Below are 72,089 nucleotides of genomic sequence, written 5' to 3'. Positions count from 1 at the left end.
TTACAACACATCCAGTCCGAACCAGTCCAACCAAAACTCTAGCCTGCCACTGTTGTAACGCTGTCGCCTGGCGGTAACTTGTCTCCCGTCTGGCGGTAACTTGTCTCCCGCCAGGCGGTGTATCAGACCTGGGAACAATTCTGATTTCTTTCGCCCCTACTAACCTTCCCGTTCACTCCCTATCACCTATCTCAATACAATCTCTCCCATTTTGGCATAACAAATTCAATAATTACAGCCTCCAATCTCAGTACCATTGTACCCAGCAAGGATCACAACAATTACACCCTAAGTGTACCCCGCTTTCGTCCCGTTGATATTCAATCACTGTTTCATTCACTTATACCTACTAATGCGTAAAAATGCACATCATACAATATCGAATTCATCTATTAATAACCACGAATAGCTTTCCCATCGATCAGATTTAACCCAGAATTCCAGAAAACCCAAAACAAGACAAATTGCCCTGCGCCGCCTGGCGGTTCAACCAGTCCCACCAGGCGCTTCATCAGCAAACCCAGAAACTAGTGTAAACCCCAAGCGTCGCCTGGCGGCCAGAAGCGTGCCGCCAGGCGGTTCCTTTCCCAGAACCCCAAAACAACACAAAAACATATGAGTTGCCTGACGGTGGTTCATGCCTCTCTTACTATTCATTCATGTTCCCTATTCACAACTCATTCATGGATAATTTTTCCACCGAAATGTTTGGCATCATTGAATCTCAAGATTTCACCAACTCTTACATATCTGCCTTATTTAATTTATTATCTTTATTTTATTTAACTTCATTGATATTTAGTAATTTCTTCTATGTTTATAACTTAAAAAACAATTATAAATTTAACAACCACATCTTAATGTAATAATCAACTTCAACTTTCATAACATTCAACACTATCACCATTGCTTTACATCCAATTAAAATCCAACGGAATTGAAAATCTCTAAATTACGTCTGTAATCTATTACAATTACTGTGTAATCGATTACAATAGCCCAGAATTAAAAAAAGCCCTTTCATAATCGATTACGAGTTGTGGTAATCGATTACGACAACCAAAAAATGTGTTGCCCCACACGATTTCACGAGAAAACGTACAGGACCCATGCGACTTTACTTAAGAAAACGTCTAGGGGGTCCACGATTTCTAATTTTGAACGGTTGAATTCATATTCAAGAGGAAAACATTCAAGGGAGACACAATTTCTTTGTTGAGAAATCGTGTAGGACTGCATGATTTGTCCTTTTCCGTAATTTTTTAAAAACCTACCTACTTCCGTAATTTTGGTTTGCAATTTGTCCAGTACGGAAAAAAAAAACCAAGAGGAGAGAAACGCAGTAAGTGTGAGTCAAAGAAAAAAAAAGGAAGATTTGAATAAGAAAGAAGAGAAATCATTGTAACGAAGGGGTCCACTCTTAATTTCTCTATTGAATTTTATTTTGAGTTGTTTGTTCAAATCGCTTGTTTATTCGGTGGAGTCACATTGATTATTCACTTTAATTTATACATTCATCATCTACTCACCAGATTTGCAATGCAATAGATCTCTATTTTTTGAAGTTTAGTTTCAATGAAATTTGATTCATATGGAATTACCTTTAGAGTGTGTTTGGATAGAGTATTTTAATGAAATAATTCATTTTTTTGAAGAATTTAGATTGCTTTGTAATGAAATGCTTTGTTTGGATACAAAAATTAAAAAGCATTTCAAATGCAAGCATTTTTTTGAGGAATTTAAATTAGCTAAATTAGTAGAAATTCAAATACCCTCAAAATAGGTGGAATTTGACATTCTTCTCACTCAACCTCACATTCTAGACTCTTTGGTAGGAACGATGACACAAACGAGGCCGACAATTCAGACGGCTCCGACGACCCAAACGGACCCGATGACCTAGATAGGTCCAACGACCTGAATGGGCTCAACGATCCAGATGGGTCCGACGATCCAGACGGGCTTGACAACCCAAACGAGTCCGACGACCTGAATGGGCTCGATGATCTAGACGGGCCCGACTGTCGACCCGGACGGGCCCGACGACCCGGATCGGCCTTACGACCAGAACGTGCCCGACGACTCAGAATGGCCCGACGAATCAGACGGGGCACACTATCCGGACAAGATCAATGATCTAACGGGCCCGACAATCTAGACGGGTCTGACGATCCAGATGGGCCCGACGACCCAGATGAGCCTGACGACCTAGACGGGCCCTACGACACGACTGCCCAACGACCTGAACGGGCCCTTCCAAACCTTTGGGCCCAACGACCCAGACGGGCACGAAAACCTGGACGGGTCCAACGACCTGGATGGGCCCGACAACCTGGATGGACCCTTGCAAACCGTCAAGCTCGACGATCCAAACGGACCCGACGACATGGACGGTCCCAATGACATAGATGGACCCGACGACTTGGATGTGTCAAATTATCCAGACGAGCCCGACGACCTAGACGAACCCGACTGTTTGGAAGGACCATCCGAGTCGTCGGACCCATCCAGATCGTCGACCCAAAAGGTTGTCGGCCCGTCTAGGTCGTGGCCCGTCTAGGTTGTCGGGCCCGTCCGGGTTGTCGGACCTTTCCGTGTCGTCGGGCCCTTCTTGATTGTCGGGTTTCCAAATTTATCATGAACTCAAAACATAATTAAGCCTAAAATAAATATTGTTAAAATTAAATTTTATCTCACAATAAATTCAAATTTTTTTTCAAAACAAGAAATTGAAATGTAAGGTATTTTAATTTCCTTATCCAAACAAATTATTTAAAAAATGAATGGAATTTAATTCCAAACAATTCAAATACAAAGCATTTCAATTTCTAAGCATTATTGAAATGCTTCATCCAAACACAAGGTTATGATGTGTTTGGATAAGGCAATTCAAGAGGGTGATTCATTTATTTGGAGAATTTGGAATTCTTTTTAATGAAATGCTTTGTTTGGATAGAGAAATTAAAAAGCATTTAAAATGCATGCATTTTGCTGAAGTATTTCAATTAGATAAATTAGAAGAAATTCAAATACCCTAAAAAAATGTGAAATTTGAAATTTTTGTGACTCAACCTCACAATCTGGACTCAACCCTAAACGAACTTGGCAAACCCGACAACAATGATATGTTGGGTTGACCAGACAATCCAAACGGATCAGACCAACCTAACAACACAAACAGGTCGAGCAAGTTCGATGACCCAACGGATTGGGCGTGCCCAACGACCTAGACTGATCAGAGTGACCTAATGACACATACGAGATGGGCGTGCCCGACAACCCACACCACTTGGGTAGACCCGACGACCAAGATGTGTTGGGTTGGCCCAATGACCCAAATGGATCGGCCTGGCCTAACGACATAAATGGGTCGAGCGGACTCGATTACCCAAACGGGACTAATGACCCAAACGAGTCGGGTGGGCTCAAAGACAAAGAAAGGTCGAATCGACCTGACAACCAAGATGGGTCAACGGGTCCGATGGCCTAAGTAGGACGAGTGAGCCCAACGACCCATACGGGTTTGGCGGGCCAGACAACCTATATGTGTCAGGCGGGCCTGATGACCTAGACGTGTCGGGCAGGCCACCGACTTGACTAACCCGTTGACTTGACAAGCTTAACCGACTCGATGACCTAGTCGGGCCCGACCAGACAAACTACCTAGACGGGCCCGACCGGTCTGACGACCTGGGCGATACCAACTGATCTGACGACCTTGCCAAGTCGAGTCGGCCCAATGACAGACTTATCAAGTGTGCCCAATGAAACAAATGGGCCCGACAACCCAGATAGGTCAGATGGGCCCGACGACCTAGTGGGGCCAAGCTGGGCCAACAACCTAGACGGGTTGGGTCAGGCTGGGTCGACGAAGTTGATGGGCATAACCGGCTCGTATACGCCGTCAGGCTTATTAGGCTTATCTGGATCGACCCAACCTATCCTGTCTGGGTTTCTTGGCCCGATTGAGTCCTCGGGTCGGACCGACTCATTTGGGTCATCGAGCCCGTTTCCAAATTTATTATGAACTCAAAATATAATTAAGCCTAAAATAAATATTGTTAAAATGAACTTTTATCTCACAAGAAATTCAATTATTTTATCCAAACAAAAAATTGAAATGTAAGGTATTTTAATTTCTTTATCCAAACAAGTTATTTAAAAAATGAAGGGAATTTAATTGCAAGCAATTCAAATACAATGCATTTCAATTTCTCAACATTGTTGAAATGCTTCATTCAAACACAAGGTTACTTTCACCGATTATGATGCTTGTTGTTAAGGTTTCATTGTTCTATTCTTGATTTGTATTCGTGTTTAATAACTCTCGTTGATTTTATGGTTTGCATGCTATCATTCTAAGTGTTTTTGTCACACAAGCTTGGTTACATATTGCATTCATGATTCCACTGTCTGGAATAATATGATGATGGTTCAGATTTGTACATAATGGAATACAAAATTTGTTTCTAATATGATTAAAGTGATACAGTGATTGGTGGTTTAGGAAGCTGGTAGACAGCTTTTGTCGCATAAACTGTCCCAAACAAACTGAATTAATCACCCTTTACTAATGCAGTATAAGGATCAACTCAGGTCAGTCCAAGGATGGAGTCAATGCAATGAGTGGATTGAATGCTAAATACATGTTTTTGGGAGATTTTTAAAAGCATAAAAGATAGACAAAGAAATTAAAACGAATGCATTTGTAAAGTGATGAATTAATGAAACTAACTCATAAGAAATATGCTAGACTCTTAAAAGTAGAATAAATGAGAATGTATGTAGCCATGAAACCAATGCAAGGATAACAAGTAGAAGAAATGACAACATTTGAAAGAGATAACAAAAATTGGCCTAGCTAGTGTCTAAAAATCAATAACAAAGTGATCACTAAGAAAAAGGGAAACAAAACCAAAATTGATGTCTACGTACTCCACTAGCTAGTGCCCCCTTTTAATTTAGAACTTGATTTGGCATATCACAAGAGCATGAAACCAATAAAACAGTGACTGAACCAAGCCATATGGAGCCAAAAATAGAGCTGCAATGTATATCATGGAAAGCTTAAACAATAACTGTAAATTAAACCTAATAAAAATGCAAAGTAACTTTAAACTAGGATATATTCAACCAAGATGGATGCTCTGTGGACAACAGCAAAAGAAGTGCAGGACAAAATGAAAATATAAAATCAGAAGCTAAGTGTAAAATGCAAGCTGGAAATATTCATTGAAGACATAAAACTCCCACAACAGATTGAATTGGCATTCATCATGGGTTTCAACTTACATAGTCTTGGAATCAAAATAACAATTGAATAGCAAACTAAAATAAAACTCATAATCCATATCACAATGAAAAGTGTTCAGCAATTCATCTTCGAGGAACTTGAAGAGAAAAGTTTTTCAGAGAATTCAGAATGACGGTGTTGTCTAAGAGCTAACAAAAGAAAATTGCACACTGATGGTCAGGGAAAAAACTCCCTCGTTCTCTCTATCCCTTTTTTTCAATTCCAGCCCCCTCCCCTCTACACCAAATTGCCTCTCCAAATTCCCAACAACATTCTGTCAAAAGCTGCCAAAAGCTAATCTTGCTTTTTGAGTGTGTGTGTTGCCAGTCCTTACAGAATTTTCTTCTGTTTTGTCTGCTGATGTGGCAATGATGGCCAACCCTAGATCAACTCCCTTTTTGGGCTATTTCATGTGCAGGGAAGAAGCCCATAAGGTGAAGAAAGGGTCTGCTTCAAGGCTTTGCTAAATGCACAAAATTTTCAACGAAAACATGAGGTGGTTTTTTGCCTTTGTAACTGCTGCCATCTTCCAGAGTAAATTGCATCTCGCACAAAATTCCAAAAATTGCGTTCTACCACTTCAACTATAGCTCTTTGAGTGTAGAATCCAACGAAACAAGAACCAACTCATTTGGACACCTGTAGAGAAAGTTATGATCAAAACAAGCAGCAAAGTTTAGTGCTGAAAAATCAGCGTTTTTCCGCCAACGCCTAGCGGCAGCAAGATAACGCTAGGCGGGAACGTGACAGTGGAAAAAAACCTTTTAAGAAGCCCCGGGCGGTAATAAATACCGCCAGGCGAGACTGCAGCTTCTGAAAACAACTTAAAATATCACATTTTTAAGCTAAGATTGAAAGATAAAGGAAACTAAAATGGCAAGTGAGTGCAATAAGCTTCAATATGAAGGTATAGAAATTGAGTTATTAGAAGCCAAAGTTTGTTGTTGGAAACAGTGGGGGAAGATTTGGAGTGCAAAGGAAACTTGGCCGTGAGAGTGGTATGTAGCAGAAAGTAGGGTTTGATAAAGATGATAGTTAGGTTGTGCGTTGGTGGAGGAGAGGCCTGAATGGTTTTTTTTAGCCTTTAGGTTATGAATTTTAGTTTTAAGTGCTTTTAGATTTTAGCCTTAATAGGTAAGAGTGAGAGAACCAATCATAAAAAATGTGTATTAAAATAAAGCATAATAGAGAAAAGAGAGAAGAATAGACAATAGAAGGAAAAATAGAGAATGAGAGAATATGGAACAATTTATCTGTGTATTATTATTGATAGGAAAAGTCCTATTTATAGATACAACATGTAATCCATAAAGGAAATAAATCAACTTAGTTAATACAAATATTTACATAAAGAGTAATGAATCATGAGTATCAATCATATGAGTAAATGTATCAAATCAATGGACAATCATTAATTCATAACACTCCCCCTTGAGTGTCCATTGATAAAAGAACGAGCCTCGTTAAAACCTTACTAGGAAAAACCCTTTGGGATAAAAAACCTAGTGAAGGAAAAATAGTACAACATTATGTATTCTTTAATACAAGATTGTTCATCACATATTCTATTTCTCCCCCTCACGTAAACTTACATCATTAAGGTGACAGAGTCTGAACTTGTGAATCATTTGCTCAAAAGTTCTTCTTGGCAAAAACTTCATAAATAGACTTGTCATATTTTCACATGAATGAATTTTTGGATATCTATATCATCCTTTCAATTGAACAATACACTATTGTCTTCATATATGGTTGTTGATTCCATCTTTGTCAGGGATAGTCACAAGTTTTTTGCACATGTTGAATTATAAACCTTAGCCAAACATATTCACAACTTTCCTTGTAATTATGTATGATTAGACGATGTTGCTACTATGGTTTGTTTCATATACCTTATTGTGCTACCACATGTGAACAAACATCTTGTTTATGATCAACCATTATGACATTGTGAGAATATGTAAAATAACATGCATATACATAACCCTTTCGTCTGAATCTGAATCATTTGGATGGAATAAGCTCATATTCGTAGTACCCTTAAAGAAACAAAGTATATATTTTACTCCAAACCATTTTCTTCTTGTAGTTGAAGAGCTATATCTTGCTTAACAAATTTATAGCAAATGCAATATTAGATCGAGTATAATTAGCAAGATACATTAGTGTTTTTATGACACTAAGATATGGTGCTTATGGACCAAGAAGATCTTCATCATTTTCTTGAGGTCTAAGAAGAGTCTTTATCAACATCTAATGACCTCAAAACTATTGGAGTGCATAATTGACATGACTTGTCCATTTAGAACATTTTAAGCACCTTAATTGTATAAGCCTCATGACGTATAAAAAAACTTTTATTTAAATACTCAATTTCTAATTTCAAATAAGACTTTGCCCTTAAAAGATAATTCATCTCAAATTATTTCTTTAAGTAATCAATTGCCTTTGTAAACTCATTAGGAGTTCCAACGATGTTTATGTCATCTACATAAAAAATAATTATGGCAAATTCATTTATAGATCTTTTCATATAAATACAAGAACAAATAAGATCATTTTTATATCCTTATTTTAATAAGTACTAAATAAGATGGTTATGTCACACACGTCCTGATTGCTTTAATCAATAAAAGAGCATGTTCAATTTTATTGAATAACCCTTTTTAGAATTTGTCTTATTGAGCAAATAAAATCCTTCAGGGATTTTCATATAAATATGATTCTCATTCTCAAAAGAACCGTACGAATAGGTTGTAACATCATCCATTAGATGTAAATGTAAACCTTGTTGTGCAACTAGGATAATCGAATATTGCAATGTTGTTGTGTAAGACTCGAGAAAAATTAAATAGTTAATTAAATAATTATTTAATAAATGCGGGTAATAGGAGCCTTTAAGACATTTAATGCAGAGTGATATGACATGGAAAAGTACTAGCTCAAATGGTTGAGAGTACTTGATTGTGTGAGAGGACTTGGGTTCAAGTCCTATGTATGCCAATTGTGTGTTATTTTAATCTGTGCATGTTTTTGTTGATTTATTGGAATGTGAGACGTGATAATGAAATGCTAAACTTATAGGAATTATCACAAATGTGAATTGGTTGTGCACTTGACTTGGTTCTATTACTTTTTTACCTTATTTTGGTGAATTTTATCATGTGTTGATGTTCCATTGGGATATTTTTGCCTATGTGAGGGAAGGATTCTACGTTCTGGAAATTTGACGGCAATGATGCATTAATTGAATTGGTATAAGATTATGGAGTGGATTAGTAGCATAAAATTATACTGTTTCTGAAATATTAATGTGTGGTGGTTGATTGAAAAATAGAAGGGGAGGATTGGATTCACAGGTGCAAGAAACCTAGGATTTTACCCAGGTACTGACGTGCCGCCTGGTGGCATCTTATTGGCTGCCAGGCGATGGCTGCTAGACAGCTCTATGGTGAGAAGTCTGGTGCAGTGGACGCGAGGGAGAATATGGGTGAGTTGGTTTGGGGAGAAAAGTTAACTTGACTGGAGGAAATATAGAGGGATAGGAAGTGGCTATGGTTATGTGTAGTGCATTGGTTTGGAGAGTGCAATTGGAATGCATTGATGGCTAATAGGTAATGAACATTATTGTAAACTAATAATCTGATAATTAGGGAACCATGACAGTAGAGATTAACTAAGTTTGAAAGGAATGGTAGATAAGTTGGAAATATGGATTCTAGTGCGTTGAGTAAGTGGAATTGGAAAGAGCAGTTGGGAATGAAAGGGGTACATAAACCATTGGTTAAGTATAGGATTATTTGCTTATGAGCTTAATTGGGTAAAAGAAATGAGTGAGATTGGGTTCTGCTATAGGGAACTGAGACATGATGTAACTACACAGGGGTAGGTGAACCCCTAGTTGGAAATGTTTGAATGATAAATATGGGTTATAGAGAAATCAAATCAGGTTGGGATTGGTGGAAATCAGAATCAGGTCCTGAAAAGCAAATACGCAATATACCTTAGAGCAATCTAGATTATAGAACCAACCAAATTGAGTGCCAAAACCAGCAGCTGAGTGCCTCTAGTATGGCGCTTGGTGGCCTGCTGATACCCGTCAGGCGATAGGAACAGTAGGAGAGGTCCCTGCACCGCATGGCGCCTGGCAGCAAGATGTGCTTCGCCAGGCGGTGACTGTAAAATAGTAGGTCTGGGAGAGCACTGACGCTTGGCGGTGAGGAGGTTCCGCCAGGCGGTCTGGACTGGTTTCGCTTGGCGGCGCTTGGGGTTGCGCTAAGCGATAATTCTGCAGACTATGTTTTGTGTGTGTTGCGTTTGAGCAATGATGCTATACTTGGATCGGGAGATGTTGTGCCATGAACGGGTAGGTTCTTGGATGGTGGTGAACATGTGATGATATGAGCAGGTAGGTTCATATCCAGTTACTCTCGTGTGGGGATATGAGCGAGGTAGGTTCGTATGTTCCATGATCACACTTGAGAGATGTTGTGTGTGGAGAGGTACGTGGTTGGAGGATCAAATGTGTTGGACTATGGGCAGGCAAGTCCGTAGAGCAGGACTACGAGTGGGGAGGTTCGTAGAGCAGGACTACAAGTGGGGAGGTTCGTAGAGGCAGGACCACGAGCGGGCAGGTTCTGAGCATCATATTCCTGAGTCCAAGGCTAACTATTTGTGTGATTAAAGGTTGAAAAGCCTTAGGGTTTAAGGTCTTGGCCAAGATCTAATTTGGATATGTAAGATGGGTGATTTTATGTTAATTTTATTTTTATCAGCTCACCCTTTTTGTTTGTATTTGGCGATGATCGTGTGATTCGCTACACGGAAGCAGATAATGATACAGGTGATGCTGAGGATGCTCAGGCGACGAAGTGAGGGCTAGCTGGGATTAGAGCTAAGAGGTTTTACTATGTTTATTTATGGTTTTTGGATTTTGGAGATTGTAATGTTTTCTCCTAGTATTGTTTATAAATTTTAGCGCGATGTTTAAATATTTTAAATTTTCCCTCGTTTTGGGAATAATAATATTGCGACGTTTTAAATTCATTTTTTCCTTTTTATTTATTTAATTAAGGAATATTCCTTAGGGATGTTACATGTTGCATCCAATACTAGTGAATATGTTTTTTCACAAATCAATACAAGGTTTTGTGAACAACCTTGAGCAACCAATTGTGCTTTGTATCTAACAATTTCATCATTCTTAATTTGATTTTTGCACAAAAATCCATATGTACCTAACGAGTTTCACAACTTCAGGTGTGCGAACTATACGTCCAAAAACCTTTCGTTTAGTAAGCAAATATAATTATGCTTCTTTGCATATTTTCATTTTGACCAATCTTTTCTTCTGCGACAATCTTCAATGATCATTGCTTATTGATCCTCATTGTCATTCATAACATTCATCGCTATGTTATAAGTAAAAGTTTCTTCAATGTTAACTTCATTTTGGTTCCATATTATATGATTCATGACATAATTTATTGAGATCTTATCATTTTCAATAATTTCAGGTGCTTGAGGTTCTTCTGGAACCGAATCATTAATTATGTCAAATGAATCTTTTGGGATTTCCACCTTTTCGATAAGGTCATCTTGCATTTTAGCTCCCTTTCTCGTTAAATGAATCTTTTAGGATTTCCACATTTTCGATTAGGTCATCTTGCATTTAGCTCCCTTTCTCATTCAAGAGTTTTTATCTTTGGAACCAATAGGTCTACCATGCTTCAAACGTGTCCACATGAGTTTTTCAACCCTTTTTTATTCGCATCATAATAACTTATCATGTCAAACAAGGCAATCATTTTGATTTGTAAACTTCTGGTTTACCATGACATGCATGTCAATTGTACTAACAAACTTGTAGTACAAACTATAAGAGAATGTTGATAATTTCTCCAATACACTTTCTTTTTCAACTCATTCATAGAGATATAAAGATATTTCATATCTTTTTCATTGTTTGTCTTAATATAATATCCATTTAGATAAATATCATTGAAACTTAATAAGTTTCTATTCAACTTCTTGGTAGAAGTATAATAGTTATTCTAGAGTCTTCAAATATATTTGAAGTACTATAAATAATACTAACATTGATGTCTCGCATTATCAAACAAGAGAAAAATTTATTACTCTTGAGAATTGTATAAGTTGTTGCACTATCAATAAGACATATTTCGTACTAGTGCAAACATTCGTTTTTCATATAAACGTAAATATCTATATGAGATTTTTTTTAAACACTCTCATAATCCATGAGGTGATCAATGCTTCCATTTGCTTTAGCAAAGAAAATAATAATATCAAGATGAGTAGCATCCATATGGCCATAATCAGAATCACCATCTTCATAAGCAAAGTGTGTTTTTATGCTTTTCTCATTATTTGTAAGATGCTTTGGTGTACAATAAGTACAACTCAAATGACCTTTACCACCGTAATGATAATATATATTTTCATTTTTTTGTCAATATTTTCACATTTTCATTTTCCCTTTTTCACATTATTATACCACTTCTAGTGACAAAATGTGTCTTTGAAATTTTCTTTATAACCATGTCCATAATTAATATCATGATCACGATCATGAAAATATAAATTAAATGTTGTTGCATTCACTTCTAGAATGGAGCAGAACCAATTTGGACAGGTTTCATGATTTTCTATCAAAAGCTCATTGCTTTGTTCAGCCATATAAAGGCATGAAATAAATTCATAATATTTATTGCTGCATTCACTTCTGGAATGAAGCAGATTAGGCGGATCTCATGATTTTTCATCAAAAGCTTTATTGCTTTGTCCCGCCAGCCATACATAGGCATAAAATAAATTTATAATATTTGTGAAATCTCTTTTCACAATATTTTTGTCGCATGAGAAAATTAGTTGCTTAGATGCTTTATTTCTTTATTTAATGGTATCCCAATATCTATTGCATCTAAATGTATTTCAACATTTAAAATCCAATATAAGAAATTATTCCTTGTAATATAAAGGGTCACAAATCCAAATTTTGCAACGTTTCGCGTGTGTAGAACCAACACATAAAATAATAATATTAATAATAATCATCATTGTCAAAATAATAATAATAATCACCGTCATAATAAAAATAAAAATAAAAAGATGGAGATGAAAATTGATAAAGTCGAACAATTTTATCACAAAAGGAAGAATATAAGGTAAAATTATAATTTGAGAAAGGATTAGAAAGAACCTAGATTGAGACACGCAAAGCACTGCGTTAGAGAGAAAAATCTTTCACTAGTCCTCAATTGGTTGGAGCATCGTGCTGATAACGTGTTATAAAATAAAGCATAATAGAGAAAAGAGAGAAGAATAGACAATAAAAGGAAAAATAGAGAATGAGAGAATATGGAGCAATTTATCTATGTATTATTATTGATAGGAAGAGTCCTATTTATAGACACAACATGTAATCCATAAAGGAAACAAATCAACTTAATATAAATATTTACATAAAGAGTAATGAATCATATGAGTATCAATCATATGAGTAAATATATCAAATCAATGGACAATCGTTAATTCATAACAAAATGATATTAATAGGTGAAGGAAATTTAATGAATAATAAAAAAGGAACCATAAGAAACGTAAATTTGGACTTCACGTACCCTTTATATTCTTTGCGTACTCATTACTTTTGATGGGCCATTTACTTCGCACACCCCCTATATTTTGCGGTATACACCTCTGTTTATTTACTTTGCGCACCCTGTAATTTAATACTTGCAGCCTTATCCATTTACTGTTTGTACCCATTGTTTTAGTATGCACACTTCTTCAATGTTGATTAAAATTTAGGTTCTGTGTTATATTCCAGAAGAAGAGAGATGCAGAGAGATTACTCATGAGGGAGAGTTTTATATATATGTATTAATAACACACCAGAGAATTACCGAGTCTGATACAATAGATTCTAGAAAACAAGATAAAGGAAGAGTTTTCATGAATACCACACCCTATACGATTACAAGCTATTGTATATATATGAAACACATATTGCAGTTACTACAGTTAATTGATTTTCTCCTTTTGGATCAATAACTTCCAAGTTTTCTGTCTCGCACGCTTACTACGCCTTGGTTCAACTATGTTGCGTTTATCTCCACTTGCAGTTACCATATAATCCATATCAACACTCCCTCCATTGAAAGGGACCTTGTCCCCAAGGTCAAATGTAGGAAACTGAGCCTTGATGAAAGAAATAGATTCCCAAGAACTGTGAGCATGAGGTAAATTAGACCATTGAATTAAAACTTGATCATTCCGACGACCTTGTTGCCAAAGACGACGAGAATCCAGAATTTTAACAAGTGTGAGAGTGGAAGCCTCTTCAACAGAATGTAGGGGCAGCGGAAAATATTGTGCAGAGGGGTCACTAACACACTTCTTAAGAAAGGAAACATGAAAGACAGGATGAATACGGGATGTAGAGGGCAATGACAAATGATAAGCAACCTTACCAATATGCTCCAAGACCGGAAAAGGACCAAAATAACGAAGGCCCAATTTTTGATGACAATGTGCTCGCAATGTGAGTTGACGATAAGGTTGGAGTTTAACGTAAACCAAATCACCAACGAGAAACTCAATATCAACACGTTTGCGATCCGCAATCTGCTTCATGCGATTTTAAGCATGTGCAAGATTATGCTTCAGAGTAGTTAAGACTGCATCACGCTGCTGTAATAAGTGGTCAATCTCCGGAACAACAGAAACTGTAGAATCCTATATTAAGGAAGGTGGAAGACGTCCCTAAACAATTTGAAACGGAGTCATGCCAGCTGAAGTTTGGTAAGCAGTATTATACCAAAACTCTGCCCATGGTAAAAACTGCAACCATCCACGAGGACGATCAAATACAAAGCAACGAAGGTACATCTCAATACAACGATTAAGAGCTTCAGATTGACCATCAGTTTGTGGGTGATACGCACTACTCATGACTAAGGTAGTGCCCTAACACTTAAATAAGTGCTGCCAGAATTGACTAGTAAAAGTCTTATCACGATCGAAAACAATAGAACGAGGAACGCCATGTAATTTCACCACATGTTGGATAAAAAGTTCTGCAACGGTAGAACTCGTAAAATGCGTCTTTAAGGGAATCAGATAGGTGTATTTGGACAACCTATCAATAACCACCATAATGATTGTGTATCCATTCACGAGCGGAAGTCCGGTAATGAAATCCATTACAATATCATCCCAAATTTTATCCGGAATTGGTAGTGGATTAAGTAACCCAGCAGGTAAGGAGTGAGATACCTTTGCTTGTTGACACACTTGGCATTGGCGAACATAATCATGCACTTGTTGTTTCATTCCTGGCCAAAAAAATTGGAGTAGGAGGCGCTGATATGTGCGCAGAAAACCAGCATGGCCCCCAATTGGTGAATCATGAAATTCTCGAATTAACTTCAAAGTGAGGGGGATTGTTTGGGCACTACTATTCGGTCTTTCCAATATAAAAGTCCATCGTGTTCGCGAAAATAAGGGAAAGTTTGGCCAGCACAGAGATTGAGAATGCGATGACTATATTCAAGATCTGCAACAAGTTGATCTTTCAATGTAAAAACAAGAGCACACTCTTGTAGAGATAAGGCAAAGCAATCCATACGAGATAAAGCATCAGCCCCAACGTTTTGTTTACCCGGCTTATACTCAATAATAAAGTCGTAACCCATGAGTTTATGCATCCATTATTGTTGCTCTAGTGTTTACAGGGTCTGATCCATTAAAGAACGCAAACTTTTGTGATCTGTGCGGATGATGAAACGATGGCCCAATGGAGAGGAAAAAGGACTTATGCTATGTTGAATAAGCCCTTCCTGTAAAAGGTCAAAGACAATCTTCTCGATCTCTATTTTGTAACTAAAAGGATACCGATATGGGTGCACCTTCACTAGGGAAACACCTAGTAACAAAGGAATGGCATGGTCATGACTTCGCGATGGTGGTAAGCCATAAGGCTTGTGAAATACCGAAATGTACTTTCGAAGTAAAGTAAGCATATCAGATGGTGGAGGCGGTAACAAATCAACCAAAGGATCCTCTGCATCAATAGATAGAAGAGAGTGTAATGTGAAAAGAGCGGAGATAGCATTCGTATGATGAAGAAGACGAAGATGATGGTAGTGGGCTTGTGAAGCAGAAGGCAAATTTGGAGAATCGCCCCGTAGAGTAAAAAAACAGAACCATCGAAGAACTTAATTGTGAGTGTGCTATAATCTGCGACATGAGGGCCTAAGGTTGCCAACCAAGAAGCGCTAAGGATAATGTCCGCACCCGTTACTGGTAGAAGAAAAGCAAATAGGTGAATTGTATGTCCCTGAATGGAGAGTGGAATTTGTTTCACACACCCTTCACATGCTCAATTGGAAGGTGAAGAAACTTTGCCAAACATGGCTGAATAAAATTATCAGAAGATCCACTATCAAGAAGAATTTGAACGTCATGCCTACACAGTAAACTACGAAAGCGTAAGGTACTAGGTCCAGAAGCACCATGAAAAGCACAATGCGATAAGTGATGATACTGGGCAACTGTCTCCTCAACTATTGGAACAGAAACATCGGGGAAACTGGATGAGGAAGCATCCGGCGGTGGGTCATCATCATGAAGAAGAAAAAGAAATTGGCGATTGGGACAACGATGCGTAGGTGAAAACTTTTCATCACAAGTATAACAAAGCCCACAATCACAACGAACCTGCATCTCAGCGGCAGTGAGGCGTTTCACAGAATGAGTAGAAGGCGATGGTTTCGGTGTAGGAAGCAACCCAGAGGATGTGGAAGAGGGGGAGGCAGGAAAAAGGGCCAGGGTAATGGTGCTGGGAAGAGGAAACAAGTGGTTTTTTTGAAGGTTGCGAATAGGACATGGGCTTAGCATCATATAATTTTGCTAACACCACCACCTTAACAAAAGAAGTAGGAGCTTGGACCAAAACCTCCCGCTTAACATCATGTTTGAGACCACTAATAAAACAGTCGAGTAATGCAGAATCGGTGAGGCCTTCGACGCGATTAGCCAACGATAAAAATTCATGAGAGTAGTGTTGAACGAAATCAGTTTGTTGAAGTTTGAATAAAGCAGCACGAGGAGAGTCAAATGGGGAAGGACCAAAATGTGCTTCAATTGCATGCACCAAAGCCTGCCAATTAGGAAGGAGATTAGTGCGTTGAAGCATTTGAAACCACGGGCCAGCGTCACCATCCATATGTATAGCAGCAATGGCTAATCGTTGCGCGTCTGGCGTTTGATAAAGAGCAAAGAACTGTTCCACATGAAATAACCAATTGAGAGGTGCAGATCCATCAAACTTAGGAAAATCCAATTTCATAGAGCGAATAGGCAAAGCATTATGAGAATTCCCGAAAACAGAATCAGGCCGGACTACTCGTTCCAATTGACGGGACATGGTATCAATTGAACGCGTAATGGTATCCATGGATGCTTCCAAGCGATCTAAGCGAGAGGGTTCATTAGAAATCACAAGGGAATCCAACGTTTGCTCTAATTTATGAACACGCGCAAACGTTGTTTGATGAACCATAACTTGGTCATGGAGCCGCTTTAACTCCGCAGTAACTTCCTTCAAAACGAGTATTTTCAGCCATGGGAGGGTCAATGAAAGCACCAAATGTTATATTCCAGAAGAAGGGAGATGCAGAGAGATTACTCAAGAGGGAGAGTTTTATATATATGTATTAATAACACACCAGAGAATTACCTAGTCTCATACAATAGATTCTAGAAAACAAGATAAAGGAAGAGTTTTCATGAATACCACACCCTATACGGTTACAAGCTATTGTATATATATGAAACACATATTGCAGTTACTACAGTTAATTGATTTTCTCCTTTTGGATCAATAACTTCCAAGTTTTCTGTCTCGCACGCTTACTACGCCTTGGTTCAACTATGTTGCGTTTATCTCCACTTGTAGTTACCATATAATTCATATCATTCTGCACCCTGTTTTGAGATTCACAACCCTGCTTTCATGTTTTTATTGGACTATACATGTTTTTATATATCAAATCTTGTTTTATCATGTCAAGTTTTTTAATATTGAAGATTATTATTTATCATGTTAAGGCTTAGACTTGCTTGATGGTAAATCTTTATTATATTGAGTCTCTGATTCATTTAGTAAATAATACCTATATATTAAAATTTAAAATAAAATAATAATAATAATAATAATAATAATAATAAAATAGAATATTAATCAAATTGAAGTTTTTAATAATTTGTTTTTAAAAGAGAACTACATAATCCTAATTTTTCATTTTTATGAGAATACGTAGGAGTAAGGTGAAACACATTGTCGGGCCCACAATATAAAATTTAGAAAATGTTTTTTTCATTCATATTAGTATGTTTTATTTGATTTTTTGGGAAAAAAATAAATATATTAAAATAACATTAATTTTGCAAATTTGATTACATGGAACCATCTTAGGATGGACGTGTGGGGTGCTGATACCTTTCCCATATGTAACCGACTCCCGGACCTAATCTGGTTTCGCAAACCGTTTTTTAGGTTTTCCATAGTTTCTCAAAAGCTATGGTGGCGACTCCCCTTTATTAAATTTATATTTTATTATGATGTTTTTTTTATGGTCGCTATCCCGTCGCGATTTTTTTCTGAGGTTGTGATAGTAGTGCACCAATCGAGTGATTTCAAGATTCAATTGAGATCATTTATAATCATTCTGCATCATTACAGTTTCAATTGTATCATCAAAAGATTCCAATCTGAGGCTACCATGCACTTTGTCAATGAACATGTTCTTGATTTTGGGCAGATTTTGAGTTTGATGAATTTGGACCAATTTAACCATTGCATTAGCCTAGTTTTGATCATTAAACATGTTTTGAGCATTTAGGATTAGTTAATTTATCATTTCATACCATTTGGTGCATTGTATGTTATGCATTCATGCATAGTTCATAGCATTTCTTGAATTTGATGATTTTGAGTTTTATGTTTATAAGTGTTGATTTTGAATAAATTTCTCCACCACAATTCAAGTACAAACATTGCATTTGACTTTAGTCATGTCCACAAATTGATTCCCAAGGTTCTCCATACACTGCATTTTTAAGGAGAAATTGGATTTGACCGAGTCTTTTAGAAAAAAAAAGGCTTTATTCGCGTGTATGACCCAAATTCAACACTAATAGCTATTTAGCGTTGGTTGGCTTGTTAGTGTGGACTTTTAGTTGACACTGAGTCCATTTTTTCTTGTGTACACCTTATAACACCCACTTCTAGTGTCACATCACCCAAATTACACTTTTAGTTAAGCGCATGCTGACCAAGATTCAGTAAATCATCTAACCAAATGAAATATAGTGTATGGTTAGATAACATATCATCTACAATATTATTACACAATTATAAAAAACTTCATATCCATATACGAATATATACATTCATCTAAAAAATGAACTTTAAAAAACAATACTAAATAAAATTTACATCATAAAACTTTGTCTAGAGGATTATAAAATTCAAAATACATGTATACAAAATTGTCCTATAACTAAGGCATGATCACCTAACTTCTAATGTTGTACATCTTACCCTATAGTGTCATCTGCGCCAGTGCCCTCCTTTATCTCTCTAACTAGTACCCTCCTTTATCTCTCTCTAACAATCTTTAAACGTACAAAAAAAAAAAAATAGCCATTTCCCTCATGGAAATACTATCTCGCATATATATCACATGTAGTAATCATTCAGTTACAACATTAGATTTGGACCACCATCATCCTATAATACATACATGGTTAGAAATAAAAGAACCGTTTATTATGACATTCCAAATCCCTCTGTAGATGGATGTAGTAAAGATTTTCACTTTGACTTTACAAAACTGATAATTGACCCTTCCCAACATTTGTGGTCTATTGAAAGATGCACCATTAGAAAATGAAGCTTGTCCACAACCATTTTTCAAAAACTAGATCAAATATTGATTAAATTTCTAGAACAAGCTTTAAGTTAATTGTTAGTTTGATACATTGAATTAAAGACCTGAAGTGAATTGAACTACCACAACTTTTCACAAATACCTATAATGAGAATCTTATTAAATCTTTGAATTCTATAATTGGGTTGCTTTCCTATTAATCCTCATAATTAAAATTGAACTAGATCAAGAAACAAAGAGATAAAGAGAAAGAGAGAGATAAAGACAACAAATTTTTATATAGGTTCAATTTGTACCAAGAGCTACTTTTAGTTACTTAACCAAACCGGCTAAGGTTACACTAGAATTTCAAAGTTTGTATAAACACAACCAAAGGAGTGAAAGTAACCACCTTAGTAAACCAAATCTTGCATCCAACATGACTTTATTATTAACCTAGTAACACCTTATTACTATACTATACCTAAAAATCCTATTCAAAAACAATATAAAGACTAAAATTGATTTGAGTAATAAGAACAATATTACCTAAAAAATTGAGTGCAACAAAAAGGAAAAATCTTAGTGAACTTCTGTGTTTTCTTTCAATCATAGTATTGCACACAAAGTTACACAAAGAAAGTTTCAAGATCAGATGGGCAAAAAATCTGTTTTGCCTGGTCCGATCTAATTTTAATTTGATTTGCTCCCCTAAAAACCGAAATTATTATGTGGATTAGTCTAAAATTCACACAAATCTGAACCACATCATTTAATAACCAAATTCTAAAAACTCCTTTTGTATCCCAAAATTTCAAAAACCATCGAACCCTAAACCCCAAAATGTCGATGCATTACATTGAACCATGAACCCTAGATCCTCTTTTCTCTTCTTTCTTCAGGTAATCTAATCGAATTCGTAAGATGATATATGTCTTGTTTGCCATTCATGTTTCTCCTTCTCGTTTCACCTTCTACTCCGTTCCTTTTTCTATTGTCTTTCGATTAATTCATATTTTGTTTCAGAAAATGCAAGGTGGTTTTACGATAGTAGATGTGGTGGTGGGGTTCCCTCGAGATTAAAATGGTGCACCTGCGTGTTGGAAAGCTTGGTTTAAGGTATGTAACCCTTATACTAATATATCTTATCTAAGCTCAATTTCATGTTGTCATTCTCATTCTCAAGTCTCTCAATTTCGCTAGTTGTGGTACAATGATTTCTCAAAACATAAATTCTCAAAATAAAGGGCTATTTTGGTTAGATTTGACTCTCTAGTGGTTGTAATGTCAAACACTTGGAACCCAACTTTCCAATTTTGCATGAAAAAAAAAATCCCAAATTTTACTAGAAATTGGAGACACTTGGAATGCTTTAAAGGCTGGAACTCATGCCTCTTTGGGAACTTAATTTTGTTTAATCCAGTGTATTGAATCTAATGAAGTTTTAAATTGCAATTTATTATATATTTATTTATACAAAGAAGTATTGTAGGTACTTAGGGTTTTTCTTCTGTTGATTGTTATATAACTTAAACGGGTTAAGTATGTTTTTAGTCTCTGAACTTTGGCCTAAAATTGGAATTCGTCCCTTGGTCGAAATTTTGATAAATTTCGATCCCTAAACTTTAAAAATGAATGAATATAGTCCTTTTAACCCAACTTTGTTAACTTTTTTTTAGGTTTCGAACGCATTTCTCAGTAAATATTGGAGTTGTTTACGTCGTTTGACACATTCTTGGCTCAATATTTACTGAGAAATGTATTCGAAACCTAAAAAAAAGTTAACAAAATTGGGTTAAAAGGACTATATTCATTCATTTTTAAAGTTTAGGGACTAAAATTTATCAAAGTTTCGACGAGGGACGAATTCCAATTTTGGGTCAAAGTTCAGGGACTAAAAACATACTTAACCCTAACTTAAACTGTTAGTGGTTTAAAGCTTGAAATCTATTAATTTATTATTCATTTATAATATAATAAAGTGTGGTAATTCTTTTAATCTTTAGTAGTGCCTTGTGTTTCCAAGGTCACACATGATTGGCTTTGTAATATATAAAAGAGAGAAAACTAATACAAAAGGTCAAATAGCTAGTGACTTATTTTTGTTTGGAAAAAGGGGTTAATCATGTTGTTACAGTACCATCTGTATATATACAAGTGATCTATGGAAGTTTGTTTTCAGAGTTTGGTGTCATGCAACATTTAAGATAGGTGAGACTGTCTTTTCTATTGTTATTCCTTGTGATGATCAATAAAAAAAGGACTTGGTGTGGCATCTGTCTTATTAGGTTCATAGACATAGCAGAATAGCAATGTGATGACAAAATTTGGCAGTCTGAGACAATAAGCTATTAGAATTTGGTGTCAACATGGTAGATTTCATTAGATTTTGTATCTGAATAGTAGGTGAACATAACATAAACAAAATAATTATTTTTTGTGTGTGTAGATACTAAGTATCAATTATTTCACACATTCAAGTTCTATTTACTTTGCATAAAAGTGTTTAGAATTCGATGAGAAAATTTGATGTAGGATTATCTTGTTCCTTTTAGAATATTATTGAATATGGTGATGATTGATTAAGAAAACCAAGAAAATCCCCACTGGACATTTATCTAGATGTAAAGGTTCCTTTCCAAGTTTCTAGAGAAGAGAAGAATGGATTGATTCAAAACAAATAAGAGTGGACAACACATAAAAAGAGTAAAAGTCAAGTCACACACACAAAGAAAGAAGAAAGCATAAAATGGAAAGGAAAGGAATGATAAAAATGTTAGAAGCACGCCACTACAAGGCTAGACTAGGTTAGAAGAAGCCATGGCAACATTGAAGATTAGTGGATGTGTGCCGCCACTTGAATCAAGATTCAAGATAAGGCTTAAAATAACTCCACTCCCTAGGAGGAAGACTCTCACAATGGTTGATACACAAATGTATTTAATTTCTCCAAAATGTTCAACCCTTGTACAAGTGTTAGAGGTCGCTTTAAATAGAAGTGTCTAGGGACCTCTTAGGAAAAACAAATAAGTTAAAAAGGATTATAATGCAAATAACAAAACCTAGAGTCTAGAAAGTAGGTCAACAAAGGAGCACATGGACACATTCTAGAAGGCTTCTTGGCCAAAGTAAGGTGGATGCTCCTTCTAGATGTTTCTAGACTTCTTGGAGGCCAAGGCATGTGGTCATCCTTTCTAGATGTTTCTAGAAAGCTTTGCTACTTCTCTTTCCTCCACATGTGCTCTCCAAAAGCCATCTAAATGGGTCACTTGTCCTTCCTTGTCCCACCTCTTAATGAAACTACAAACACAAGTTAATTTTGAATTAGCATGTTGGCTTTAGGTTAAGCTAATCCTTTGAGTCAACAAGTCAACCCAAAGTCAAGGTCAACAAGTCAACTTAAAAATAGTCAACCAAGCCAACTTAATGGAATTTTAAACTAAAGAAAATAAAAACAAAGGAAGGGATCAAGGAATTCCCTTTCTTCTAAGCATGTGCCATGGGCCATCATCCTTGGTAGGGATCAATCCTTTATCATTTTCCCCTTGTTGGAGAGAATTTGACCTCAAATTCTTGAAGTCTTTGTTGATGCAGCTTGACTTGAGTTGATGAGGAATTTCTTCATCTTTAATGATTCCATCCTTAGTCTTGGAGATGCCCTCTTTATTTTTAATGCCACTCTTCCTTTCTTGCTTGTGTTTTTGTTCATCTCTCTTTGTTTGGGAAGAGAATGAAGAGTGGTGTTACACCTTTTGCTTTGAAAAACTCTTTTTGTAGGCAAGTAACTCCTTGGTGAAAGCTTACCCTTTTTCTTTTTCTTTTTCATCTTTTATTTCATTTTTGTCCTCATTTTCTTGTGGAGGTGGGAGAGGTAGGATTGTGAACTTCTTTCCTAGGGAGGAGAAAACATAGGTGTTTGCATGGCCATGATAAACAACTTTTCTATCAAATTGCCATGGCCTACCTAGCAAAATATGGTTTGCTTCCGTAGGCACAATGTCACATAATACCTCATCCTTAAAATTGCCAATTGTAAAGTTAATGAGGACTTGTTTAGTTACTTTTATTTCTTCTTCCTTAAGCCATGATAGCTTGTAGGGTTTGGTATGAGGAATGGTTTTCAAGCCAAACTTGTCCACCACCCTTGCGCTAGCCATATTTACACAACTTCCACTATCTATGATGAAGGGACATATCTTGTCAATGATAAGGCACCCCTTATGGAAAAGGTTTTGTCTTTGAGAATGATCAAGTTCTTTGGGAACTTGCCCTAGTTGGCACCTTACCATTAACAATCCACTTTCAAGGTGTTTAGTCCTTTCAATTGAAGAAGAAGAAGTGTGGGAAAAAGTACTTTTAGGGAAAGAGGAAGAAAAATGTTCACTCTCATCATCACTCTTCTTTAAGACCATTGTCCTCTTGATTGGACAATTCAAAGCAATGTGTTTATACCCCAAACATTTAAAATATTTAATGGAACTTGATCTTTGAGAAGTGGAATGGTGAGTGTGACCACTTGGTGACTTATTTTTACTTGATGATGCTTGGTGAGACTTAGAAGGAGATTTATCATGTTTCTCTTTAGCTTTTCCCTTCCATGAGTAACTACAGTAGTGGTTGGGTGAGTGATGAGTTCAAATTTTTGCCCTCATTTAATATTTAAATTTGGGGATTTAATTGAATTTTTGTGCTTAAGGATTGATTTAATTATATTTGTGATTATTGGATTTATTGAGTACGTAAGGTAAAAATGGTGTAAAAATTGATTTTAGTTGCATAAAATATTATTGGATATTCTAACGTTTGTTAATGCAACTGAATTTTAATTTGGGTCATTAATAGTGTGGATTTGAAATATTCAAAGTTACAAAATAAGTCCAAAATCAGGAAATTCTGGAAAAGAATAAATCAGGAGATAAATACACCCCTTGATTTTATTTACACACTCCTCTTACAAAGTGGACCACAAAAACCTGTTCTGCACCCCTAATTTTTACTAAGTTGCACCCCTCATACCACATAAACTCCACTTAACCAGATTATGCCATGTGGCAATCTCCACTTTTCAAATCAGACCAACCATATGCTGACATGTGTCATTATCCTTGCAAACACATATGCACTAATCAGGGTGTGCCACATCATAATCTTCCTCCATCTCACTCATGAAACCCTAACCCTAATTTTTCTCAAACCCTAGCCGCCACCATGACCCTAGCCGCTACCGCCAATCTCGCCGTCAAACCTCCATGTCGTCCACTACAGCGAACCTCCACCACTTGTCGGAAAAGTAGAACCTCTATCGCTCCATTTTCACGCTGCCCTCATCAAAATGCGAGAACCTCCATTTTTGTGCAGCACCTGCAACCATGTTCGCAACAGCACCACCTTCGAACACATCCACGCCGCAGCTGCACCATTCACGGACCTCGCAATACATTGCGTTCTCTGCAGCAGAACTAGTGACAACCATGGTAACACCTCGCGCCATCGTGAGACACCATTCACGTTCGAGCACCTCCATTGCGCTCCACCATGCCGGAAATGGCGTACCATTCGCACATCCAACCTGCACCACCGTTTCACATCTGCAACAGCAACAACAACCTCCATTCACGCAGGGAACCAGCGACACCATCACCACTGCCATTCGTTCACGCACATGCCGCAACCGTGAGCGAGAGCAAACCACCGCCTAAATCTGCACCGCAAACTAGAGGAGAGGAGACGTGAACCATCACCACCGTGAGTTCTAGTAGCGAAAACGCGAGCAAGAGCTACCCTCACGCAGCAGCCATTGCAGAACCAGATCTGCAACCAACACGACCACCATGCCACGAATTCGAGCCACCGCGCCTTCACCGGAGAAGAAAACACAACAACCACCACGAGCCAGCGCCGACAGCAGAGGAGTAGCCGTCATTGCATTTCTAATTTGCAAAAACCCTAGTCTGGAGAGAGAAAGCACTCTGCCACGTGTCAGGCTGTTATTGGACAGTCAAACTGGTCAACTGGTCAACATTGGTCAACTGGTCAAAGCCAGTAGTCAACTCTGGTCAAAACTGCAAAAATGGTTAAATAAGAGGGGCAGAATTGGAAATTGGACAAAAATTAAGTTGCTAATTAATTAAATAAAAGTAAAAAATTTTAGCAACCGACAAATAAAGCCCAAAGTCCAGTTGAAGCCTATATAAAGAGACTCAAGGGAACAGAAGCGAAACAACTTACACACTTAGCAACTCTCTGGTTTTGGCAAATACCGTCATCCACCACATCTCTCCTTCTTCCTTTTATTTTCTTTCCTTCATCATATTATTATCATGTATTTCATCAAAGCCATGGAGGGCTAAGCTTAACTGCATTCTGAGGTTAGATGAATTAATTTATTTGTTCTTTTGATTATTGTTGTGGTTTTTTTGCTTATCTATGTCCTTTGTTTCTTAATTGAATAGAAAATAATGATTTTAAATCTACACGCATGCTAATCATATGAGTGAAAAGGTTTTTAAATTCAATTGAGACTTTACTTTGATTTTATTTAGAAACCTTCATTTGATTAAATAAGTTTTTGTCAATAATTGAGACTGTACTTTGATTAGAGGTAATTACTTTAAATAAAATTAGTCAAGACTTTACTTTGATTAATTAAGTTTTCTATTTGGTGAAGAAACAAAGGAATAGACATGATTAGGCATAGTAAAATTTAATTGAAACTGTACTTTGATTGAATTTGCTATGGATAATCTAAAAATTCTCACTTTTAATTGAGACTGTACTTTGATTAAAAGTGAGAATGCCAACAAATGAATTGAGTCTTTACATTGATTGATTTGTAAATCAACAACAATATAACAATAATCTCTAGATAACCAATGAAGAATCTTATTTATAAAAAGCAGTGGAATTGACCTATTTACTATTACTGTGTTTACAATCTTTCGTGTCATTTTCTTTGCATATCAAAACCCCCTATTTTTATAGTTTCTAGTTTTAATTGCATTTTTATAAGAATCAAATATTTCAGATCAATTCCGTATTTGTTGTGAGATGACTCAAGGTTATCTTAACCCTAACTATTTTGTTCACTACTAATTTGGCAATACTGAAGTTGCTAAAGTTAAGTAGTAGTAATTTGATCGCTTAACGACAGCGTTATCAGTGAGTAACTCTTCCTTGCTCTATTCTTTCTTTTCAAATGAGTTTCAATCCAAAGGGCAAGTGTGAAAACATTTTGAAGAGTGGAGTACTCATACAACTCTACTTGGTCTTGTATGTCTCTCCTAAGACCATTCACAAACCTTTTCATTTTTTCTTTGTTAGTTTCTTTTATTCTGGCCCTAAACATTTGAGGCTCTAATTCTTTAAAGTACTCACTCACACATATAGAACCTTGGTGAAGCCTTTGGAGCTTCAAAAGAAGTTCCTTCCTATAGGAGGGGGGAAAAAATCTAGCGTGCATAAGAGTTTTAATGTCCATCCAAGAAGCTGTGGGTGGCCTTTGGTCATAATTTTTACAAAACTTTATGCCACCAAGTTTTGGCATACTCCAAAAATCCTAACACTACTAGATCAACTTGTGCTTGATCCTTTACATGATTTTCATTGAAAATTTATTCCACTTGAGCTTCCCAATCAAGGTAGATTTTGGGATCACATCCACCATAGAACTTAGGAATCTTTGGAGTTTCCTTCTTTTGTGACAGTTGGCGCCTAGAATGCTCTATTTTCTTAGCCTCTATTTGTTGTTGGAATTGTTGCAATTGTTGCATTTGTTGAATTTGTTGCATTTGCATTTGAATATGTGCTTGGAGGACTCTTTCATGATGAGCTCTATCTTCTATTTAGCTTCATTTGTTGCAAGATTTTACCAAGGTCTCCCAATGCAACTTGAGTGGCCACGGGAGTCACCATCTCACTTTCCTACCACAAAACTCAAAGTTCGAGAAAAAAAAGAAGATATTAGTGACAATTGGTAACCAAACCCAAGACTAAGTACGGTCTAAAGAATTTCACCCAAGTGTTTAGATCACTCTCCCCTAAAGCAACAAGGCAAGGTTACACTCAAATCCACCAAAAGGAGTGAAATACTTTTAAAGTTTTTGAAACCTTCTCAACCACAAACTCAAGTTGGTCGGACACCAAACTTAAAAGAGAACAAAGGAAGAAAACCACTAAGACAAAACAAAGATTACTTAAGGACAAGCAAGAAAAGCACAAAGCCAAGGAAGTTAAACTCTAATGAAAGGAAATGACAAAAATTTACCAAAACAAACAAGAAAAGCACATTCAAAGACCCTATGGAAAGTACTTGAACATGCCACACCAAGTCTTAAATCATGCATACACTATGAAAGATAATAGTCAAGTTAAGAATGAACTAATTAGCCAATATCACCCACAATTTTAATATGAAAACTAGTATCATAACACCTAATCAAAATTGCACTTTTGGTTCACCAAAGAGCAAGTTTGCCCTTGGCAAATGAGTAAAAAGGTGTTAAGATTTTTCTTCTTTCATAAGTTTCATAAGATAGAAAGACAATGTTTTTAGGTGGCTTGGACACTTGGTTTCTCAAATTTTAGGCCAAAATCAATTTCAATGAGCATACATCAACCAAGACATAAAGTGAATGCAATATTCAAATACTTGGAATAACAAGAACAAGAAAAAGAAAACTTCAAGATAACATATGACCTATGACTCTAGCAAAAGTTAGGCACATTTAAAGACTCAACGTGACATACACAAAGACACAAACATGTAGCTATCATGCATTTAAACTCATGGATTTGATGCTCCATGACTAAGCATCCAAAGACATGTTATCCAACCACATTTAGGAGCAAAAGTGTCACAAAACCGAAGCCAAAATTGTCACAACATAACCTAAAAACGTTGTTTTTCGTATTCTCGGCAGCTTTGACCTTTGCTCACTCATTTCATCATAACTCTTTCCACAGAACTCCAAATGCATTAATTCTTTTCCTTTTGGAAACTAGACTCACAGGGCTTTCTTTTGATATAAAGAATGCTACTTTTGGACCACTAAGCTAGCTGCAGTATGGTTTTTCAAAAACGCACACGTTTCTGCCAGCACTGTTTTTATGTGGACCATTCAAAGATAGCTACAAAAGACAAGGTTAGAACATGAAAACACCATATTCAAGGACAACCAAAGCTCTAGATACCAAATGATGTAGGATTATCTTGTTTCTTTTAGAATATTATTGAATATGGTGATGATTGATTAAGAAAACCAAGGAAATCCCCACTAGACAGTAGGATAGCAAGCTATCTAGATGTGAAAGTTCCTTTCCAAGGTTCTAGAGAAGAGAGGAATGGATTGATTCAAAACAAATAAGAGTGGACAACATATAAAAAGAGTAAAACTCAAGTCACACACACAAAGAAAGAAGAAAGCATAAAATGGAAAGGAAAGGAATGATAAAAATGTTAGAAGCACGCCACTACAAGGCTAGACTAGGCTAGAAGAAGTCATGACAACCTTGAAGATGAGTGGATGTGTGCCGCCACTTGAATCAAGATTCAAGATAAGGCTTAAAAGAACTCCAGTCGCTAAGGAGGAAGAATCTCACAATGGTTGATACACAAAAGTGTTTAATTTCTCCAAAATGTTCAACCCTTGTACAAGTGTTAGAGGTCGCTTTAAATAGAAGTGTCTAGGGGCTTCTTAGAAAAAATAAATAAGTTAAAAAGGATTATAATGCAAATAAAAAAACCTAGAGTCTATAAAGTAGGTCAACAAAGGAGCACATGGAAACATTCTAGAAGTCTTCTTGGCCAAGGCAAGGTGGATGCTCCTTCTAGATGTTTCTAGACTTCTTGGAGGCCAAGGCATGTGGTCATGCTTTCTAGATGTTTCTAGAAAGCTTTGCTATTTCTCTTTCGTCCACATGTGCTTTCCAAAAGCCATCTAAATGGGCCACTTGTCCTTCCTTGTCCCACCTCTTAATGAACCTACAAACACAAGTTAATTTTAAATTAGCATGTTGGTTTTAGGTTAAGCTAATCCTTTGAGTCAACAAGTCAACTCAAAGTCAAGGTCAACAAGTCAACTTAAAAATAGTCAACCAAGCTAACTTAATGGAATTTTAAACTAAAGAAAATAAAAGCAAAGGAAGGGATCAAGGAACTCCTTTCTTCTAAGCATGTGGCATGGGCCATCATCCTTGGTAGGGATCAATCCTTTATCAAAAGTAAACCAATGTTATGGTGAAACAACTACATGCTACTCTATAATTAATATGAAGGAAAAGAGAGTTCAGAAGTCACTATATTGGAACTTGACCTTCCAATAACATCCTGAGAGATGGTGCACAAATGTGTTTGAATCAAGTAATATGAATCCTGAATGTGATATTTAGTGTCATTATGCAGACTATTCTTTAAGAATGTGTGAAGTATTGAATAATGTAGAAGAGTAGGAGGAGGAACTGTTCTTTAAGAATGTGTGAAGTATTGAAGAATGTAGAAGAGTAGGAGGAGGAAGCACCAATGTGAAAATAGATGGCTGTAAGTTTATATCTTTTATAAATTTGGTCAAAATGTGTTTTTTAATGGCTATTTGTGGATGACATTTAAGAGGCCATAGAAGCCCACAAAGATTTTTATGGATAAGGTTTTAAAAATCAGAAGCAAGAAGTAATCTAGTTTCCTTATAATTTTCCAACGTAAAATGATCTTATATAATAAGAAAAGGACTTTATATATAATTCATCCTTTTATTTTTGGTTATAATAATTTTTATAAAATATTCGTAAATTGTATTTTATTATTACAAAATAAAAATAATTATTGCCCTCAAGTTAAAAACAATAAAAATAACTTGTATAAGATATAAGAGTAATGATACAAGTTACTAAATCATTCTTTTGACGAAAATGATATTTCAACAAAAAAATTTGACAAGGTTTAGACAAATCTGACGTGGCACTGCAGCTTTTAAAATTTTATTACAAAAAGGTTTATGTTACACGTGTGGCATGTATGGAAACTAAAAATAAAAAACTTAATTAGAGAGAGAAAGGGGAAAGCGAGGGTGCGGGAAAGAGAGTGAGAAACAGAGCACTTGAAAGAGAGAGAGAGAGAGGAAGCAAGTGGTGGTCGTCGGAGGTTTGTGCTTCAGAGATTGTCTCGTCGGCAAGCATTTTGCCGTCCACAGTGGAGGACACTTACAGTATTCCCATAGACTTCCCTATCATCCACACCGTGGCATTTGCGGACTTTGCGGCCACCTTCCGTCGTCGGCGGCAAAGATTTTGTCCTCCTTATCGTTGCATTGTAAGTTTCTTTTGCTCCCATTCGACATTTTCATACGGTGTTGGATGATGCTGAAGTTAATTTCGTTTTTGTCAAGTTTTGAGTTATTGTGCGAAAAACTTGGTTTTGTACATGTTCGTTTTTTATGGAAGTGGGGAAAACTTATTTGGTGGTGTTTTCGTGAATGTTTAGTGCATTTTGACAAGCCATTGTTTTTGTTCTCTGTTGTGTGTTATAGAGGTGTGGGTTCTTGAAAATTTTGAAGAAAGCATATATTTTCTATTTCCATATCTGTGTCCCGGTGTGTTGTCTGGATTTTAAAATTGTAGTCAGTTACTTGATTGTTATTTAATTTCTAGGGTTTCAGTAGAGGGAGGTTTTCAATGTGTTGTGGTTCAACAATGTCTTGTATTCCGTGTTATGTAAGAAATGTCCTTTGGTTTGTGTTGGTGTTTATTTATTTTATTGTGGTCGTGTTTAGATATGATTGTGGCATTATTGTTCTTCAAATGATGGAGTTGTGGGATGGTCATAAGAAATTTGATGGCAATACCATGCCTAATTACACCAATGTAAGTTCTAGTAAGTTGATGAAGTATGTTTTTTGATTTTTTGTTTAAGTTTGATGTATTTGCATTAACATATTTGTTATTTGTTTGGCAGGAACAACTTCAACAGATAAGACAACAATACATTTGGCATTGGATTCTAGATGTTGACAATATCCATAGGCATGCAATCCTCCAATACTACGACGCGCTTTTCAAAAGCTAGTTGTTGTTGAAGTTCTATGGTGATATTGTAATGCAGTTCCGAGAACAATATTGTGGATTCAAAAGGAATGGGTGGTCTAAAAATACTATGACTTTTTTTTTATATTTTTTTGGGAGCCCATTCAGTTGTTGTTCATATTTGGTTGAAAATTTATAAAAAACAGAGTCATAGTTTGTTGATTTATATGTGTACAGTTTTTTATAAACATTGAGGTGCAATGTAGACAATGTGTGTAATTGAATGCATATTGTGTAGTTGAATGCATTGTGTAAGTGACAATTTATATATGGTAAGATGTAGTTTATGTTGTGGGATGGCCACAAGCACCCTCATGAGTCCATTTACATGGTTCAGGTTGTTACAATTGTACAATGTGGAATGTGTGAATGTCAATTGAATGTGTGATGACAACAACAGGTTTATATGTTTATACCAGATTCAACTGCAACTGGGAATTCCCATCACTAGTCCGCACATATAAGTGGTTTACTCCCCAGTTAATGTATGTTTTGATTTATTTCCAAGTGGCCAATGAACAAAGCAACCACTTCAATCAATGCAGGTTTGATGAGGGAAATGCCTTTGTCCGTGAGTGAATGAAGAATGATCATTGATCGAAAAAGGAAATTTAAACAAAGTTTTTTACAATCTTCAAGTAGTAATCATAAAGTTGGATTGTACTCCCCACAGAGGTTCAAGTAACTCCCCGCTTTTGTTATAGATGTTTATTTTGGTTCTTGTGAGGCTATACTACCACCATATTCATTGAATGGGGATTGCATGATGGAAAGAAATATTTTTGTGAGAGAATCAATGAGGAATTATCCATTTACTAAATTTAAGTTAAGTTTATTCAGTTCTGCAGGTTGTTTAAAAAAACTTTGCTTTAACTCCCCACATACGTATTCATAACTCCCCAGTTGTGCGGGACATGTTTTTTAGCCTGTTGTTCAATTACAAAAAGCAGACAGTTCATTGAATGCATTGTTAATTGATGGATTGGATTTCGTGATTGAGTAATAGAATGATGAATGTTCGAAAAAATAAATTTAGATAGTTTTTCACACTCTGCAAGCAGTAATCATAAAGTTGTACTCTACTCCCCACATAGGTTACTCCCCAGTTTTATTACAGTTGTTAATTTTGGCTCTTGTGCGGCTATACTCCCACCAAATTCATTCAATGGGGATTGGATAATGGAAAGGTATTTTTGTTTGAGTGAATCAATGAGGAATTATCCATTTACTAAATTTAAGTTAAGTTATTCAGTTCTGCAGGTTGTTTAAAAAAACTTTGCTTTAACTCCCCACATACGTATTCATAACTCCCCAGTTGTGCGTGACATGTTTTTTAGCCTGTTGTGCAATTACAAAAAGCAAACAGTTCAGTGAATGGATTATTAATTGATGGATTGGACTTTGTGATTGAGTAATAGATTGTTGAATGTTCGAAAAAGTAAATTTAGACAATTTTTACAGTCTGAAAGCAGTAACCATAAAGTTGTACTCTACTCCCCACATAGGTTCGAGGAACTCCCCGCTTTTGTTACACTTGTTAATTTTGGCTCTTGTGAGGCTACAGTCCCACCAAATTCATTGAATGGGGATTGGATAATGGAAAGGAATATTTTAGTGAGAGAATCAATTAGGAATTATCCATTTACTAAATTTAAGTTAAGTTTATTGAGTTCTGCAAGTTGTTTAAAAAACTTTGCTTTATGATGAAGGATTATCTTGTTCCTTTTTTTAAGATTATTGAATATGGTGTGAGTTGATTATGAAAGCTAAGTGAAATCCCCACTGGACATTAAGATAGCAAGCTATCTAGATGTGAAGGTTCCTTTCACAAAGCTTAAGAGAAGAAGATGATGGATTGATTCAAAACAAAAAGGAAATGGAAAGCACATAAACCATAGAAAACCAAGAACAATTAAAGGAAGAAGAAAACATAAAATGGAAAGGAAAGGAATGGTAAAAAAGTGAGAAGCACGCCACTACAAGGCTAGGCTAGAAGCCATGGCAACCTTGAAGATGAGTGGATGTGTGCCGCCACTTGCTATGCAAGATAAGGCTTAGAAGTATTCACTCCTAAGGGAGGAAACTCTCACAAATGGTTGAGACACAAGAGTGTTTTTACTTCAAAATGTTCAACCCTTTTACATGTCTAGGAGCACCCCTTATATAGAAGAGTTTAGGGGCCTCTAAGCAAATAAAAGATACCTAAGGATGTCTCTACAAAAACCTAACCCTAGCTTCTAGAAACTAGGTCAAATAAGGTTACAAAAATGAGAGACAAAAGAGCTAACTATGGTGTGTGCAAGGCTAATTTCGTTCTAGCACAAAAGGAGACAAAGAATGTGTCTCATATGTCTCCAAAATGTGGCCAAAGTGTGCAAAAAACAAAGGAGACCAAAGGTACATAGGTACACTTGTTTTATGCCTTTTACTTTATGCTTTATGCCTTTGCTTTACTCTCTCCTCCACATCATTTATGCTCCCCAATCACCATGCGCCACCTAGCATTGCTTTCTTACTCCTAATTAACCTACAAAGTAAATAAACATAGATTAGCATGTTGGCTTAAGTCAAGTCAACTATAGTCAACAAGTCAAACCTAGTCAAAGGTCAACAAGTCAACTAAAGTTGATTCAATTAAGTCAACTTAGGGAATCAAAAATAACAAACACAAATGAAAGGGATGAAGGATTAGTAAACTTCCTTTCTAAACATGCTTAGGCTTCTTAAGCATGTGCCTCCATCCTTGGTTGGGGTCAATCCTTCATCATCCTCCCCTCCTTGGAGAGAATTTGACCACAAATTCTTTAAGGCTTTGTAGATGGAGCTTGACTTGATTTGGGGGAGGATTTGTGCCTCCCCTTTTTTAGCTCTAGTTTCATCCTTTCTACGGATATTACCCTTAGCTTTGGTTAGGCCATCTTTATTTTCTAGAGTACTCTTCCTCTCTTGCTTGTGCTTTGGGCCTTCCTTTTTGGATTGGGAAGAGAAGGAAGAGTGATGCACATCTTTCTTTGGAAGAATTTTTTCGTAGGCAAGTAACACCTTAGTGAAAGCTTGCCCCGTTTCTTTTTCTTCTTTATCTTTTCTTATTATATTTCTATCCTTATTAACTTCTTGAGGTGATAGAGGTTGTAAAGTGGTCTTTTTCCCATTTATGAAGAAAATGTATTGGTTGGTATGACCATCATGTAAAGTTTATTTATCAAATTGCCATGGCCTACCTAGTAAGATATGTGTGACTTCCATGGGAACAACATCACATAGCACCTCATCTTTGTAGCTTCCTATAGAGAAGTTAATTAGGACTTGTTTATTGACATCTATTTCTCCCTCTTTACTTATCCAAGCAAGCTTGTAGGGCTTAGCATGAGGAATGGTCTCTAAGCTAAGCTTTTCCACCAACCTTGTGCTAGCTACACTGGTACTACTTCCTCCATCAATAATTAGAGAGCAAATCCATTTGTTAATTTTGCATCTAGATTGAAAAATGTTTTCTCTTTGAGTTGGCTCAAGCTCACTTTGATCTTGACCTATCATGCGCCTTAATAACATAGGGTCTTTCTCAAAAAATTTAGTTTTACTAGAGGAAGAAGATTCTTTTGAAAGAGAATGGGGAGATGAGTGTTCACTTTCAACATCATTACTCTTCTTTAAGATCATGGTCCTTTTGGTTGGGCAATTTAAAGCAATGTGATTATAACCCAAACATTTAAAACATTTAATGGAACTTGATCTTTGAGAAGTGGAATGGTGAATGTGATCACTTGGTGACTTACTTTTACTTGGTGGTTCTTGATGAGAGTTAGAAGGGAGCTTATCATGTTTCTTTTTATCCTTTCCCTTCCATGAGTGACTAAAGTAGTGGTTGGGTGAGTAACTCTTCTTTGCCCTTCTTTTTCTTTTCAATTGAATTTCAATCTCAAGGGCAAGTGTGAAAACATTTTCAAGAGTGGAGTACTCATACAACTCTACTTGGTCTTTTATGTCTCTCCTAAGACCACTCACAAATCTTTTTATTTTCTCTTTGTTAGTTTCTTTTATTTCAACCCTATGAATTTGAGACTCTAATTCTTTAAAGTATTCACTCACACTCATAGGACCTTGGTGAAGCCTTTGGAGCTTCATAATAAGTTCCTTCCTATAGGAGGGAGGAACAAATCTAGCGCGCATAAGAGTTTTAATGTCCATCCAAGAAGCCGCGGGTGGCCCTTGGTCATAATTCTTACAAACTTTATGCAACCAAGTATTGGCATACTCCAAAAATCCTAAAACTACTATATCAACTTGTGTTTGATCCTTTACATGATTTTCATTGAAAATTTGATCAACTTTAGCTTCCCAATCAAGGAAGACTTTGGGATCACTTCCTCCATAGAACTTAGGAATCTTTGGAGTTTGCTTCTCTTGTGATGGGTTGCGCCTAGAATGCCCTCTTTTCCTAGCCTCTCTTTCTTGCTCTTTAGCTTCAAGCCTTTGAATGTGCTCTTGGATTCTTAGGTCACTTTGCTCCTTGTCTTTTCTTAATTGTTCAAAGGCCTCCTTCCTAGACAACTCCAAATCCCGAAGCAATCTCATCAATGTATTGTTTTTGTTTGGTGTAGGTGCATTTGATGAACTTGCCATGATTCCTACAATAAAAACACTCAAATCCGAGACAAAATAAATGGATTAGAGGTTAGACAACATGAAAACCGAGACCATATCCAACCCAAAATGTAACCCAAGTGTTTAGATCACTCTCCCAAAGTAACAAGGCAAGGCTAGCACTCAAAATCCACCAAAGGAGTGAAGCAAACACTTTTAAAAATTTGTTCAAAACCTTTCAAATGCAAGACAAGTGATTCGGCCACAACATCCCAAGAGTTTCAAGAAAAGAAAACTACTAAGACAAAATAAAGAACACCTAGTGACAAGCAAGAAAAGCACAAAAACAAGGAAAGCTAAACTCTAAAGAAGAAAAGTTTGAGACAAAACTTTTAACAAGACTAAAATAAGAAAAACACATTTTAAAGACTCTATGGAAAGCACTTGACAAGCATCTTCAAGTCTTAAATCATGCATACACCAAGAAAGATCATAACCAAGTTAAAGCATGGAACTAATTTGCCAATATCACCCCCTTCTCAAGCATGAAACTTGTAGCATAACACTTAGTGAAAAACACACTTTTAGTTCACCAATGAGCAAGATTGCTCTCGGTTTTTAGACAATATTTGGTGCATAAATTTTCTTCTTTTCACAACTAGTTTCATATAATGGTGAGAAAGAGTTTTAGGTGGCTTGAATACTTAGTTCCTCAAGTTTTAGGCCAAAATCAATTTCATGGAGCATACATCAAGCAAGACATAAAGTGAAAGCAAGATTCAAATACTTGGAAAAACAAGAATAAGAAAACTTCAAGCTAACATATGACATATGACTCAAGCAAAAGTTAGGCACATTTAAAGACTCAAACATGTAGCTATCATGCATTTAAACTTTTGGAAATGAAGGTCAATGATTAAGCACACAAAGACATGTTATCTAACAACATTTAGGAGTAAGAAGAGTAACAAAAACAGTAGCCAAAACTGCCCAACATAACCTGAAAAACGTTGATTCGCGGTGATCTCGGCAGCTCTGACCTTTGCTCACTATTTCAATCATAACTCTCTCCACAGAACTCCAAATGCATTGGTTCTTTTTTTGTTAAAAACTAGACTAACAGAGCTTTCTTTGGACATCAAGAACGTAATTTTTGGACCACTGAGCAGGTGCAGTTTAATCTTTTAAAATCGTGAACAGTTTCTGCCAGCATTGTTTTTATGTGGACCATTCAAAGATAGCTACACAATACAAGGTTAGAACATGAAAACACAATATTCAAGGACAACCAAAGCTCTAGATACCAAAAGATGAAGGATTATCTTGTTCCTTTTTTTAAGATTATTGCATATGGTGTGAGTTGATTATGAAAGCTAAGTGAAATCCCCACTGGACATTAAGATAGCAAGCTATCTAGATGTGAAGGTTCCTTTCACAAAGCTTAAGAGAAGAAGATGATGGATTGATTCAAAACAAAAAGGAAATGGAAAGCACATAAACCATAGAAAACCAAGAACAATTAAAGGAAGAAGAAAACATAAAATGGAAAGGAAAGGAATGGTAAAAAAGTGAGAAGCACGCCACTACAAGGCTAGGCTAGAAGCCATGGCAACCTTGAAGATGAGTGGATGTGTGCCGCCACTTGCTATGCAAGATAAGGCTTAGAAGTATTCACTCCCAAGGGAGGAAACTCTCACAAATGGTTGAGACACAAGAGTGTTTTTACTTCAAAATGTTCAACCCTTTTACATGTCTAGGAGCACCCCTTATATAGAAGAGTTTAGGGGCCTCTAAGCAAATAAAAGATACCTAAGGATGTCTCTACAAAAACCTAACCCTAGCTTCTAGAAACTAGGTCAAATAAGGTTACAAAAATGAGAGACAAAAGAGCTAACTATGGTGTGTGCAAGGCTAATTTCGTTCTAGCACAAAAGGAGACAAAGAATGTGTCTCATATGTCTCCAAAATGTGGCCAAAGTGTGCAAAAAACAAAGGAGACCAAAGGTACATAGGTACACTTGTTTTATGCCTTTTACTTTATGCTTTATGCCTTTGCTTTACTCTCTCCTCCACATCATTTATGCTCCCCAATCACCATGCGCCACCTAGCATTACTTTCTTACTCATAATTAACCTACAAAGTAAATAAACATAGATTAGCATGTTGGCTTAAGTCAAGTCAACTATAGTCAACAAGTCAAACCTAGTCAAAGGTCAACAAGTCAACTAAAGTTGATTCAATTAAGTCAACTTAGGGAATCAAAAATAACAAACACAAATGAAATGGATGAAGGATTAATGAACTTCCTTTCTAAACATGCTTAGGCTTCTTAAGCATGTGCCTCCATCCTTGGTTGGGGTCAATCCTTCATCACTTTAATTGATGGATTGGACTTCGTGATTGAGTAATAGAATGAAGAATGTTCGAAAAACGAAATTTAGACAAAGTTTTTTACACTCTGCAAGCAGTAATCATAAAGTTGTATTCTACTCCCCACATAGGTTCGAGTGACTCCCCGGTTTTATTACAGTTGTTAATTTTGGTTCTTGTGAGGCTTTACTCCCACCAAATTCATTCAATGGGGATTGGATAATGGAAAGAAATTTTTGTTTGAGTGAATCAATGAGGAATGATCCATTTACTAAATTTAAGTTAAGTTTATTGATTTCTTCTACAGCTTTTTTAAATAAACTTTGCTTTAACTCCCCACATAGAGATGCTTTACTCCCCAGTTGTGCGTGACTTGTTTTTTATACTATTTTGCAGATAGAAAAAGCAGACAGTTTAGTGAATGCAGTGTTAATTCATGGATATAGTCCAACTGCAACACAAACGTATTTAACTGATATCCAAGTTAATATCCAATGTTACATTTGACAAGATGCATAAACTTATATTGATAACCCGTAATATAAATTCATTTGCATAAATATAATTATCCAAAGGTAAAAACAGGAAATTAACTTACAATGATAAGAAAATTGTTCAAACAACGAAATTCATGCATCCCACGTGATGAAATTAGACTAAACTAATGGATTCTGCCACATCACAATTGCATCCATTGATGAAAACCTCAATTATGAGTTGTTTTTCTAGATGATCAACCTCAAACACAAGTCTGTCTCCTTCCTTCAACTCATTCTCAACACAAAACTGCCTCCACCCTTGTCCAAACTTGGTAGATCTCTTTGTCTATGACAGCAGTAGTTTACACTCTACTCCACTTCTTTTATCCAAAAGATATACCATATTCATTTGTAGGCTTTTGATGATGTCAGCGAAATGAACATTCAAGTCCTGACAACAGTCCAACAATAGAAGTACATTTGGGGTAACTTCAGACCATATTCAAATTGCAGTTAAACTATGAAAAGACGAAACTAAAATGATGAATCAGTTACTACCAGATGGCTAGCTTGTGCCTGAGATTTTGTCAACTTCACAACATATAGGGTTGTCCTAGGGTGCGTAACAACACCTAATAAAAATGATTCCTTATTTTGTGGTTCGCATTTGCCAACAAAACATGTTATTTGGAATTGACAGTTTTCGACATAACAAAATTGAACATATGAGTCGACAATTTGTTCAGTGTATATCTTCTCTAGATCTTTCCATCCATCGGTTAATTTTGGATTCAATGTATCCATGTTATAGGTCACAACAAAGGTGTTTCCAAAACTATCAACTAAATCACCAACAACCACGTCGACAGCCAACGAAATCAACTTTACACACACACGCAAACAAAATCAAACTCCCCCAATTCAGTCAAACTTTCAAAACTAAATTAAATCATTCTCTACATATGTTGTTGTTTATACAAACGATATATGTTACCTTTGGGTTAAATATATGAAATGGGATTCGGCAACGGTTCAATTGTACGGTCGGCAAGACGAAATCGTTGTTGTCAACAACTTCCGCTATGCCCTGTCTCTGATAACCCACCAAACAGCTGCAATGACTCCAGATTTCCACCACTACTCTGCAGTGCTTCACTTCTCTCACTCTCTCGCCGTCTTCAATTGATGTTCCTCTCTTCTTCCTTTGCAACAATCCTTCTCCCTCTGTCTCTGTCTCCACAACTACTCTAAACTCTCTCTGTATTTCGGGATTTCGATGTAACATCCCTAAGGAATATTACTTGTTTTAAAAAAAAGTTTTCCAATTAAAATAAATACCACATTAATTATAACTATTTCCCAAAAATGCGAGAAATTTAAAATCATAAATAGTACCACACATAATCTGAATGTACCATAGTGTTATTTACAAATGATATTAAAATTTAACATAGAAAATATTTACATAAAAAAACAAAACAGTAGAGTTTCTTTCAAAAGCCCAAGTGACCCATGCTCTCCGTCTCTAAGCAGCTCCTGGCTCACCTGTCACATCATCTGCTCCCGGATAACAAATTATCCGATCATTGCCATACACACACAGATAGGGTGAGCTATGCACAATAAAACATAAACCAATATATGTGAAATAAATATGTTCCCCCACCTAAAAACAATATAAGTACAACTCAGAATTTCCAAATCACTCAACCATGATCTCATAGTCCTTCATGAGTCATATGCATGAACTAGGTTTTGGGACTTCCCTATGCTCCCACGAAACATACTCATTCATGGTCCAACCCTATGAGCCTATCCTGCTCATAGTCCTGCCCTACAGACTCCTCGCCTGTAGTATAAACATCCAAGTGTCATACTTGGACCCTGGCACGCACGCAATCACCATACTATGGACTCCTCGCCCAATAGTAGCCGACGGTAACATCACAGTTCCTTGCCCATCGTGCGCCCGACACATGCAATCACCATACTAAGGACTCCTCACCCATTAGTAGCCGACGGGAACTCAACTAGTTCCATGCCCATCATGTGTCCATCCACCGAGCACATCCCAGCCCCCTATTGAACTTAGTCCTTCAAGCCCACACACCACAACACATGCACATACTTCCTATACTTAAGAAAAATAATCATTTCTCACACACAAGATCATACAAACATGGGAAATTCACATAAACTCGCTTAAGTCAGAGCCTCTCGCCCAAGCTAAGCCCTCTGCTTCGCTTAGGCTAGTTCCCCTCGCTTGGGCGAGTTTAAAACAGCCACAACCTCACGTTATCTCGCTTAGGCGAGATCCCCTCGCCTAGGCGAGCCACAAATTCACCCAAAACCTCGCCTAGACGAGTATTCAACAAAACACATAAGAACACACTTCGAGAACTCGCTTAGGCGAGCCACTCTCACCTAGGCGAGACTGTCCATCGCTCAAAGCTCAAAACCTCTCGCCTGGGCGAGATATCGCGCTCAAAGTGGTACAAATTTTCATCGTGATCTCGCTTAGGCGCGCCCAAACCCCGCCTTGGTCGTCTTAGCGAAATGCTCGACTCTAAACGCTGAGTGGACTCCTGCAACTCTCGCCTGGGCGAGAAGGGGTCGCTTGGGCGAAACTTGCAGAGTTTCGCCACTGGCCAATCACGAAAACAACCAAACCATATCCAAAATGCAATAGACACGAGATTAAGCATTCTATATCAACAATTTAACCTATCAATGTACATTTACCTCCAATGGATATACCAAAACCCACTAGTGAACCAATTATAATCACTCAAGCCCCGAAACCCTCACTTTAACCATAAAAATGCATAATATGACTTTGCACACAATCTCAATTAACCAATTTCGGAGCCACAGTACATGCTACACAATTTTTCCCTTTCAAACAGAAACCAATTGTGGCCATAAACATAACACGCATACAATATGAATTACATGTAAATCCAGCACCCCTAACCTGAATTAGTGATCAAAAATTGAGATTAGGAAATCCTTGATTCGCACTCTCCCTCTTGGTCCAGCCCTTGCACACTCACAACTCTTCTCACACTCTCCAATCCGTGCTTCTCACTATAGCAGTCCACCACAATGCCCAAAACCCTTCCCCTTTCCTAAGTTTTGGCTTTTATAGGTGCCTTTAAGAGGGTTTTTAAAAACAAATTTAAAAAGGTTTTTAAAAACAAAACGAGTTTTGGGCTTTGTGGGTTTTAATTTCTCTTCAATGTTAATTATTTGGTAATTTTCCAACCCCCTTGAGTACCCCATTCTGCTAGGCTTTTCTTTACCCCTTCACATTCATACCTCAACTATTAGTTAGCAAAAATAAAGCTTATTCTTTGCCCACCAAGGTTTGAACCCATGACCTTCCACTCATAAGGCCAAAGCACAACCACTATGCCATATCACATTTTGTGATATACACCATCAACATAAGTTTACATTTCAAATTCTACACTCTTACTTATTATTAAAAATAAATCATAAAACAACAACACATAATAGGCATACATAAGACTCAAACCCAAGTCATCTCACACAATCAAAGTACTCTCAACCACATGAGCTAGTACCTTTCCACGTCACATTAAACAACAATTAATGCCATAAAGGTGCCTTCTACCCGCATTTTTAATAATTAATTAATTATTTCATTAATTAATTTTCCCGGGTCTTACAATTCCCCCACCTTTAAAAGTTTTCGTCCTCGAAAATAGAACTTACCAGCAAAGAGGTGAGGATAAGACTTCCTCATGAGGTCCTCCATCTCCCAAGTCATCTCTTGGGTTGCCTCGTCCCAGAGAACTTTCACCTTCTTCAACTCCTTACCTCTCAGTTGCTTGACCTGAGTATCCAATATGCGCACCGGTCCAACTGACATAGTTAGATCCTCGCGTACTTGCACCTCCTCTGACTCCAAAACATTATCTGGACTTGCAATATATTTCCTCAACTGTGAGACGTGAAACACATTATGCAAGTTGGATAGGTGAGGTGGTAAAGCGATTTCATACGCCGCTGCACCTATCCTCCGTGTAATCTAATAAGGTCCTATAAATCTCGGAGTCAACTTCCTTGATTTAAGAACCCTTCTGATACCTGTAGTTGGCGTCACCTGGAGAAATACATGGTCTCCTTCATCAAACTCAAGTGGCCATCTCCTCTTATCTACATAGGACTTTTGCCTACTTTGAGTTGCTCTCATCCGGTCTTGAATCAACTTGACCTTACTGGTCGTTTGTTGCAGAAATTCAGGACCAAGCACAAAGGCTTCATCGTCTTGATACCAACTCAATGGGGTTCTACACCTCCTCCCATACAATGCTTTGTAGGGCACCATACCAATACTGGAATGGTAACTATTATTGTAGGTAAACTTCACCAAAGGTAGCACATCATTCCAGTTTCCCATGTGATCCAACACACAAGACCTCAATAAGTCCTCTAGAGATTGGATGGTCCGCTCAGACTGTTCATCCGTCTGTGGATGATACGCTGAACTCATCCTCAGTTGTGTACCCAAGGATGCCTGCAATGATTGGCAAAACTGTGATGTGAATCTAGGGTCCCGATCTGACACTATACTTTCGGGTACCCCATGCAATCTCACCACCTCTCGCACATACAACTCTGCTAACTTGTCCATCGACCACTTCTGATTCATAGGCAGGAAGTGTGCACACTTTGTCAGTCGGTCCACTATCACCCAAATTGAATCATGCCCCTTCGTCAACCTCGGAAGATGTGTCACAAAATCCATAGAGATACTATCCCACTTCCACTGAGGCACGTCCAATGGTTGCAGTGTACCTCCCGGCCTTTGGTGTTCAATTTTGGCCATTTGACATACCAAACACTAAGCAACAAAGTCTACTACGTCTGCCTTCATACCATTCCACCAAAAGGACTCCTTCAAATCCTTATACATCTTAGTCATACCGGGATGTATGCTAAGACGGCTTTGGTGACCCTCCTTCAGTATCTGCCTCCTGAAATGAGGCCCTCCTGGTACACACACTCTACCTTTAAACCGTAGAATGTCGTCCTCTCCCATCTGGTAGTCCTTCCCTTTTTCAGTACCTAACCATCCCACAAACTGTTGCAATTCCAAGTCATGTCCCTGAGCCACACTAATTTCTTTCAAAAATTCATTGGTAACTCTTAGCAAGCTACACTATATCGAGCCTGACCCAAACTGCATTCCCAAATTCATGTCTTAGAGTTTCTCAATTAACTCCAACTCCTTTATCATCATGCAAGATACATGTATCTTCTTCTGACTCAACGCATCGGCTACAACATTTGCCTTGCCCGGATGATAGAGCAATTCAAAGTCATAGTCTTTCAAATACTCCATCCACCTGCGTTGCCTCATATTCAGCTCCTTTTGGTCAAACAAGTACTTCAAGCTTTTGTGGTCGCTGAACACTCGGAATTGAGAGCCGTATAAATAATGCCTCCAAGACTTAAGAGTAAACACTATGGCAGCTAGCTCCAAGTCATGAGTCGGGTAATTCTTCTCATGCACCTTCAGTTGACGAGAAGCATATGCCACTGCTCTCTTTTCTTGCATCAATACACACCCCAAACCTTGGTATGATGCATCATAGTACACCTCAAACACCTTCTCAGTATCTGGAATCACTAGCACTGGTGCAGTAGTCAAACATTTCTTCATTTCCTCAAAGCACTCTTCACACTGCTCAGTCCAAGAGAACGGCTGATCTTTTCTTGTCAGTTGCGTCAATGGATTCACCTTCTTTGAGAACCCCTCCACAAACCTCCGGTAGTAACCTGCCAAGCCCAAGAAACTTCGCACCTCCGTCACAGTCTTAGGCCTTTCCCAGTTAAGCATTGTTTCAATCTTAGCCGGGTCTACTGCGATACCCTTAGCTGATATGACATGTTCGAGGAACTGTACCTCCTCTAGCCAAAATTCACACTTGGACAGCTTCCCATACAACTGGTGGTCTCTGAGTATCTTCAACACTACCCTCAAGTGATCGACATGTTCCTTCAGTGTCCTCGAGTAGATAAGAATGTCATCAATAAAGACAACAACAAACTTATCCAACCAAGGTCGGAAAATTCTATTCATGTAATCCATGAATACTGCTGGTGCATTCGTCACTCCAAATGGCATCACCACATATTCATAGTGGTCGTATCATGACCTGAATGCTGTCTTTTGCACATCCTCCGCCCGTACTAGAATTTGATGGTATCCCGACCTCAAGTCGATTTTTTGAGAACACTCCTGCTCCCTTCAACTGATCTAACAAATCGTCGATCCTTGGCAGCGGATATTTGTTTTTGATAGTCAGCTTATTCAGCTGCCTATAATCCACACATAGCCGCGAGCTCCCGTCCTTCTTCTTTACTAACAAAACTGGGGTCCCCAAGGCGAAGCACTCGGTCGAATGAATTGCTTCTCCAATAAATCCTCAATTTGCTTCTTGAGTTCTGCAAGCTCAGCCGATGCCATCCTGTATGGAGCCATAGACACTGGGCCTGCACCAGGAATGAGGTCAATGGTGAAGTCAATGTCTCGACTTGGCGGCAACCTTGACACTTCATCTGGAAACACATCTGCATATTCATTAGCCACCGGTATAGCCTGAATCACTTTCGCCGCACTTTTCTTCTCTGGCTTGGCGACCACCATAAAACACACAACCCCATCTTGTAATGCTTTCTCCGCTTCCCGAGATGATATCAATCCCAACCCTTCATGCTCTGGGAATACCAAACTGTGTCGTCCACAATCAATTATGATGTGGTTGATAGACAACCAGTCCATTCTCAATATCACATCCAGTCCCTCCAAGGGCAAGCACACCAAGTTCACCTTGTATCTGTGACCTGCCACCACCATTGAACACCCAACACAGACTAAACCGGTAGCTACTTGGCCCGAGGAAGGAGTTGAAACAAGCAACTCACACCCCAAGTCACGTGTCACCAGAATCAATCGTCCCACACAAGCATTAGAAATAAAGGAATTGGTTGCGCCAGAATCAAATAAAACCAATACATCATGCCCCATAAGTAAACAAGGTTGCATTATCAAGTTACCTGACTGAGTCGCCTCAGTAGATGTCATGGCAAACACTCTCATTTGCGGCTCGTGCTCGTTCTGCTGACGAGGCTACTGTTGGTTTCTTCGCACCAGAACTCTTTTTCTCAGGGCAGTTGTTAGCAAAATGGCTCGGTTTGTCGCAGATGAAGCACTTGTGACGATCACCGGATCCCCCTACTCCACCGGTCAGCTATGGGCAGTTTCTCTTCAAATGAGGTCTGCCACAATGATAGCAAGTGGGACCCCCAGATGTCTGTGGCCGGCTATATAGCTTCTTCATTTGTCGCGCCTCTGCGACATTCCTCTTATGTCTGCTCACTATTAGGCCAGGGCCTTTCTCCAAATGCTCGGCACTCTTGGCATGTTCCACCAAGACAGGAAATCTTCTTTCTCGTAAAGGAGTCACCACCTTCTTAAGCTCATGTTTGAGTCCCCGCTCAAACTTCAAACATTTCCACTCTTCTATCATATTTTGAGAGGAAAACCTCGCCAGATACTCAAACCGATTCACGTACTCTTGCACAGTCATGTCCCTCTGCTGCAGTGCGAGGAACTCTGCCTCCCTGTCCTGTCTGGCGGTGTCGGGGAAATATTTCTCCAGGAACCGCGTCCTGAAGCTAGTCCACTCCACCTGTTCATCTCGGGTCTGCATCTGCTGCTGCATACCTGCCCACCAATACTCAACATCACCATTCAGGAGGTAGGTGGCAAAAAGGAGTTTTTGCTCATCTGTGCAGCTCATGACCGTGAATATCTTCTCACACTTGCGAAGCTAGGCCTCCGCTTCATCAGGAGATGCTTTGCCAGTGAACTCAGCTGGCTTGTGGCGTAGAAAGTCCTCCACAGTTGGCACCCTAACTGGTGCAATTGCCGCCCTGGGTTGTGCCGCTACCGGTGTCTGCATCGCATCCACCATCCGATGAATGGCCTCAGCGATGTCATCAGCACCATTATTCCTCCTCCTCCTATTAGCAGCCATAGCCTGGATACGCCACACTACAACTGTTAAAATCAGCTCACTTAGTTAAACAATACCACTAACATCTTTCTTACATACTATTAAATCACCCACACAATCAAACGATAAGCTCACTTCCCAAAAGCCCCAAAATATTTTCAAAACATTTGCTCTGATACCAATTGTAACATCCCTAAGGAATATTACTTGTTTTAAAAAAAAGTTTTCCAATTAAAATAAATACCACATTAATTATAACTATTTCCCAAAAACGCGGGAAATTTAAAATCATAAATAGTACCATACATAATCTGAATGTACCATAGTTTTATTTACAAATGATATTAAAATTTAACATAGAAAATATTTACATAAAAAACAAAACAGTAGAGTTTCTTTCAAAAGCCCAAGTGACCCATGCTCTCTGTCTCTAAGCAGCTCCTGGCTCACCTGTCACATCATCTGCTCCTGGATAACAAATTATCCGATCATCGCCATACACACATAGATAGGGTGAGCTATGCACAATAAAATATAAACCAATATATGTGGAATAAATATGCTCCCCCACCTAAAAACAATATAAGTACAACTCATAATTTCCAAATCACTCAACCATGATCTCATAGTCCTTCATGAGTCATATGCATGAACTAGGTTTTGGGACTTCCCTGTGCTCCCACGAAACTGACTCATTCGTGGTCCAACCCTATGAGCCTATCCTGCTCATAGTCCTGCCCTATAGACTCCTCACTTGTAGTATAAACATTCAAGTCTCATACTTGGACCCTGGCACGCACGCAATCACCATACTATGGACTCCTCGCACAATAGTAGCCGACGGGAACATCGCAGTTCCTTGCCCATCGTGCGCCCGACACATGCAATCACTATACTAAGGACTCCTCGCCCATTAGTAGCCAACGGGAACTCAACCAGTTCCATGCCCATCATGTGTCCATCCACCGAGCACATCCCAGCCCCCTATTGGACTTAGTCCTTCAAGCCCACACACTACAACACATGCACATACTTCCTATACTTAAGAAAAATAATCATTTCTCACACACAAGATCATACAAACATGGGAAATTCACATAAACTCGCTTAAGCTAGAGCCTCTCGCCCAAGCTAAGCCCTATGCTTCGCTTAGGCTAGTTCCCCTCGCTTGGGCGAGTTTAAAACAGCCACAACCTCACGTTATCTCGCTTAGGCGAGATCCCCTCGCCTGGGCGAGCCACACATTCGCCCAAAACCACACCAAAACCTCGCCTAGACGAGTATTCAACAAAACACACAAGAACACACTTCGAGAACTCGCTTAGGCGAGCCACTCTCGCCTAGGCGAGAGTGTCCATCGCTCAAAGCTCAAAACCTCTCGCCTGGGCGAGATATTGCGCTCAAAGTGGTACAAATTTTCATCGTGATCTCGCATAGGCGAGCCAGTCTCGCCTAAGCGAGACTGTGTTTCGCCCAAACCCCACCTTGGTCGTCTGAGCGAAATGCTCGACTCTGAACGCTGAGTGGACTCCTGCAACTCTCGCCTGGGCGAGAAGGGGTGCTTGGGCGAAACTTGCAGAGTTTCGCCACTGTCCAATCACGAAAACAACCAAACCATATCCAAAATGCAATAGACACGAGATTAAGCATTCCATATCAACAATTTAACCTATCAATGTACATTTACCTCCAATGGATATACCAAAACCCGCCAGTGAACCAATTATAATCACTCAAGCCCTGAAACCCTCACTTTAACCATAAAGATGCATAATATGACTTTGCACACAATCTCAACCAATTTCTGAGCCACAGTACATGCTACACAATTTTTCCCTTTCAAACAGAAACCAATTGTGGCCATAAACATAACACGCATACAATATGAATTACACGTAAATCCAGCACCCCTAACCTGAATTAGTGATCAAAAATTGAGATGAGGAAATCCTTGATTAAGTTTTGGCTTTTATAGGTGCCTTTAGAGGGTTTTTTAGAAACAAAACGAGTTTTGGGCTTTGTGGGTTTTAATTTCCCTTCAATGTTAATTATTTGGTAATTTTCCAACCCCTTGAGTACCCCATTCTGCTAGGCTTTTCTTTACCCCTTCACATTCATACCTCAACTATTAGTTAGCAAAAATAAAGCTTATTCTTTGCCCACCAAGATTTGAACCTATGACCTTCCACTCATAAGGCCAAAGCACAACCACTATGCCAAATCATATTTTGTGATATACACCATCAAAATAAGTTTACATTTCAAATTCTACACTCTTACTTATTATTAAAAATAAATCATAAAACAACAACACATAATTGGCATACATAGAATTGAACCCAAGTCCTCTCACACAATCAAAGTACTCTCAACCATATGAGCTAGTACATTTCCACGTTATATTAAACAACAATTAATGCCATAAAGGCGCCTTCTACCCGCATTTATTAATTAATTAATTATTTCATTAATTAATTTTCTCGGGTCTTACATTCGCTCTCTTTTACTATCTACCCTCAATGCTCCAAGGGATCACTGTTTTTCGCTCTCTCTGTCTCTCTGGTACTCCGGCGACACGGTGTTGGAACTTACTTTTCTCTCTCATTCACGTTCTCTCTTTCTCTATCCAACCAGATGCTTTCTCTCTCTTTCTCTCTCTCTTTCCCGTTTCTCGCTTTCTCCCTTTCTCCCTTTCTCTCTCTAATTAAATTTTCACTTTCAGTTTCCAAACCTACACGTGTGAACTTTGCTTTCGTTAAACATTTTTGTAATAAAAATTTAAAAATTGCAGTGTCACGTCAGATTTGTCAAAACCTTGTCAAATTTTTTTGTTGAAATATCATTTTCGTTTTTAGTTTGTCGATTACAAAAGATTTTAAGTTATTAATTTAAAATAAATTTTTTCATATAATTAAAATTATGTTTAACAATAAAATTTAAATGAAATAATAAATTAATTAACATAAAAACTAAAGAAATAATAAAATATCAACAATTAATAATGTAAAAACTAATATTATTAAAGAAAAAAATTGAAATAAATATTTTTCTATAATTAAATCTTATAATATAGCATTTTTATAAATGTTTTCTACTTTTTGAAGATTTCTTTCTTTATTAATTACCTTTTAGTTATTTTTTAATTTGATTGAATTAATTACTTATGGATTTTTCATGATACTAAATTTTCATATATCAGTAGATTTAATGAGACTTATATTATTGGCTTATTAGCAAATATTGAACCGTTGAACTTACTTGAAAGACAATATTTGTGGCTTTAAATTGATATTGATTTTCCTTGAAACGCAATACAGATTTATACAAAATCATAAGCTAGAGTGCAGAGAGTTTAGAGTAATTTTGAGGAGAAAAGATGATGAAAAGTAACAGAGTTGCGATTTTGGGGATGATTATTTTGGGTTTTGTGCTACTAAGTATTGAGCCAAGCACTTCTGAGTCGAATATCTTTGATCCTTGTCATATACGATGTGTAAATCTATGTCATAGAAATTTTGAACAATGTTTTGACGAATGTGTTAGAAGATGTCCTCCCAGTGCCCACAATTGTATTGCAAAGTGTGGCGTGAAGAAGACAGACACTGTTACTATTGGTACTTTTTTTTAATGTTTTTTATTCTTTATAATTCAACTAATCATCATTTTCATCTCATTTACAATGTCTTTTATTATGTATCAGATGGTCGTGCTGAAGTAACTGATGTGGTTCATTCTTGTTTGCAAAACTGTCTCAATTTGGAAGACTAAGTAATTGTTTACTGCTATCAACACTCCAGAGTTTTATTTACACATGTCTGTAATCAAATTATGAAAAAATAAATGTTATAATAATTTGTGCTCTGATTCCTTTGGATTTTAAATAATATTTAAGAAAATTTGGTTACTTGATCCACTTCTCATAAGATTGATTCTCGATCCAATCTGTGTTTCAACTCTACTATACTTATTTTAAAAGCACAACTTTGCTTGAGCAATTCTTTTTATATCAATTGATTTAATTAATGTAAACAACATTCTTGAAAAAATACATACCTATTATAACAACCCAAATAAGCGGCCTGGGTCGAACACCTTTAACTTGTACTTAATTCGTTTAAGTTCCCCACCCTTACCACAAGTAAGCGACCTGGGTCGAACACCCTTAACTTGTGCTTAATTCGTTTAAGTTCCCCACCCTTACCATAAGTAAGCGGCCTGGGTCGAACACCCTTAACTTGTGCTTAATTCGTTTAAGTTCCTCACCCTTACCACAAGTAAGCGGCCTGGGTCGAACACCCTTAACTTGTGCTTAATTCGTTTAAGTTCCCCACCCTTACCACAAGTAAGCGGCCTGGGTCGAACACCCTTAACTTGTGCTTAATTCGTTTAAGTTCCCCACCTTTACCACAAGTAAGCGGCCTGGGTCGAACACCCTTAACTTGTGCTTAATTCGTTTAAGTTCCCCACCCTTACCACAAGTAAGCGGCCTGGGTCGAACACCCCTAACATACAATCGATTGCATCACAGATACACCACATATCATCAAAACTCGACATACACAATAACATACAGAACCTTAATCGCATTTAAACATAAGTGCAAGAATGTACTAATGTAACGTAATGTACCAAATATTACAAACATAGGCTCAAATAATATTCTCGAATCAATTAAAATTGAGATCCTATTCTGCTGCATCAGGTGCCACCTCCTCGGCATCGCCCGCTCCTTTCTCCTCCTCTACCGCCTTCTCCTCCGCCTCCTCATCCGGACTGCTCTCGTCCTCCTTGACCAGCTTTCTGTCAACAACGTCCTTATTCACATCGAACTTTGAATCCGTGATGTCCACATCCTGATGGAAAAAGGCCGCTTGACGCAAGAAAGCGTAAGGAGAAGGCTCCAGCTATAGAGATTGGCACAAGACGCGAAAGGCTTGCAAGTAGGCCCAACTATTCGGGTGCAACTGTGTAGGTGCCACATTCAGTGCGTGCAATACACCCATAGTAAAATCATCTAACGGTAGCCGCACATATAGTTGAGAAAAATGACACATGTACATGTAGAAGAACTTCTCCGTAGCCCCCTCCTGCCCATGACATACACGGTCAATAGCGCTAACTCTCTCTAGGGAAACAATATCCCCACTTACACCCTTTGAGATGACAGGCGTACAGTTTAACCAGGAGTTCAATAGGCGAGACCACCGGAACAAAGATGATTGATTGCGGACGTCGGCAGCCGACCACCCATAACCGCCTTTGGCCGGCCAGTCACTCTCGGCCAACTCCTCAGGGGGATCTTCTCGAACCTCCCTCACTGTCTCCATGGGGATCCCACTTACCATACCTCCAGAACTAGTACCATCTTCATCAACTTGCCTACCTCTACTCCTCTCCGACCCCGTACTCTCACTACTAGATGTGGACAACGATATACTATCGCTACTAGACATACTTGTTTTCGTGTTTACGGAAAGATGTCGACTGAAATAGGGAACTAGTCAGACAGTAAAATGCACACAATACCTCTGAATACAAAACTCTCGCAAATGAACCAAGTAACCCCTCACTCGTTTTGAAATCCGTATTTATAGGCCAGAATCCCAAACGGCGAAAACCCCTTCCCGCCAAAACAACAACTCATACCAATCGACACCATCATTGCAAGAGACATGACTCTTAAAAACGACAACGCCAGAACTTCTTGATTTAACCCCTGACACCCCTTCACCTACCTTCAAACGATTACCACTTTTTAGCCTTAACACTGTTCATCACACTTAAAGGTTGGGGGACTGGTGTATCACACCTAGCCGGTTCCGCTAGCATACCAACACATATCACCCTTGACCGACAACTCATATCGGCCAAGGCTGGGGGACTGGTGTACCACACCTAGCCAAACTCGACCAAATAAGTAAACGATACATATATACAAAAACAGTCAAGTATTCAACCTAGGCCGAGTTAACCTAAGCCTTACCAGATCTAACCTAAACATCTAGAGGAATAATCTGCACAAGATATCATATAACCAACATAAGCCGTCAAGGAAAGTAGCCGGCCTAGGCCGACTACTCCAATAGACTCAGTAAGATTAAAGTCCCCTAACATTCAATAGGTCCTAAGGGCCTGGGTTAGGGCCCAGACCCACTTACAGCCAAAGCCCAAGCCAAGGCCCGGACCATAGAATAACCAGACATAATTAATGCTCTATAAATACACGTGGACCCCAGTAATTAAATGTACGCATTCATTAATCACAGATTTGACCTTTTTTAGAGTTTTGACTCACTTGAGTTTCGGAGTCCCTTCTGCAGGTAATCCCTCCTGGGTCCAAACCGACATATACCAACCGGGAAGAGGCCAACTGAGAAGATAGCGGACTACATAGGTAAGGTGACGCTTGTGCCTAACTTATTTATTTGTTCTCTGCAAGAACACATATATCTTACAATCACAATTTGAACCATTGTATGTTAAATTTAAATTTTAAAATAAATTATTGAACTTGAAGATTGAATTGACATTTATCTTTTATGTGATTGAATTATTATAATAAAGAATTTGTATTTTTAGTTATGATGATTAAACTGAAGAATTAGTTATATATAATAAGTTTTATATATATATATATATATATATATATATATATATATATATATATTAGTTTTATAATTTTGTTATGTTAAAGTGTTTAAATATTTAAATCATTTATAAACATTTTTTATATATTATTAATAAAATCATTAGCATTATTTTTACTATTACTAATACTATTATTATTTTATTAAAAACATTATTAATATTATTTACCTTAAAATTCACATTTTTAAATAAATATTTTTATATAATATATTAAAATTCACATCATTATAATTTTTATACAAAAATTAAATTTGACCTCGTCTTTGATAAAGACAAAATTGATTCATGTTAACAAAAATTTGGACTAAATTGAACAAAAATCACGAATATATTGATCAAATTGAATATAAAACATTTACTCTAACACGTGAAACGCTACTAAATCGACAAATAAATATTTAAAAAAATTATAAAAATTATAAAAAAATTATAAAAATTTAAAAAACCATAAAGTGACACATGACTACTATTCATCGTCATGCATTTTAACCTATTATTTATTCTTTTTCCTTCCACACACCCCATTTATAGTATTTTGTCTTATATAACACTACCACTTTTTTAATTTACGAAAATATCATCCCACCCACATTCTTATAATTTTATTATTGTTCCTGCAAAGAACAAATAAGATGAGTTAGGCACAAGCGTCACCTTACCATGTAGTCCGCTATCTCTTCAGTTGGTCTCTCCCCGGTTGATACATGTCAGCTTGAACCTAGGAGGGGTTACCTGCAGAAGAGTCTCTGAAGCTCAAGTAAGTCAAAGCTCTCAGAGAGTCAAATCAGTGATTAATGAATGCGTACCTTTAATTCGTGAGGTCCATGCGTATTTATAGAGTATTAATGATGTTCGTTTACCTAATGGGATGGGCCTTGGTTTGGGCCCTAGCCTAGGTGATGAGTGGGCCTGGGCCCAAACCTAGGCTCCTCAAGGTCTATCGAACGCGGGGACCTCCATCTTACTAAGTCTTTGAGGGTGGTCTGATCCGTTTATTTCTTAGGCTTATCAGATGTCATCCTTGGCCGTGTACTATCCGTGTTGGTCATTTTGTTGTTATTTTAGCCTTTGTTCATTTAAATTCGAGACCATGGCGGCCCAGGTCGTGTACTTGGGTTGTCTCTGACATGTTCACGAGGTTTATCATTTATATGGTTAAGTCGACCAGGTCCGATATGAGTTGGATTTACTCGGCCTAGGCTGAATACTTGGCTGCCTTGATGTATTTCTTATTTAATTGATTGAGTTCGGTTAGGTGTGGTACACCAGTCCCCTAGCCTTGTCTGATGGGAGTTGTCGGTCAAGGGTGATATGTGTTGGTTGTGTTGGTATGCTAGCGGAACTGGCTAGGTGTGGTACACCAGTCCCCCAGCCTTTAAGTGTGGTGAACAGTGTTAAGGCTAAAAAGTGGTAACCGTCAGAAGGTAGGTGAATGGGTGCCAGGGGTCCAATCAAGAAGCTTTTGCGCTGTTGTTTTTAAAAAGTCGTATCTTTTGCAATGATGGTGTCGATTGGTCTGGGGTTTTATTTTGGCGGGAAGAGTTTTCGTCGTTTGGGACCCTGGACTATAAATATAGGTTTGAAAACGGGTGAGGAGTTACTTGTTTCATTTGTGAGAGTTCTGAATTCAGAGATCTTGTGCGCGTCATACTCTCCGACTAGTTCCCAAATTCAACCGACATCTTCTCGTAAAAACGAAAACAGGTATGTCTAGTAGTGATAGCGTGTCTACGTCTAGTAGTAGTGAAAGTACCGAGTCAGATAGAAGTAAGGATAGGCAACTTGGCGGAAAGGGTACGAGTTCTGGGGTTGTTACGAGTGGGATGCCAATGGAGATTGTAAGTGAGGTTCGAGAGGATCTGTAACACCCCCGGATCCTCTTGGGCTTACCAGGCATCCCACCTGCCACCCTCAAACCGGTTGTGTTAGGTCTGCAGCCCAATACACCCCAACCCCTCACCCTTCTCCGTCCATTCATACTGGGTGGGTTGTTGCCAGTGGGAATCGAACCCCCAACCTGACCTTTAACACCCCTGGCAAACCAGTAGATGCTACCAGTTGTGCTGCAGCGCAACTGGTAGCATCTGCTGGTGAGCCAGAGGTGTTAAAGGTCAGGTTGGGGGTTCGATTCCCACTGGCAACAACCCACCCAGTATGAATGGACGGAGAAGGGTGATGGGTTGGGGTGTATTGGGCTGCAGACCTAACACAACCGGTTTGAGGGTGGCAGGTGGGATGTCTGGTAAGCCCAAGAGGATCCGGGGGTGTTACAGGATCCCCCCGAAGAGTTGGAGGAGAGCAATTGGCCGGCGAAGGGTGGCTATGGGTGGGCGGCTGCTGACGTTCGTGAGCAATCATCTTTGTTCAGGTGGTCCCGTCTGCTGAACTCTTGGTTAAATTGCACACTTGTCATCTCCAAGGGTGTCAGTGGGGACATTGTTTCTCTAGAGAGGGTGAGTGCTATCGACCGGGTATGCCATGGGCAGGAGGGGGCTACCGAGAAGTTTTTTTACATGTATATGTGCCACTTTTCTCAACTTCATGTACAATTGTCGTTAGACGATTTTACCATGGGCGTATTGTGGGCGTTGAATGTGGCACCTACACAGCTACATCCGAATAGTTGGGCCTACTTGCAGGCTTTCAGTATTCTGTGCCAGTCCTTATACTTGGAGCCCACTCCTTATGCTTTCTTGTATTTTTACGACACCAGACCTCAGCGGCCGGCTACTTGGCTATCTTTGATTAGTCGCCCCAGCATCAGCAGACTGGATGCCTTCTCCAAATCTTTCAAGCACTTCAAGGATGGGTACTTTAAGGTCGTCGTTAAAGAAGGAGGAAAAACTTATATTTTGAACGCAGACGGAAGTGCCAAGTTCCCTTTTAGTTGGACAAATAATCCTTCTCGGTATAAGGACATGGGGATGGATGAATTGTCGGCTGATGATAAGGAGGTTGTGGAGACCTTGTTGAAGTTTGTTGATAAGTTGCCCACTAAGGGCCTAGTTAGAGTTTATAATTCGGTGCACCCGATAATAGATATCGAAGGTATCTGTTTATTACTTAAGCTATGTTAATAATACCAAGTTGTTTTGATCCGAGTTGTGATGTATTATTGTAGGGCATATAGCGCAGTCTGGAAAGAAGAATTTGACGCTTTTTCAAACGTTGAGGAAGGAAATGGCCGCTAAGGCCAAGGCGGCTGGGAAGACTGATGTTCCCAACTTATAAGAATCTGTGGTGGAGGTGCACATGCACGGCGGGACGAAAAGGAAGGCTAAGCTTCCGCCTCGACCCGGAAAGGGAAAAAATGTGAAGAAAGTAAGGGCGACCCTGCTTGGGACGGGGTCGGCTAGCGGAGCGGGGTCGGCCAGTGGGGAGAAGGGGCCGGAATCTAGGTTGATCGAGCTGCCGGAGATATCTGTGAGGAAGGACATTTCAATTACCCTCCCAGATACTATCGTAAATTCTATTGACAACATGGATGCGGAGCACATTGTGAGAACAATGGTCGAATTTGGGAGAAAGGCTTTAGTTTTGAGCCGGCATGTGGGGTCGCTTTATAGGAGAGAGGTGAAGGAGGGTGGCCGGGAAAAGGTGGAGGAGTTGCAGGGGAAAGTGGATAAGTTGGAGGAGGAAAAGGCTGCATTGGAGAAAGCAAAGGAAAGTTGGGAAGCGGAGAGGAAAACGTTGGCAACGTGGAGAGTTCATTGCTTGGACTGTGAGGAAAAGTTGAATAAACGTATTGGGGAATTGGAAGAGGACTACGATGATTTGAAGGACAAGTATGATGGAGCTGTTGGTGAGCTTGATGATTTGAAGAACAACATCATACAGGAGCACATCAATGGTTTTGAGAAGGGATTGCGGCAGGCGGCTTTTTTCCATCAGGATGTGGACGTGATGGATTCGAGGTTTGATGTGAATAAGGATGTTATTAACGGGAAGTTGGTCCAAGAGGATGAGGACAGTGGGAATGAGGAGGCGTAGGAGAAGGCGGCAGAGGAGGAGAAGAAGGCAGGCGATGTCGAGGATGCACCTGTCCCCACATACTAGGATTTCTGTTTTAATTGATTCGAGAATATTATTTGAGCCTGTCTGTAATATTTGGTACATTTAGCTACATTGGTTTATTGCACTTATGTTTAAATGCGATTAAGGTTCTGTATGTTATTATGTATGTTGTGTTTTGTTTATATGTGGTGTATGCGTGTCGCGATAAGTCATAAGATAAGGGTGTTCGACCCAGGCCGCCTACTTGGGGTAAGGGTGGGGAATTTAAATGAATTCAGCATAAGATAAGGGTGTTCGACCCAGGCCGCTTACTAGGGGTAAGGGTGGGAACTTAAACGAATCAAGCATAAGATAAGGGTGTTCGACCCAGGCCGCTTACTTGGGGTAAGGGTGGGGAACTTAAACGAATCAAGCATAAGATAAGGGTGTTCGACCTAGGCCGCTTACTTGGGGTAAGGGTGGGGAACTTAAACGAATCAAGCATAAGATAAGGGTGTTCGACCCAGGCCGCTTACTAGGGGTAAGGGTGGGAAACTTAAACGAATCAAGCATAAGATAAGGGTGTTCGACCCAGGCCCTTACTTAAAGTAAGGGTGGGGAACTTAAACGAATCAAACATAAGATAAGGGTGTTCAACCCAGGCCGCTTACTTGGGGTAAGGGTGGAGAACTTAAATGAATCAAGCATAAGATAAGGGTGTTCGACCCAGGTCTCTTACTTGGGGTAAGGGTGGGGAACTTAAGCGAGCGTAACACAAGTTAAGGGTGTTCGACCCAGACCGCTTACTTCTGGTAAGGGTGGGAAACTTAAGCGAGCGTAACACAAGTTAAGGGTGTTCGACCCAGGCCGCTTACTTGTGGTAAGGGTGGGGAACTTAAGCGATATGAGAATAAAAACATAGGAAAGTCGTATAGTTAAGAACCCTTCGTTTTATTTATTGAATATGGGGTGCCTCGTTAAAACCTCCCTGGCCAAAACCCTCCTTAGGGAAAAAAGACCAGGTGAGGAAAAAAAGTACACCCAGGGTTACAAGTATTCGGCTTAATGTAGTATACATTCAACTGAAATAGAATTTGAGGTGGGACACGTTCCAAGTGTTGGGTATCTCTTCCCTAGATAAATGTTCAAGGCGATAAGCTCCTCCTCTTGCGTCTTCACGTATGCGGTATGGACCGTCCCAGTTGGCGGAGAATTTGCCATCCTTCTTTCTTGCACTGCTGACCATTCTCCATACTAAGTCCTCGATTGCGAATGATCGTGGACATAGGTTTGCGTTATACGTTCTAGCAACTCTTCGTTTGGCAGCTAAATTGCGTATCTGGTCGGAGGTCGAGATGAGTGACCATGTTTTGGTGGTTGTGGGTTGGGTCGTATAGTTCTCAGCGTAGGGATGGTTCACCAATTTCAACCGGTATCATTGCGTTTGCACCGTAAACTAGGTTGAATGGGGATTCATTTGTTGATGATTGAGCGGTGCACCTGTACGCCCATAGCACTTCTACTAACTCTTCGGGCCATCGGCCTTTGACGCTATCTAATCTCTTGCGCAGTTCCACTAGGATAACCTTGTTGGCCGCCTCTTCTTGTCCATTAGTTTGTGGGTGTTCTACAGAACTTGTGATGTGTTTGATGCCCAGGCCAACGTAGAAATTGGCTAACTCTTTATCTATAAATTGTCGGCCATTGTCTGTGATGATGGTATGTGGAACACCATATCTGCATATAATATCTTTCCAAACAAACTGCTGAACTTGCTGGACCGTGATGGTGGTTAGTGGCTTGGCTTCTATCCATTTGGTGAAGTAGTCGACGGCTACAATTAGGAATTTCACTTGCCCTTTGCCGAGTGAGAAGGGGCCAAGGATATCCATTCCCCATTTAGCAAATGGCTATGGGGATAGTATGTGATGGAGTTGTTCTTGCTTCTGGTGGATGAGGTTGCCATGTTTTTGGCATGGTTTGCACTTTCTCACATAGTCTTGGTAGTCTACTTCTATAGTCAGCCAGAAGTATCCGGCTCTGAGGACTCTTGTAGCCATGGTACGTGAGCCGGAATGGTAGCCGCAAAAGCCTTCGTGTAGCTCTTTGATAATATATTGCGCTTGCTCTGCTGTGACACATTTTAGGAGAGGTTGGCCGTATCTGCGTTTGTAAAGGTCATCGCTTATCATGGTATACCTGGCGGCCTTAGCCAGCCAAGTTTTGTCCGCATCTTATGGGGGTTGCCGGTTTTTAGGTATTGGATATAGGGGGTGGTCCAGTTATGGCTTTGCAGAGGGGTGATGCTGTCAGTTGGGGTGTAGGTTAGGTTTTGGCAGGTATTTGTGATGGAGGGTGTAGATAATGTTTGCTATAGTAAGGATCGATGACGGCTTTTTAATTTGGTGCTGGCTAGTTTGGACAGGATGTCGACTCTGATGTTGTCGGTTCGGGGGATGTGTTCGATGCGGACCTGTTCAAAAGCGGATTGAATGACTGCGCGGACCAGATGATAATATTGTAGAAGGAAGGGATCTTTAATCTGGAATTCGTCGTTTAGGTGCCCTACAGTAAGTTTGGAGTCGGTTTTGCACGTTAATGTCTTGATGCCAACTTCGCGGGCAAGGGAAAGGCCGGCGAGGATGGCTTCGTATTCGACTTGGTTGTTTGATGTTTTGAAGGCAAAGTGAAGGGATTTCTCAATGAGGATGTCGTTAGGTCCTTCTAACACGATGTCGGCACCAACACCTTTGGGATTGGAGGAACCATCTACATGAAGCGTCCATTGGTCCTCTATAGGTGTGTGTTGGAGATCATTGACAAAATCCAGGAGGCATTGGGATTTTATGGGGCCATGGGGTTCGTAGCGAATGTTGAATTTCGACAGCTCAACGGCCCAGGATGACATCCGTCTGGCTAGGTCTGGTCTTTGCAATATTTTTTGGATTGGGTAGTCAATTTTGACAGTGATGCTATGGTTTTGGAAGTATGGGCGTAGGCGGCGAGCTGCGTGGACTAAGGACAGGGCCAACTTCTCCACCATTTGATATATGGTTTCAGGATCTTGCAGCGTTCTACTAACGAAGTAGACAGGATGCTGCGTGCCCTCTATTTCTTGGACAAGTGCGGCGCTGACGATGTGGTCGGAGGCTATAATGTACACTAGGAGGGGTTGGCGAGTGTCTGGCTTGTGGAGGATAGGTGGTGAGGTAGGGGTAGTTTTCAGGTTTTGAAAGATTAGTTCACAATCGTCAGTCCACGTGAACCGGCTGGATTTCTTTAGGAGTCGGATTATGGGTTGGGTTTGTTCAGCCAGTTTGGGTAGGAAGCGGGAGATGGCTGTGAGGCGGCCTATAAGGCGTTGGACCTCTTTGATGGTAGTGGGACTGCGCATTTCGATAATTGCCTTGAACTTTTCGGGGTTGGCCTCTATACCGCATTGGGTTAACATGAATCCGAGAAATTTACCGCGATTTACTCCGAATACACACTTGTCAGGGTTGAGGCGAAGATTGTATTGGCGTAATGTGGAGAAAACCGCCGAGAGGTCCTGGGCATGTTGGTGGTGGCTTGGAGACTTGACAACCATGTCGTCGACATATACTTCGACACATTGTCCCATTAGATGACTGAAAACCTTGTCCATTAGCCGTTGGTAGGTTGCTCCAGCGTTTTTAAGACCGAAAGGCATAACTCTATAGAAGTAGTTGGCATCGTCTGTGATGAAGGCAGTCTTGTTCATGTCAGATGCGGCCATGGGGATTTGGTTGTACCCAAAATATGCATCCAAAAAACTAAGCACTTTATTCCCTGCCGCGCCGTCAACAAGTCGGTCGATATTGGGTAAAGGGTAGGCATCGCGAGGGCAGGCCTTGTTCAGATCCGTGTAGTCTACACACATCCGCCATTTGCCATTGGCTTTCTTCACCAAGACTACGTTAGAAAGCCAAGTGGTGTACTGAGCTTCTTCTATGAATCCTACATTCAGTAACTTGTCGGCCTCAACCTTGGCCGCTAGCCGGCGTTCTTCGCCAAGTTTGCGTTTCTTCTGGGAGATGTAGCAGGCTTCTTTGTAGATGGATAATTTGTGGGATGCTACTAGGGGGTCCACCCCAGGTAGGTTTGCAGCTGACCAAGCGAAAAGGTCTGTGTTGTTGATGAGGATGGGTGTGATGATGACACACTCGTCCGAGTTTAAACTGGTGCCTAGGTTGATGGAGTGGCCGTTGGGAAGCTCTAGACGGGAGGTCTCCTCAACTGGTTCAAGACGAACATCCCGGCCTACTCTGGGGTCTAGATCTTCGCCTGATAAGGCGATGCCGGAGCCAGGTGGTCGCTCAATGTGGTTGGTTTGTTGAATTGGGAGTTGTGGGCGCAGGCTGAACATGTAACATTCGCATGCCAAGCGCTGGTCGCAGTGGACGGTGAGGATGTCACCAGAAGGAGAAGGGAACTTCATGGCCAAGTGGGGGGTGGAGACAACAACGCCAAGGGTGTTGAGGGAGGGATGGCCCAGGAGGACATTGTAGGACGTTGGCGCGTTGACTATAAGGAAGCAGATTGGAATGGTTTTGGTTTGGGTTCCTTCACGAAACACGGTGTGCAGGTCGATGTAGTCGCGGGTGGATACCTGTTCGCGAGAAAAGCCATAGATTAGTTCGTCATACGGGACAATAGCAGTGTCCGGGAGTTGGAGTTTTTGATAGATGGCCCAGTAGAGGATGTCAACGGAGCTGTGCTGGTCGACAAGGACCTTCTTAACAGCGTAGTTTTCGATTTCAACAGTGATGACCATGGGGTCATCTTGTTGATGGTTGAGGCCATGAAAGTCGTCATCTGTGAAGATGATGGGAGGCATGCGGCGTCTGTGGTGGGAATGGGTGATATGAATGATGGATTGGATATGGCGGAGGTGTTTCTTTCTAGCAGAAGAGGTGGATCCTCCACTAGCGAAACCACCAGAGATGGTGTTGATGGTGCCACGTAGGGGAGGGTCGGCATGGGTGATGTTGATGCGGACCGGTTCGGGTTCCTGGTTAGCGGGTTGGGCTGGGCGTCTGTCGTGAGGGGAGTCATGTGGAGGGCGTCTGTGGTCGGATCGAGGGGGTGGCGGGATCGAGAGGAATGATCATCTCTACGGATGAAGCGACGAAAGTGACCAGCACAGACCAGTTTTTCTATCTTATCCTGGAGTGCTTTGCAGTCTTCTGTAGTGTGGCCATGGTTGCGGTGGTAGCGGCAATATTTGGTCATATCAGCATTAGGACGTGTGGTTGTCTTACGTGGTGGAGGGATGAGGTCAGCTTGTAGGGCCTCATCAAGGATGCGGGAGCGGGCTACGGTAAGAGAGGCATATCTGGTGAAGCAGGGTTGGCGGGGCTCGTGTGGGTGGGTATCAGGGTGGGGAGGTTGCGGGGTAGGGTTAGCGGTGGTGGCTGCATAGTCATTGCAGAATTTGGTATGGAGGGTCTGCATCTCCTCCATGCGGACATAGTCGGCCGCACACAATTTGAGTTCATGCATAGAGGCGGGTGGGTGGAGGTAGACGTTGTTGGCGAAGTGGCCGGGTTGTAGGGTAAGTGCCATGCACTGGAGGATCATCTCCTGGTTGAGGTGTGGGATGTGAAGAGCTGTCTTACTGAAGCGATCTATGAACGCTTTGAGTGGTTCGCCTTGTTCCTGTCTAATGCCCAGGAGGGATATTGTGGTAGTTTGGTGTGGATGGCTGCCAGCAAAATGGGTGGAGAACATGTGGGAAAGGACGTCGAAGTTGTCGATGGAGTAAGGCGGAAAGGTTGTGAACCATTCTAGAGCAGGGCCCTTGAGGGTGGTGGGGAAGGCTTTGCAGAAGACTGCGTCTTGGGATGTGTATAGGGCGACATGGGTGATGTATACTTTGAGGTGTTCATCAGGGTCAGTTTCGCCGATGTAGCGGTCCAACGTGAAAGGATCCCACTGGGCAGGAAGGGGGGTGTTGGCGATAAAGTCGGTGAAGGGGTGACAACGTTTGGGTTGGTGGGGAGGGAGCAGATGTGGTGGGATAGGATGGTTGATCATAGCAGGGAAGGTGGAGGTAAGGTTGTGAGGGGGGATGTGGGTTGTTGGAAGGTAATGTGGGTTGTAAGGTGGTACATGTGTAGTGTGTAGGGTGGTGGGTACGTTGTAGGGGATCTGGGTGGTGGGGAGGGTAGCAGCAGGGGTTGGGGCTGTAGTATGCCCCGGTTGAGTGGATAGGAAGTCAGTGGGATGGGTGGAGGGAATGGGTGTTTGTTGGGTGGTGGTGAAGGTGTGAGGGGTGGGGTTGTATTCGCTTTCCTCTTCTGTGGGCTGGAAGGCCGGGGACCTTGCAGCCTCAAACGCCTCTTTGGCCTTTCCCTTCAAGGTGGGATCAGCTTCGATTTTTCGCCTAAGGCGAGAGTTCTCTTGTCGCAGCGCCTCCATCTCATCAGCACTGCGTTTCTTTAGATTTGTTAGTTCTTGTTGCATCTTCGCTTGGCCGTCCAGGATGGCGGCTAGGTCAGGGGTGACTTGGGCTTTAGTTTGGGCTGTAAGTGGGCCTGGGCCCTAGCCCAGGCCCTTAGGACCTATTGAACACTGGGGGGCTTTAATTTTACTAAGTATATTGGAGTAGTCAGCCTAGGCCAACTACTTTCCTTGGCGGTTTATGTTGGTTATGTGTTGCCTTGTGCAGGTTGTTCCTCTAGACCTTTTAGGTTATCAGTTTAGTCTGGTAAGGCTTAGGCCAACTCGGCTTAGGCTGACTACTTGACTGCTTTGGCATATATGTATCGTTTTATTACTTATTTGGTCGAGTTTGGCTAGGTGTGGTACAAAACTATTAATGAAAAGAAGATAAGCTCTATTTCTTCACATATTTTGAAGCATTAGACTAATTATCAATTCAGTTAGAGAATTCATTTCTTAAAGCATTATACTAATGATTGAATCTAATAATCTCAAAATTATATTACTTTGGCCCCTCCATCATTTTTTGTCAAGATCCGCCACTGCTCATACAGGTAATTAATCATATGAGAAGTTGTAGCAAATTAATCAATAATGATATCAATCATATGAGTTGAGTAATTATAGGGTTAAATATGTTTTGTCCTTTAATTTTCAGTGAAAATTGGAATTAGTCATTCTTAGAAACCTTGAACCAATTTAGTCTCTTATCTTTATAAATCCATGAATTTAGTCCTTTAAACCATATATTTTTTTAAGTTTATTTGACATTTCAAACGTGCTTCCCAACTAACAGTGAAGCGAAGATGAGTCAAACTGTTGTCAACAGACCAAAATACTACAATAAAATGTGTTTGAAACGTCCAATAAACTAAATAAAATTTGGTTAAAAAGACTTAATTCACGTATTTACGAAGTTGAGGGACTAGATTGGTTCAATGTTTTTTCAAAAGGGACAAATTCCAATTTTCACTAAAAGTTGAATGACCAAAAACATATTTAACCCATTAATTGTATTAAATCAATTACGACTATTAATTACTAACAGTTTAATTATCTTTTTTGTATTTGTTTTTGTCAAAAAAATGTTAAATTTGTCCTTCAAAACTTTTTTTATCTTAATTTGGTCATAACTTTTTAAATTGATTCAATTTGGTATTGACTTTCTTAGAAGTGATTCAATTTGGTGATATTTAATTAGAAGTGATTCAATTTGGTACTTTACATTTGTATAGCACAAACAATGTTAAGGTCATTCAGTGGTGGCAAACTTACATATAGCTCAGTGTTGGTAAGTAGACCGCATCATTTTTTAAAATTAGTACCAAATATCTGGAAAAAAATATTTTGCCTCCATAATTCTTAAAATTGTTAATCTTATCAATATTGATAATAGTAATATATTTTTTTAATTATATATTTGGTGATCTGTATTTGTAATTCTTACTATATTAATAATTATGATATACATATAATATTTTAGCAATATATTTTTTCAATTGTATTTATAATTTTTATTATATTAATAATTATGATATAAATTATATAGTAATAGTAAATAATTCATACAAGAATCCTTCTCTGTTAAATTTAAATTTTAAAATAAATTATTGAATTTATATTTATCTTTTATGTAATTGAAATATTATAATAAAGAATTTGTATTTTGTAATTATGATGATTAAACTGAAGAATTAATTAAGAAATTGTATTTTATTATGATGATTAAACTGAAGAATTAATCATATGTAATATGTAAGACCCTTTTCTTTTTTTTTCCAGCCCTAAAGGTTAGTGGGCTGCCCCTAAGTGGGCCTAAGGGTTGGCCCAGTGTATATAAGCCTTAGGTCTGCCCTAAACCTAGGGTACCCTACACTTCAGAGAAGGACACTGTGCCCTTACCTTGAGCTGCAGCCGCCACCCCTCTGCTAGGGTTCTGTTCGTCTGTCACGCACTCCACGTAAGTAACTATAAACCCATTGTACTTACCTCCAAAAGCTTTACATTCGTTTTTCACCGTTTAAATCCGAAAATAATCGTGTCCACCGCTATTCCGCCACTTCTTAGGTCCATCGCTCGAGCTACTGTGCTCCAAGGTCCCGCGTCGAAGTTTCGTTAGCTCTCTTTTCCAGGTACGGGAAGCTAGGGTTCTAGTTTCGAGTCTTTTTAGAACTGTTTTTGCGTTGGTTGTTGATTTCATGGTTGGATCTGTTGTTGTGATGTGTGAAAACAGCTTGCATGTGTTGTTTGGCCGGAAAACATGGCGGTACAGCGAAGAACAGTGGCGAGACCTGTTAATCTCGCCCAAGCGAGTCCATCTCGCCTAGACGAGATGAAACAGGGAGCTCGCCTAAGTTTTTTGCGCGAAAAGTAGTCCGGGCGGCTCGCTCAATTTTTGAGCGAGCAGGCAACTCGCCCAAGCGAGAGGGATCTCGCTTAAGCGAGATCCCGCGTTGCTCATGCCTTGTTTTTTTTCGACCCCTCGCCTAGGCGAAGGGGGGCTCGCCTGAGCGAGCCTGTCTCGCCTGAGCGAGACCCTTCAGCCTGAGCGAGGGGTTTGGGCGAGATAGCGTGGTGTTGGTTGTGTTTTTGTTCTCTTGTGCTTGGAATTGTTTGGGTATGACTACTATGATCATATGCATGTACTGATGTATTAATATATGCCTAATGGGTTGCTATGTATGCGTGACATGATTCATGAATGATGAATGATGAGTGTGGTGGGGACTTAGCATGTGAAATGAGTATGCGGTTTGAAACTAAAGGATCATGGTATAAATATGAAACGAGGCCCTAGACCCATTGGGGTGGTGATGATCAGAGGTATGGATTTGAGATGTAATTGAGATGAGGATTTCAAACTTCAAGGGTTGATATGGAATTGAAAAAGATATAATTTATTATTCTCTTATTGCTATTTTATAAATGTTGGTCCGTGTCAGCGTGTAATTCCTTGGGGTCTCTAGGTGAGACCTCCGGGGGCGCGCTTCAGTGGTCGGGACGTAATTCCATGGCCCCTACTAGTGGGTGTTCATGGTGGTGCCCCATCTGTATAACTAGGTAAGGATTCAAGGTAAGGTTGCATCCTGACGCTCCGAGGAGCCAATTAGTCTCACTTAGAGCGGACTGACTCTTATAGTGGGAGTAGCAGGAGGCCTGAAACTCATTAAGGGCTAACCTTGTGGTGGGAGAGATTTTGATTCATCATAACACTTGTATTACAAAGCTCAGGGATCGAGCAGCTCAGGTTCGAGCAGGGGTATCCACACAAGTGCAAGCATCCGCTGAATCCGACCGAGTTATACGTATCCGGATGAGTCGAGTCGAGTCGTAGTGTATTGAATGAAGAGTCATAACATGTTTAGTTGCTATGTGGATATGATATGATGAAAATGTATATATATTGGATTGCACGTGGAATATGTTGAATGGCTCTAGCTTACCCGTTTTGTTGTATGTTTGTGTTGTATGTGGCCGTTTTTCCTTGCGATGATCATCAACTTGGTTGATGGGAGCAGTTGGGCGAGGTTCTCAGGGTCAACAAGCGAATGGTGATTCCGCTGCTTAGCCATCTGGGCTGGAGTCTTCCTTGTGTTTATTTAGGGCCATGGCCCATGTATTTCTTTCCGTATTTCTACGCGACATTCTACGTTGTATTCGTATTCACTATCCTGCTTTTGTTGGCATCGTGGTGTGCCTAGTTTTGTAGGGGTTGTGTTAGGGACCCCAAGACTACTCTGCAGTACTATTATCGCGTGACGTTTCCTTTAATTCTGATTAATAATTAAATGGGACGTTACATTTATGGTATCAGAGCGGTCATTCCTTAGGTCTGTGGACTTGGATGTCCGCTTAGCTTTCTCTGTGTCTTCTGAGTATTCTTAGTTGAATTTTTGTCTTTATCGAGTCTAACCAAGTGATTTTCTATGTGCCAGTGGACTATGGCGCCTCCTCGTAGGACTTCGCAATCATCCCAGGGAGACGTACCTGATATCGCCAGAGCTATAGAGGCGATGGTAGCAGCTATGACGCAGCAGAGTGCTGCGATGATGCAGCATCACGAGGCATCTATGCAGCGACAGGCGGCGTCGCTTGAGCAGCAGCAGGCAGTGATGCAGCAGATGGAGGCTGCAAGGGTAGCTGCTGAGGATGCTCATAGGCAGCATATGGAGGCCCTCCGCCAGATGGAGGAGAGCAAGACGGCGACACCTGTGGTTGGTCCTGAGCCACGACCTGCGGTCAGGGAGTGGAGCTTGGAGGACTTTTTGAAGCACCACCCAGCAAAGTTTGATGGGAAGACTAGTCCTGACGCCACAGACCAATAATGGCTGAAGGACTTGGAGCGCATCTATGACGCCAAGATGTGCCCTGCAGAGGACCGGTTGGCGTTCTCGGTCTATATGCTCACGGGAGAGGCAAAGCATTGGTGGAGCAGCATCAGGTCCATCCTAGAGGAGAGGGATGAGCTAGTGACGTGGGAGACTTTCAGGGAGAGATTCCTCTCCGAGTACTTCCCAGACAGCATCCGATACGCCAAGGAGGTGGAATTCCTCTAGTTGACCCAGGGAGGGAAGACTGTCACAGAGTATGCTGAGAGGTTCAAACACCTCAGTCGTTTTTATACCCTACCGCTTGATGAGGAGTGGAGATGCCGTAAGTTTGAGAATGGCCTCAGGGGAGATATCCGCTTGATGGTGGCACCCTTGTCCATCAAGGACTTTGCTGCTCTGGTAGAGAAGGCCAGAGTGATGGAGAAGATGAAGCGCGAGGTGGAAGGTCAGCGCCCACAGCAGCCACAGCCGTCGTAGAGGATAGGTGGACCAGCTGGGTCCAGGCCCAGACATGAGGAGAGGAGGAGGCCATATGATAGACCACACCATCAGCCTCAGGAGCCTAGGAGCTTTCCTCCGCAGCAGGGTCGAGTTCGGTGTTACTCATGTGGAGGACCCCACCCGAGGTATGCGTGTCCACGTAGGGAGGGTTACCGTCGGTGCAACAACTGTGGCAAGGAAGGCCACTTTGGGAGAGATTGTCCCAACCTTGCCAGGGCAGCGACACGCCCTCCAGTTCAGACACCCCATCAGCATCAGGGGAGAGACAGAGGCAACAGGCCTCAGGCGACGGGCAGAGTGTACGCCATGTCAGGAGCTGAGGCATCAGGCTCAGGTAACTTGGTTATGGGTAGTTGCTTGATAGCTGGTTCTTCTTGTTGTGTGCTATATGATTCTGGAGCGACACACTCTTTTGTGTCTTTTGCATGTGTGGAACGGTTGGGTCTGCCGATGCGCGAGCTGCAGTGTGAGCTTGCAGTGTCTACTCCGGCGTCGGGTTTGGTCAGGACGTCGTCCTTGTGTTCTAGGCTTCCAGTGGAGGTAGAGGGACGCAGGTACAAGGTGAACTTAATCTGCCTACCTGTACAGGAGTTGGAGGTAATCTTAGGGATGGATTGGCTCTCTGCCAATCGCATCTTGATAGATTGTCGGGAGAAGAAGTTGTTGTTTCCCGACTCGGAGGAACCTGAGTTAGTGTCTTCCCAGGGTGTTAAGAGGGAACTACAGGACGGCGCGCAGTGCTACATGATCATCACACATATGGAGGTGGAGAGGGGAGAGACGACGTCGGTGATACCAGTCGTCCAGGACTTTGTGGATGTATTTCCGGAGGAGATACCAGGGTTGCCTCCCAGTAGAGAGGTGGAGTTCTCTATCGATCTAGTCCCAGGAACAGGCCCGGTCTCGATGGCCCCATATCGCATGGCTCCGGCAGAGTTGGTAGAGCTTAAGAAACAGATAGAAGACCTGATGGAGAAACAGTTCATCCGACCCAGCGCTTCACCTTGGGGAGCACCAGTGTTGTTGGTGAAGAAGAAGGACGGGAGTTCACGCTTGTGTGTGGATTACAGGCAACTGAATAAGATGACTATCAAGAACAAGTACCCGCTCCCGAGGATTGATGACTTGATGGATCAGTTGCATGGGTCATCGGTGTTCTCGAAGATAGATCTGCGATCGGGTTATCATCAGATTTTAGTAAAGGCTGATGATGTACAGAAGACAGCCTTCAGGTCGAGGTATGGCCACTATGAGTATGTGGTTATGCCGTTTGGTGTGACCAACGCTCCGGCAGTGTTCATGGATTACATGAACAGGATCTTCCGACCCTTCTTAGATAAATTTGTCGTGGTCTTCATAGACGACATCCTTATCTACTCCAGGACGCAGGAGGAACATGCAGACCACCTGAGGTTGGTGCTTGGCGTTTTGAGGGAGAAGCAGTTGTATGCCAAGTTATCCAAGTGTGAGTTCTGGTTGGACGAAGTTCAGTTTTTGGGGCATGTGATATCAGCACAGGGGATTGCAGTGGATCCAACGAAGGTCGAGGCAGTGGTAAGATGGGAAAGCCCTAAATCATCCACAGAGATCAGGAGCTTTGTGGGGTTAGCATGATACTACAGGAGGTTCATAGAGGGATTCTCCAAGATTGTGGCACCTCTGACTTTGCTTACCCGGAAGGACCAACCCTTCATCTGGACGGATAAGTGTGAGGAGAGTTTCCAGGAACTGAAGAAGAGACTGACCAGTGCGCCGATACTTGTGATTCCGGATGTCGGAAAGCCGTTTGAGGTCTACTGTGACGCCTCCCGCCTTGGACTTGGATGTGTTTTGATGCAAGAAAAGAAGGCAGTGGCGTATGCTTCACGACAGCTGAAGGTGCATGAGCGTAATTACCCCACTCATGATCTTGAGTTGGCAGCGATAGTTTTTGCCTTGAAGATCTGGAGACACTATCTGTATGGTGCTCAGTTTCGGGTGTTCAGCGACCACAAAAGTTTAAAGTACCTGTTTGATCAGAAGGAGCTGAATATGAGGCAAAGGAGGTGGATGGAGTTCCTGAAGGACTACGACTTTGAACCCTTATATCACCCAGGGAAGGCGAATGTGGTGGCAGATGCTTTGAGTAGGAAGACGGTACACACAGCACATCTCATGATAAAAGAGGCAGAGCTACTAGAGGAGTTCAGAGACATGAGGATACATGTGGAGTTGGAGTCCGAGTCCATTAGGTGTAGTACCCTTACTATATCTAGTGACTTCTTGGGCTCGATCAGAGAGAGGCAGTTGTTGGATGCTAGTCTGAACAGAGTTAGGGAACAACTTGGATCAGAGGAAGCCAGAGACTTTACCGTGAGTGATGATGGCATACTGAGGTTTCGAGGCAGAGTATGCATACCTGATGACGCTGAGTTGAGAAAGTTGATCCTTAAAGAAGGACACAAGAGCCTTCTTAGCTTGCATCCTGGCATGACTAAGATGTACCAGGACCTCAAGGAAACTTTCTGGTGGCAGGGGATGAAGAAGGATGTGGCTCAGTTTGTATCCGCCTGTCTGACGTGTCAGAAGGCGAAGGTGGAGCATCAGAGACCCGGTGGCGTTCTACAGTCGTTAGAGGTACCAATGTGGAAATGGGACAGCATCTCCATGGACTTCGTGACTCACCTTCCACGGACTTTTAGAGGACATGACACTATCTGGGTGATAGTGGATCGGTTGACCAAGAGCGCTCACTTTTTGGCGATGAACTTGAGGATGTCTATGGCCAAGCTAGCCCAGCTGTACATTAAGGAGATAGTAAGACTTCATGGAGTGCCCTCGAGCATAGTTTCCGATAGAGACCCGCGATTCACGTCCCGGTTTTGGCAGACGCTACAGAGTGCTATGGGTAGCAAACTCACCATGAGTTCAGCTTATCACCCTCAGACCGATGGTCAGTCTGAGAGGACGATCCAGTCATTAGAGGATTTGTTGAGGACTTGCATATTGGACCATCTGGGTGCTTGGGACGAGGTATTGCCTTTGATAGAGTTCACCTACAACAACAGCTTTCATGCGAGCATTGGCATGGCGCCATACGAGGCTCTTTATGGCAGGAGGTGTAGGACTCCTCTCTGTTGGTATCAGGATGGGGAGGCAGTGTTGGTCGGACCCGAGTTGTTAGCCCAGACCACCGAGAAGGTGAGGATGGTGAGAGATAGGATGTTGGCTTCGCAGAGTAGGCAGAAGGCCTATGCAGACCGTAGGAGGAGGTCGTTGGAGTTTGCAGCAGGAGATCATGTGTTCTTAAGGGTGACCCGAACCACGGGCGTGGGAAGGGCTCTCTGCTCAAGGAAGCTTTCAC

At 40.0% G+C, this 72,089-nt stretch overlaps 2 protein-coding genes across 2 annotated transcripts; both read right to left on the bottom strand.

The window, feature by feature from the left end:
* Nucleotides 1–45,151: 45,151 nt before the first annotated feature.
* LOC114188403 lies at nucleotides 45,152–45,889 on the bottom strand. Its single transcript, XM_028076989.1, has one exon. It carries the CDS (start codon nucleotides 45,887–45,889, stop codon nucleotides 45,152–45,154), a length of 738 nt encoding a protein of 245 aa, XP_027932790.1.
* Nucleotides 45,890–46,040: 151 nt separating this feature from the next.
* On the bottom strand, nucleotides 46,041–46,592 carry LOC114188402. Its single transcript, XM_028076988.1, has one exon. It carries the CDS (start codon nucleotides 46,590–46,592, stop codon nucleotides 46,041–46,043), a length of 552 nt encoding a protein of 183 aa, XP_027932789.1.
* Between the last annotated feature and the right edge of the window lie 25,497 nt (nucleotides 46,593–72,089).

The sequence above is a fragment of the Vigna unguiculata genome, chromosome 6, assembly GCF_004118075.2.
Source record: "Vigna unguiculata cultivar IT97K-499-35 chromosome 6, ASM411807v1, whole genome shotgun sequence".
NCBI lineage: Eukaryota > Viridiplantae > Streptophyta > Magnoliopsida > Fabales > Fabaceae > Vigna > Vigna unguiculata.
The sequence above is the reverse complement of the archived record's forward strand: the minus strand, read 5'-3'. Positions and strand labels throughout refer to the sequence as shown.

Excerpts from the sequence above, each read along its gene's own strand:
- LOC114188403 (XM_028076989.1), bottom strand. The coding sequence starts at position 45,889 with ATGAGAGTGTTTGCCATGACATCTACTGAGGCGACTCAGTCAGGTAAC.
- LOC114188402 (XM_028076988.1), bottom strand. The coding sequence starts at position 46,592 with ATGAGCTGCACAGATGAGCAAAAACTCCTTTTTGCCACCTACCTCCTG.